Source organism: Cetorhinus maximus, chromosome 13 (assembly GCF_964194155.1).
Source record: "Cetorhinus maximus chromosome 13, sCetMax3.hap1.1, whole genome shotgun sequence".
Taxonomy (NCBI): Eukaryota; Metazoa; Chordata; class Chondrichthyes; order Lamniformes; family Cetorhinidae; genus Cetorhinus; species Cetorhinus maximus.
Window position 1 is genome coordinate 77,426,119 of NC_135891.1, and position 64,482 is coordinate 77,490,600.

Consider the following 64,482-nt stretch of genomic DNA (forward strand, 5'->3'; position numbering starts at 1 on the left):
AGTGGTATACAGTCAGGAGGGAGTTGCCCTGGGAATCCACAACATCTGACCCCATAAAGTCTCATGGCATCAGGTCAAACATGTGCAAGGAAACCTCCTCCTCCTCCTCCTCCACTGCCCACGCCCCTCCCCCCAGCAGCTGACGAATCAGTACTCCTTCATGTTGAACATCTGGGTCTGCAGCAGGTGGTGAGGGAACCAACGAGAGAGAATAGCATACTTCACCTGATCCTCATCAATCCACCTGTCGCAGATGCATTTGTCCATGACAGTATCGGTCGGAGTGACCACTGCACAGTCCATGTGGAGACAAAGTCCTGTCTTCATATTGAGGATAATCTCTGTCGTGTTGTGTGGCACCACCTCTGTGCTAAATGGGATAGATTTCAAACAGATCTAGCAACTCAAGACTGTACTCAACCATAATCTGTAACCTCATGACCTGGCATATCCCCCACTCTATCATTACCACCAAGTCAGGGGATCAACCCTGGTTCAATGAAGAGTGCAGGAGAGCATGCCAGGAGCAACACCAGTCATACCTAAAAATGAGGTGTCAACCTGCTGAAGCTACCACACAGAACTACTTGTGTGTCAGCAGTTCAGATCTATGCTCTGCAGTCCTGCCACATCCAGTCATGAATGGTGTTGGACAATTAAACAATTCACTGGAGGAGGCTCCACAAATACCCTCATTCTCAATGATGGAGGAGCCCAGCACATCAGTGCGAAAGATAAGGCTGAAGCATTTGCAACAATCTTCAGCCAGAAGTGCCAAGTGGATGATCCATTTCGGCCTCCTCCTGAAGTCCCCAGTGTCACAGATGCCCGTCTTCAGCCAATTCAATTCATTCCACGTGATATCAAGAAGCGGCTGAAGGCACTGGATACTGCAAAAGCTCTGGGCCCCTGACAATTTTCCGGCAATAGTACTGAAGACTTGTGCTCCAGAACATGCTGCGCAACTAGCCAAGCTGTTCCAGTACAACTACAACACTGGCATCAGCCTGGCTATATGGAAAATTGCCCAGGTATGTCCTCTACATGAAATGCAGGGCAAATCCAACCTGGCTAATTACTGCCCCATCAGTCTACTCTCCATCATCAGTAAAGTAATGGAAGGGGTCATCAACAGTGCTATCAAGCGGCACTTGCTTAGCAATAACCTGCTCACTGTTGCTCAGTTTGAGTTCTGCCAGGGCCACTCAACTCCTGACCTCATTACATCCTTGATTCAAACATGGACAAAGAGCTGAACTCCCGAGGTGAGGTGAGATTGACTGCCCTTGACATCAAGGCCACATTTGACTGAGTGTGGCATCAAGGAGCCCTAGCAAACTTGGAGTCAAAGAGAATCAGGGGGAAAACTCTCCACCGGTTGGAGTCATACATAGAACAAAGGAAGATGGTTGTGATTGTTGGAGGTCAATCATCTCAGTTCCAGGACATCACTGCAGGCATTCCTCAGGGTATTCTCCTAGGCCCAACCATCTTCAGATGCTTCATCAATGACTTCCTTCCATCATAAGGTCAGAAGTGGGGATGTTCGCTGATGATTGTGCAATGTTCAGCACCATTCGTGACTCCTGATGTACTGAAGCAGCCAATACCCCTTGACATTCAATAGCATTACCATCACTGAATTCCCCCACTATCAACATCCTGGGGGTTACCATTGAGCAGAAACTGAACTGGACTGGCCATATAAATATCGTGGCTAGAAGAGCAGGTCAGAGGCTAGGAATCCTGCAGCGAGTAACTCCCCTCCTGACTCCCCAAAGCCTGTCCACCATCTACAAGGTACGAGTCAGGTGTATGATGGAATACTCTCCATTTGCCTGGATGAATACAGCTCCCACAACACTCAAGAAGCTTGACACCATCCAGGACAAAGCAGCCCGCTTGATTGGCACCACATCCACAAACTTTCACTCTCTCCACCACTAATGCACAGTAGCAGCATCTACAAGATGCATTGCAGAAACTCACCAAGACTCCTTTGACAGCACCTTGAAAACCCACAACCACTACCATCTAGAAGCACAAGGGCAGCAGTCGCATGGGAACACCACCACCTGCAAGTTCCCCTCCAAGCCACCCACCATCCTGACTTGGAAATGTATCGCCGTTCCTTCACTGCTGCTGGCTCAGTGTCAATGGGAAATATGCTGGCCCAATTCGCACACAGCAAACTCCCCATACAACAATGACCAGGTCATCTATTTTGGTGATATTGGTTAAGGGATAAATATTGGCCAGAACACTGAGGAGAACACCCCTGCTCTTCTTCACATATCGCTATGGAATTTAGTACATCCATCTGATAGGGCAGATGTTTAACACCTCATCCAAAAGATGGCACCTCTGAAAGTGCCACACTCCCTCAATGCTGAGCTGGAATGTCAAGTTAGAGCCTGAGTCACAAGCTTGAGTGGGATTTGAACCCACAACATTCTGTGCACTAACTGAACCATGGACACACTTCGGATGTGAAGGGTTACATGATAGTTATCATGGCATTCATTTCACAACCTATCTGCACAAAACATGTTCACTAACTCATTGCTCATCAATTCTGAGAGTCAGGGAGACTTGGCGACTATTTCTGGTATTTATTACCCTTCCTTGATGCTGTGCGCTCTGACTCATTTATTTGGATCTATGCTCTTGGATATTTCGATTGATATCATCAGAAATGAACTCCCAGTTCTAAACAGTAAATGGTGTTATTTTAACACAGTTGCTAGGGTTTGTCAGGAAGAAGCCAATCACTTGGACAAGGCTGTGCTAAATATTTACAGTCAATTGGCTAAACTGGAACTGACATTCAATTAACAACAGATGTGAAGCCTAGCTGGCAGAGTGAGGCTTGAGAGCAGTGCCTGCAAGGATTAAAGAATCAATTCTGTATAAAAATGAAAGAAAGAAGACCGACTTGCATTTATTCAGCACTTTTCAATGTGTCCTAAAGCGCTTCACAGTTTTTGAAGTGTAGTCACTGTTGTGATGCAGAAAACAATTTGATTTGTGCACAGCAAGATCCCATGAACAGCAATGAACTAATGAACAGCTCATTGGCTTTAATGATGTTGGTTGAGAGATAAACCTGGGCTACGACACCAGGGAGAACCCCCCCGCTCTTCTTCAAACAGTGGCCATGGGATCTGCTATGCTCACCTGAGAGGGCAGATGGGGTTTAAAAGTCTCATCTGAATGATGGCACCTTTGACAGTTCGGCGCTCCCTCACCGCTGCACCAAGTTGTCCACTGCAAATATGTGCTTGAGTCTCTGAATTGGAGCCACAAACAAAGAGCTCAATGCAAGAATATGCAAAGCATTATCAGCTTTCAATCAACTGAAAAAAAGATTTGGGACAGTACAAAGCTTTCCATGAAAATGAAGCTTAGGTTCCATGACGCAAATGTGCTCTCCCCTCTTCCTCTGTGGCTGTGAAACTTCGAACCTGAAAACCTGCCAAGAAAAGAAACTGGATGCCTTTGATACCAAGTGTCTTTGAAGGATTCTAGGTGTACGCTGGGAGATTTTATAGCCGCCGCTGAAGTAAAAAAACACTCAGAATAACCTCCAGTTTCATCCATCATCTGTAAAAGACAGCTCCGTGTCTCGGCCATGTCTCTTGACTTCCATTATCATAACTTGCCCATCAGCTCTTTTTTTATTCATTCATGGGATGTGGGCTTCGCTGGCTGGGCCAGCATTTATTGCCCATCCTTAATTGCCCTTGAGAAGGTTGTGGTGAGCTGCCTTCTTGAACCGCTGCAGTCCATGTGGTATAGGTACACCCACAGTGCTGTTAGGGAGGGAGCTCCAGTATTTTAACCCAGCGACAGTGAAGGAATGGCGATATATTTATTTCCACATCAGGATGGTGAGTGGCTTGGAGGGGAACTTGCGGGTGGTTGTGTTCCTATGTGTCTGCTGCCCTTGTCTTTCTAGATGGTAGCGGTTGTGGGTTTAGAAGGTACTATCTAAGGAGCCTTGGTATGCTTCTGTAGTGCATCTTGTAGATGGTACACACTGCTGCGTTGGAGGTGGAGGGAGTGAACGTTTGTGGATATGGTGCCAATCAAGCGGGATGCTTTGTGGTGTCGAGCTTCTTGAGTGTTGTTGGAACTGCACTCATCCAGGCAAGTGGGGAGTATTCCAGCACATTCCTGACTTATGCCTTGTAGATGGTGGACAGGCTTTGGGGGGGTTCAGGAGGTGAGTTACTCACCTCAGGATTCCTAGCCTCTGACCTACTCTTGTAGCCACAATATTTATATGGCTAGTCCAGTTCAGTTTCTGGTTAATGGTAACCCCCAGGATGTTGATAGTGGTGGGATTCAGCAATGGTAATGCCATTGAATGTCAAGGGGAGATGGTTAGATTCTCTCTTGTTGGAGATGGTCATTGCCTGACTCTTGTGTGGAGTGAATGTTACTTGCCACTTGTCAGCCCAAGCCTGGATATTGTCCAGGTCTTGCTGCATTTGGACATGGACTGCTTCGTGCAGTGGGCTTCTACTGAACATAGATGAAGAGGGTGACCCAAGATGAACTGATGCCAGACTGTCAGGAGAGATCTCAAGCTGGTCAACAAACTCTGGAGCGATATGAGATCATTGGGTATGGACAGAAGTGAATGAAGAGCTTTATGTGTCTCATCCATTTCTAGACGTGGGAGCTACTAAGTCTAAGGCTGGAATTTTCCAGCCCTGTTGGTGTCATGGGTCATAGTGGGTGGTGGGGGACAATATGTTGAGAAGGCCAAAAAGCAGTATCACACTGGCGTGAAAGCAGAGAGGGATCATCCGATGGTGTCTGCCATGGCAGAATGCCAATCCTGCTGGAGACTGGCATAAAACCGCTTTGCATCCCGCTAATGGGATGCAAAGTAAGACCTATGATAATTGTCCCCCCAGGCCAGATTTACCGCTACGCTGGTGGGAAAACACGCCAGCCCAGAACATGTCAGGACAAGTGTGATGTGCAGAATTTGGGACGTCCCTTTGGTGCTTTGCTCAGATAGTGGACATCCGAGGAGAAAAAGGTGCTGGAACCCTGCAGCTAGCAGACCCTGGAGGAACACGGGCATCGCATACTGGGTGGATCCTCATGGACATGGCTCCGCCGCAAAACAGCTCTCGGAAGTGGGGAGGTCTCCATTGATATCTGGGGTCTGCTTCAGGGCATCGTGGTGTTGGCCATCGGCTGCTGCCAATGATCGGGGAAGGAGTGGGAGAAGAGGTTTTAGGTTTGACTGGGAGAGGAAGGTGGACCGGGGGGTGGGTGAGGTTGGGAGGGGGGAACAAGGGTGTCGGGGGGGCGTGAGGTTGGGAGTGGGGGGACCAAGATGTCGGGGGCAGCGAGGTTGGGAGGGGGGAAGAGGGTGTAACATGGGAGAATGCGGCAAGCGGGGAGGTAGGTGTAAGTGGGGAGGAAGGTGTAAGGGAAGGAGTTCTGAGGTGGAAAGGAGTCGGGAGGAGGAAGGTGTCTGGGAGGGGTGGATGAAGGTGTTCGGAGGGAGGAAGGGGTCCAGTGTGAGGAAGGTGTCCAGGGAGGAAGGAACTCGGAGGTTGGAAGGTGCCTGGGGAAGGAAGGAGTAAGGGGGTGGGTATGTCCAGGTGAACGTGCAAGGGAGGGGTCTGTCGAGTCAATGACTGCCCCCTGGGAACAAACTGAGTGTGGGCATGATAGGAGGGAATGGTGAGTATGAGAGAGGACAGAGGGAGCTGGAAGGGTAGGAGGGTGAGGGTACTACAGTTGCGGTAGAAGGGATGGCGAGAGTGGTTGGCGGGGACTCGGAGACAGATACAAACCCTGTGAGTGGGAAGGAGGAGGTCGGGGAGGTCAATGTGGATGGAGGTGGGATTCTCAGGTGTTCACCTGGACATCCTGGAAAGATAAGTGTTCAGGCTGGAAGGTGACAGTAGGGAAGCGGAAAGTGATGCTCGGGGGTCAAAGGTGATGGGGGAAAGGACATGGATGATGGGGGGAGGGGAAAGGGCAGGGAAGCTGATCAGAAACATAACGACTACCATGGCTATCGAAATGGAAAGTGAGCAGAGCCTCATGTTGGGCGGGCACAGGTGCTGCATGGGAGTGCAATAAGTGAGTGGGCGGAGATGCAGGTCAGCTCAGATGGACAACTGAAAGAGAACCCCGGAAGGCATTAAAAATGCTCAGGACAGTGAGATGAGTGTGATGAATGAAGGCTCCGCCTGCCTGGGAGAGTGCTTGCACAAGGCTCCGAAAGGCTCTTCCCCACACACATGCATCTCCCTCCAAAATCACCTGTGGTCTGGCTGTGTGCACCTGAACTACTAGTGCAGGGGGTGGGAGAACGCAGTGAGAGACACACAAAGCCTGTAAGTGAAACTGAAAGAGAACATTACATTTTATTCAGTGAAAGTGACTATATTTTCAGATTATAAAGTGACAAAATGTGTTCACCCGTGCAACCATATGTGAACAGAATTTCTTACTTTACTAGGCCTACCACTTCTTCTAGGTGCTGCCCTGACACCGCAGCAGGGGTGGTATCAGCCTGTGCAATAGTTGGCCCAGTTACCTCTGATGACTTCAACATGCATCCTCTGGAGAGTCGAGGCCTTGAGGGGCCCAGCTTGCTTTGGCTGTCCACCTACGTGCCAGCTGCTCTTCCTGTGGTGACAGAGGATGAGATTGAGAGGGTCAATCTCAGAGGCAATGTGGGCTAAGGGGGAGAGAACAGCCTCTGAGATTCTTGAGTGGATGACCCAGGGGTATCTAGCTGCTGCTCCTCCTCCCTTCGGGTGCCTGAGGGCTCCGGCCTGATTCCTCGATGGAAAGGAGCACCTGTAGGGACATCGAGCTGCCCGTTTCGCCCTCACGTTGTCACTGCAGGAACTCACCCATGGCTACCGCGAAGGAGTGCTGGTCTGCACTGATTGGCAAACAAATCGACACTTTGTTACATGATTGGCTCTTTGTTAAACAACCTTCTCCCATCTCCAATATTCTTGTAACAAATAGGAGTGTTTAAAGAAAATTATTTTTTTCTGAATTTCACAATAATTTTTCTCCTGGATTTCTCAATGTTCTGGAGATCAATCTTCAATTCCTGAAGATAAAAACAAAAATAAAAACAAAAAACTGCAGATGCTGGAAATCCAAAACAAAAACAGAAATACCCGGAAAAACTCAGCAGGTCTGGCAGCATCGGCAGAGAAGAACAAAGTCGACGTTTCGAGTCCTCATGACCCTTCAACAGAACTAAGTAAAAATAGGAGAGGGGTGAAATATAAGCTGGTTTAAAGTGGGGGGGGGTGGGGGGAGAGAAGTTGGGGTGGGGGTGGGTGGTGTAGGGCAAACACCAGGAGAGAAATGGAAAGCAATGAAGGTGAACAAGGCAGAAGAGAGATACGGAAATCCTGTCAGAGAGCAGAGCAGTACTTCTTCAAGGTAGGCATTTCTTGAAGAGAAGTGGCAGTCAATTAAACAGAGATAAAAACAAAAAACTGTGGATGCTGGAAATCCAAAACAAAAACAGAAATACCTGGAAAAACTCAGCAGGTTTGGCAGTATCAGCGGAGAAGAACAAAGTCGACGTTTCGAGTCCTCATGACTCGGTTAGAGCTGCATATCTCTACCACTTGAGGTCCTCCCACTGGATCAACATGATCAGGAACTATAGCATCAGGTACATCATTAGAAAGTGGCAGTTCAGGGTTAAGCAACTCTACAGAGACATCGGGCATATGTATTCTAGGTCGATCTGTCACCTCAGGGATTAATGGTTCGACATTAATCATAGGTGGAGTAGCTGGTTGTTGTAATGTCTCTCTATCACGAATATGGTCTACTCCTAAGAAGATCCACATGTTTTCGAACAATTCGGTCTTCCACTTCCACCTGGAAGGATAATGGAACAGTCTCTGAGACAATGGTACCAGGAACCCAACAAGGTCCACTTCCAAAATTCTGCACGAATACTGTGTCTCCCACAGTAAACCTTCGAGCTTTGCTATGAATATCATGATTCAATTTCTGATTACTCTGTTTCTTCTCTACCTTCCCCTCTAAATTTGGAAACACCAGAGTTAACCTTGTACGTAGGCAGCATTTCATCAATAATTCAGACGGTGTTGAACCCATAGTCGAATGTGACGTTGTATGATAACTGAGAAGAAAGAGGGAAAGTCGAGTTTCTAGAGTACCTTCTGATAACCTCTTCATTCCAGATTTGAAAGTTTGCTCAGCTCTCTCCGCTAAACCATTTGATGAAGGATGATATGGGGCTGTTTTAATATGTTTGATTCCATTTAAACTCATGAATCTCTGAAACTCTAATGGTAAAGATTGTACCGTTATCAGAAACAATGACTTCCAGTAGGCCATGTATACTCACTGGATAAACCCATTAATGTTCTATGGTTGGACACAATGGTGAAATGTCGTCCATGCAGTTACTGGTGGGATTTCTTCACTCTGAATATCATCGATAAACCTTCCTTTTCTAGTTGAATAACTCTTCTCGGCTGTGGAGAGGGTTCTGGAGACATAGACGATTGGCCTTTCTGATCCAATCTGCCTTTTCTTCTTCTGTTTGCCGCTGGATTTTTTCTCGACCTTCATTTTGATTTCACAGTCGGCCAAATTTCTCTCCAGTGAAATATTAACTTCGTTCAGTTCGGTATTTGAGTTACCCATGGCTTCGTTATCCACTCACATCTTGGAAAGCTCTATGATTTTTCCTTCTAATGCCTCTTTTGTTTCATTCAGCTGATTCTTCAGCTCTCCTGCCTCTTTCTCATATCTCTTGGCTTCCTCCAGGAACATTGAACATTGTTGAGTCTTCTCAGTTTCTTCAGTTTGTTCAGAGTGGCACTAAGTTCATTCTGTTTCTCTTCATGATTTTCCAGAGGAACCAGCTCTGACCTGAGGGATCCTTGCAGCATGTGACTGTCCTTCAATTCTCCTAACTCATCCTGAAATACTCTGTCATGTTTCCTCAGCAGTTCAGGAACTCCTTCTGTTTTCAGGTGAAATATTTCAGACAATTGAGCTTAATTTTTTGTAACCAGTCTCGGCCCAGAAGACTAGGTCCTTCACCTGTCACTATGACCACTGGAAGCTCAGCCATCTGTTGCCTTTAAGACACAGGTACTGTGGCGCTGCCATTTACCTGTTATTGACTCCCCAGTATATGTCTTCAATTGAGCAGCTGTTCACTCCAGATTCAGTGGCTTCAGATAAAGCGCTGCATTGTTACGATGGCTTTGGCTGGAACTGTGTTTTCACAAGGTCCACTAATTCATTAAAGGACTTTGAATTGAGCATGTTCGGGCCATCAGGCTGCGGATGGGATTAAATGTCTGACTACCACAGACACTCAGAAGGACGGCTTTCTGCTTTTCCTCCACAGTAATTTCGTTCACCACGAAATAAAAACCAAGGTGCTCTAGACACTGGCTCCAGCCTTCCACAGACGCATCATAAGGACCGATTCTGCCAAAGAGCGGCATGACTGCTGAGTATTTTTTTCTTTTTTCTTAAGATTCGATGTACTCACATTCACAAGGTGAGGTGCAGGGTCGGAGATATTTTACCCTTGTCGCCAAGTGCACTGACTTGACAGAGCGGACAGCTTTCAACCTGAAACAGGAACTTAATGACAGAGAGCTTTTCACAAGCTAATGCTTGAACCAGGTCCTCGACTAGAAATCTCCCCCCACCCCCCCTGCCCCCAACCCCCCTTCCAGATTACCTGCGCTTCAGGCCCATTCGTCAGCATCTACAAAAACAATCAGGTGACCCTCAATAGGCAGCAGGAAAAGGCTGTATCTTCAATCACTATAAAAGTAAAAACAAAGTGCTGGAAAAGCTTGAAAGAGTCATATTGGACACAAAACATTAACCCTGTTCCTTTCGCCACAGATGCTGCCAGACCTGCTGCGTTTTTCCAGCACTTTCTGTTTTTATTTCAGACCTCGAGCTTCTGCAGTACTTAGCATTTATTTTAGTACCAGTTGAGAGATGGACAAGGCACCTGGAGTTTGGCCCTCTTTCATCTCAGATAAGCCCAAAGGGTTAACTGGACTTCACAATGGTGGATGAGCAGCAGCTGTCGGTACCCGCGGCTTCTTTCAGGCTGCTCCTGCTGGTGACAGTGTTTCCACAGCAACTCTGCCAGTGACACCAGCTCCTCAGGATGCCATGGTGACAGAGGAGGCTCCTGCTGTTGGGCAGGAGTCCCTCACAATGCCATGGCCCTCATGCCCTCAGGCGATTTGAAGATGTTCAGCAAGGTGATCAGGGCAAAGGGGAATGAAGATTTGTAGCCTGCCTCCAATGCAGCTGACAGTGATGGGGGAGAACCACGGGCAATGCCCAAAATTGAACAATCACTGTAGCTCCGGAAGGGTCATGATGGGTGATTATTGAATGGGGAATTCTGAGTGTTCTGCTGTTCACTTATTCTTTATTAAACATTTGACACATTCAATGGTTTTTGCAAGTTTACGCCTGCACTGGGAATTAGCTGACATTGCTAAGGGCTGTAATGACATGACATGTCCATATTAAAATCAGAAGCCCTTCAAATAAGAGATGTTTAGAGTCCCTTCTCCCCATCCACCTGTACAAATCACACAGTGATGTTTACAGTGACCCCAGTATAAATCACACAGTGATGTTTCCAGTGACCCCAGTATAAATCACAGTGATGTTTACAGTGACCCCAGTATAAATCACACAGTGATGTTTCCAGTGACCCCAGTATAAATCACAGTGATGTTTACAGTGACCCCAGTATAAATCACACAGTGATGTTTACAGTGACCCCAGTATAAATCACACAGTGATGTTTACAGTGAAACCTGTACAAATCACACAGTGATGTTTACAGTGACCCCAGTATAAATCACACAGTGATGTTTACAGCGACCCCAGTATAAATCACACAGTGATGTTTACAGTGAAACCTGTACAAATCACACAGTGATGTTTACAGTGACCCCAGTATAAATCACACAGTGATGTTTACAGTGAACCCAGTATAAATCACAATGATGTTTACAGTGAATGCTGGGTAAATCACATATTGATGTTTCCATGGAACCTGGATAAATCACATATTGATGTTTACAGTGATTCCTGTACAAATCACACAGTGATGTTTACAGTGAAGCCTGTATAAATCACATAGCAATATTTCCAGTGAACCCTGTATAAATCACACAGTGATGTTTACAGTGAACCCTGTACAAATCACAGTGATGTTTACAGTGAACCCTGTACAAATCACACAGTGATGTTTACAGTGAACCCTGTACAAATCACAGTGATGTTTACATGGACCCTGTACAAATCACACAGTGATGTTTACAGTGAACCCTGTACAAATCACACATGGATGTTTACAGTGAACCCTGTACAAATCACACAGTGATGTTTACAGTGACCCCAGTATAAATCACACAGTGATGTTTACAGTGACCCCTGTACAAATCACACAGTGATGTTTACAGTGACCCCTGTATAAATCACACAGTGATGTTTACAGTGAAACCTGTACAAATCACACAGTGATGTTTACAGTGACCCCAGTATAAATCACACAGTGATGTTTACAGTGACCCCAGTATAAATCACACAGTGATGTTTACAGTGACCCCAGTATAAATCACACAGTGATGTTTACAGTGACCCCAGTATAAATCACACATGGATGTTTACAGTGAAGCCTGTATAAATCACACAGTGATGTTTACAGTGAACCCTGTACAAATCACACAGTGATGTTTACAGTGACCCCAGTATAAACCACACAGTGATGTTTACAGTGACCCCTGTACAAATCACACAGTGATGTTTACAGTGACCCCTGTATAAATCACACAGTGATGTTTACAGTGAAACCTGTACAAATCACACAGTGATGTTTACAGTGACCCCAGCATAAATCACACAGTGATGTTTACAGTGACCCCAGTATAAATCACACAGTGATGTTTACAGTGAACCCTGTACAAATCACAGTGATGTTTACAGTGAACCCTGTACAAATCACACAGTGATGTTTACAGTGACCCCAGTATAAATCACACAGTGATGTTTACAGTGACCCCTGTACAAATCACACAGTGATGTTTACAGTGACCCCTGTATAAATCACACAGTGATGTTTACAGTGAAACCTGTACAAATCACACAGTGATGTTTACAGTGACCCCAGTATAAATCACACAGTGATGTTTACAGTGACCCCAGTATAAATCACACAGTGATGTTTACAGTGACCCCAGTATAAATCACACAGTGATGTTTACAGTGACCCCAGTATAAATCACACAGTGATGTTTACAGTGAAGCCTGTATAAATCACACAGTGATGTTTACAGTGAAACCTGTACAAATCACACAGTGATGTTTACAGTGACCCCAGTATAAATCACACAGTGATGTTTACAGTGACCCCTGTACAAATCACACAGTGATGTTTACAGTGACCCCTGTATAAATCACACAGTGATGTTTACAGTGAAACCTGTACAAATCACACAGTGATGTTTACAGTGACCCCAGTATAAATCACACAGTGATGTTTACAGTGACCCCTGTACAAATCACACAGTGATGTTTACAGTGACCCCTGTATAAATCACACAGTGATGTTTACAGTGACCCCAGTATAAATCACACAGTGATGTTTACAGTGACCCCTGTATAAATCACACAGTGATGTTTACAGTGACCCCAGTATAAATCACACAGTGATGTTTACAGTGACCCCAGTATAAATCACACAGTGATGTTTACAGTGACCCCTGTATAAATCACACAGTGATGTTTACAGTGAAACCTGTACAAATCACACAGTGATGTTTACAGTGACCCCAGTATAAATCACACAGTGATGTTTACAGTGACCCCAGTATAAATCACACAGTGATGTTTACAGTGAACCCTGTACAAATCACACAGTGATGTTTACAGTGAACCCTGTACAAATCACACAGTGATGTTTACAGTGAACCCTGTACAAATCATATAGTGATGTTTACAGTGAACCCTGTACAAATCACACATGGATGTTTACAGTGAACCCTGTACAAATCACACATGGATGTTTACAGTGAACCCTGTACAAATCACACATGGATGTTTACAGTGAACCCTGTATATATCACACAGTGATGTTTACAGTGACTGACCACTCTCCCTTTCCCACTCTTGCTCTGTCGATCAGATTGGCTCGGTGAGAGTGGTCCCACTTGTTATGGCTACATTACAAGGAGCTGTTATCAGAGAGTGACTGGATTTGATTTCTGTAGAAGTATCAGATTAAATAGGAAATCCCCAGAATTTCCTCCAATTACCCTGCGGGCGGGCCGATCGAGGGAGACATTAAGTCAGAACAGACTGTTTGTTTTGGCTTGCAGCAGAACAGATGGCGGGAGTGTTTCAGTGGACCTGACTGAAGGCAACGTCAAAATCTTGTTTGTTTTCATAAGACTGCAGCAGGTTCAAGTGAAACCTCATGATATGTTTTCAATCATGATCTGGGCTCATTGCTGAGGAGTTTTGAATATTTGGCCAGTCAGCAACGACTGAGACAACTGATGGAGCCAGAAACATTGAATGTTCATCCAGTCAGCTCTCACTGGTTCATTGACTTTAGCAAGTGAGCAAAGGAGCCATACAGAAAGGAGAGGTGCACAGACCAGCTGTGTGTTTGCGAGCTGCAGTGTTTCTTGTTTGCCCATTACTGAGCGATGCTGGAAACTGTGCAGTGCTGGATATCAGACAATGCTGGCTTCAGCCTCTGTTACAGCTCATTGTTCTGTCACCACAGACAGCACTCAAACAGAAAGTATTTTCATTTATATAGAACCCCTCATCACCTCACATTGCCCCAAAGTGCTTTTCAGCCAATGACTTCCTTTGGAAGTATAGTCACTGTTGATATGTAGGAAACACAGCAGCGAATTTGTGCACAGTAAGCTCTCACAAGCAGCAACAAAATAATGACCAGATAATCTGTTGGTTGAGGGAGCAGTGCTGGCCAGAACTAGACAGTGATCCCCTGCTGTTCTTCCTATAGTGCCATTGGACCTTTCACAATCACCTGACAAGGTAACCGGGGCCTTGGTTTAATGCCTCATCAGAGTGATGGGACCTCTGACAGTCCAACACTCCTGATGTCAACAAATCCATTCTCACTGTATCATACGACTGTCGGTGTGGCTAAAGGTGAAACAAATGGACCTTGGTCTTTTATGCTGCAGCGATTCCTCACCTCCAAACAATGCCCTTCCCCCTAACCGTCCCTCTGTCCTTTTGGATTGAGGAGAAGGAGGATAATACAGAGGGAGACCAGAGGAATACCTGATTAGTGGGACATTATATGCATAAGCATTGGCTGGTATCAATCAGTAGGTACCCACTGGACCACATCTGCAAACCCAGGGGCTCATTCTGAACTTGTTGAGAAAGAAATTGTTATATAATTGTGCCAGCTACTTGTCACAGGTCTTGAGTTCACATTCAGCAGAGGCAATGATGCTAACTGGTGTGGTGAACATGGTACTGGCATGAAGCTCTGTAACATAGGAAGGACTGTGTCTCCCAGTGTCAGCCATCTGGGCTCTGAGCTCTGGAATTCCCTATTAAAGCCCTCTGTCTCTCCACACCTCCTTTAAAGGAGAGATGGGGAGGTGGTGGCAAAATAGTAATGTCACTGGACATAGTAATCCAGATGCCCAGGCTAATGCTAATTAATAAATTCAGTTCATAAATCTGGAATATAAAGTTAGTCTCAGTAATGGTGACCATGAAACTATCATCGATTGTTGTAAAAACCCATCTGGTTCACTCATGCCCTTTATGGAAGGAAATCTGCAGTCCTTACCTGGTCTGGCCTACATATGAATCCAGACTCACAGCAGTGTGGTTAACTCTTAACTGCCCTCTGAAATGGCCGAGCAAGTTCCTCAGTAGTAATAATCAGGGATGGGCAACAAATGCTGGCCTTGCCAGCGACACCCACATCCTGTGAAATAATAAGAAAAAATCCTTCCTTAAAACTTACGTCTTGGAGCAGGATTTTGCTGAAACATCATAAAACCTCCCCCTTGACTTTAAAGTTAATTTTTTGACTGAGTACATTGCTATGAACTGTCTTTGGACATCTTACTACGCTACAGGCGTTACATGAATACAAGCTGTTATTATACATGAGATAGTGGAACTATTGCAACCATCAGTTGTGGTCTGGCCACACACAGTCAGAGGCACTGATTCAATGGAAGTTAGACAGGCCTTTCCCGAGCTGTTTTGAACTATGTGTTGTCTGGACTGATGTCCATAACCACTAGGGGCTGCTGTTCATTCACACAAGGAGCAGCTTCCTGAGGGATGAGCAGGGCACAGTGCTAGCTCTCGGTGCCAGGCCTGAGGAGCACTGGCTCCTTATTAAATAACAGCCCACTGTCTGAGCAATAGCTCAGTAAATAGAATCTGTCTGAGTCTCCCCACTCACACAGCAGGGAATGAAAACACACCCAATTTTCAAAAGTTACATTTGGAGAAGATTTTCACAATCGCAAAAATAAATTGTCTAAAAAAGTCAACAAAGTGAATTTAATTCCTAAACTAGATAAAATGCAGCTTTATTATCATTACGGAATTGCACAGTCAGTTCAGCAAAATAGCATATCAACAGGTTAAATTGGATAGCCAGGGTTACAAATTGTAATTTAGTATACTCTGCTGACAATGTGGTCTCCTCCACACAGGGAGACCAATAGTAGACAGAGTGACCATTTTGGTTCAGTCCAGAAGTGTGATTGAGCTTCAGCTTGTCATTTTAATTTTCTCTCTCTCTCTCTTTCCTCAAGCTCTGAGACATTCCAATGCATCGCAGTGAGAACTTGAGGAACAGCACCATTGTCCCTTGACATTCGATGGCATTACCATTGCTGAATCCCCCACTATCTACATCCTGGGGGGTTACCATTGACCAGAAACTGAACTGCACCTGCCATATAAATACTGTGGCTACAAGAGCAGGTCAGAGGCTAGGAATCGTGCAACAAATAACTCACCTCCTGACTCCCCAAAGCCTGTCCACCATCTACAAGGCACAATTCAAGAGAGTGATGGAATACTCCCTACTTGTCTGGATGAGTGCAGCTCCAACAACCCTCAAGGAACTTGACACCGTCCAGGACAAAGCAGCCCGCTTGATTGGCACCACTTCCACAAACATTCACTCCCTCCACCATCAACGCACAGTAGCAGCAGTGTGTACCATCTACAAGATGCACTGTAGAAACTCATCAAGGCTCCTTAGACAGCACCTTCCAAACCCACGACCACTACCATCTAGAAGGACAAGGGCCGCAGATACATGGGAACACCACCACCTGGAAGTTCCCCTCCAAGTCACACACCATCCTGACTTGGAAATATATCACCATTCCTTCACTGTTGCTGGGTCAAAATCCTGGAACTCCCTTCGTAACAGCACTGTGGATGTACCTACATCACATGGACTGCAGCGGTTCAAGAAGGCAGCTCGTCGCCACCTTCTGAAAGGCAATTAGTGATGGGCAATAAATGCTGGTCTAGCCAATGACACCCACATCCCTTGAATGAATAAAAAAATCCCTCATCTTTCGATTAAGCAGTGTACACCCTTCCAAACTCAACACTGAGTTCAACAATTTCAGATCATTAACTCTTCTCCCATGCTGTCAGACATAGGGGGCCGGATTTTCATGGTCTTGAATGGGACCAAACAGAGGTGGGACCAAAAAAATGGCCACTAATGTCATTAAGAGCCCACCCCAACTATTTCTGATAATTTTCAGGGAGGTGGCCGGACTTTAGCGGTTGGCGGGTTTCACATGGATTGGAGGCGGACAGATTTTAAATGGTTTTCCTTCCTTTACAGTTCATCATGAAATACTGTAACGTTAGTTGTATCTGTGTTCAGTAAGGTGAGTTATGATTGGAGGATGTAACTATCCCTTAAACAATGGGCAAATCGTCCCAGGTGTGCACTAAATGTGGTAGGGAGCGGGAAATGGGAAATTTTGCCCACCGACTACAATAGCGGATTTTCATGCCATATCGTCCCATTCCCGGCATTCCCGCCTCATTAATAATGCATTACCGGGAAACACGCCGGATTGCCAGCGGGGCAGCCTCTGATTCACCCGCCCTGCCATTGCCTCAGGCCTTCAGTAATCTGGCTGCCATATTTAAAGGCTGCCCCTGAACAGAGCTCTCTCTCTCTCTAAGGGATCTAAGGAAGCTGCAAAGTTGTGGCCGCCAAAGGGAGGAAACACGCTGCCCCCAAATTTAGCGACGCCTCCCTCGAGCGCCTACTGGACACAGTGGAGGCCTCTACCCCGGCTCTGGGTGAAGACCAGCAGGCAAGGTGACCAATCCAGCATGGGAGGCGGTGGCAGTGGCGGTCAGCACCAACACCCTGCAAAAGAGGACAGCCACCCAGCGCTGCAAGAGGATGAATGATCTCCTCTGCCAGGGTAAGTCACTCTTCTCATCACTCTCAACTCACACACTCACAAAGCCATCACACATCCACAGGGATCTCACTCACTGCCAGTTCAAGGGACATCACCATTCACTGTCTCACACGCATCTTCACCTACCCAGCGGATTGTGTCCTTATCCTGTCCATGGCACCACTCACCACCCACACATGCCAGGCATCTGGCCTGGCAGGCGTCCTGCTTACACTCTCTCCATCACTATTCATGCAGGACAAGCTGGCACACAACAAGAGGGCGAGGTTGCAGACTGGTGGAGGAATGCTCAACATCAAGGTCCTCACGGACTTTGAAAATAGTCATCCAGCTGGCCAGAGATGATCTGGACCATTCCTGTGCTGACGGTGAGGTCAGCGGTGCTCAACCAAATGAGGATCCAGCAGTGCAACATCCATCAGACAACCATGCTGCGAGTGAGTTCCTCTGTTCCGCAGTCTCCTGCCATACACTAATTATCTCTCCTTGCTTTCACAGGCACATCTGGGAAACTGCTGAGGGGGTCCACAACCCAGGCCCTCGACTCAAGCCTCAAAGACACCTCGGAAGAAGAATCTGATGACACCCTAATGGAAGACCCGGCATAGCGCTCACCCACGCCCTCCATCAGCACCGAGACACACATCCTCCACCCACACCCTCCACCCACACCCTCCACCCACACCCTCCACCAGCACCGAGACACACACCTCAGTGGGACCTAGTTCTAGAGTAGCCTCAGGGTCACAATCTGGTGAGCACATCACACTGTCTGATCCACAGCAGGTGGAGGCAGGGATTTCCAGGTGTCCGGCACTCAGAGGACTGCTGGAAGCCAGAAATTTGCTGAGTCTGAGTCAGATGATGAGCATCTGGACTCGGTCATGTCACAGTTGCTGGAGCTGCAAAGGCAAGCTCGGGAACATCAGGAAGGGAAGTCCGCTGCACTCCTCAGATTGCAAGGCACGAAGGAGGAGTCTGTCTGCCTTCAGTCTGAGGTGATAGCACAGGCATTGCAATGCACTGAGGTCAACACTGGTAGAATGCCAGTCTCCATAGAGACCTTGGTCCAGGGCATCGCTCCTGCACAGCTGTGTGGGCTGAACTCCAGTACTGACACCATAGTTGGCCTCCCACCAGTGTCAATGCAAGAGGGTTGCAGGGCAGCTCATTCTCACTCCAGCTTCTCCTTCTGGTCAAGAAGTCAGTCAGGGGCCCTTGAGCACCCATAGGGAGGAGGATCAGTAGGTGCACAATCCGGGCCCATCCACCCAGGTGACTCCGGGAGTGTCTGGCCCATCCGAACACCCTCTTCCTGTGACCCCAGCTCCACAGACGAAGTTGACTACTTGTTGCCATGGAGATCTAAGTACCACATGAGTGCAGTAGATGGCATCCTGTACCTGTGGAAGGCCAGAGATCTGTGCAAATCCCAGCGCTCTTGCTTCCTGGTTTTCCTGATTCCGGGCGAAATGCACAATGTTTTATGCCTTCATGAAGATGGCATCCATGGCTTCCTGGATACACTTGCGTGTGGAGGCTTGTCAGATCCTGCACAGGTCACCAATGGAGCCCTGGAAGGAGCCATTAGCATAAAAATTAAGCGCTGCAGTCACTTTCACAGCCACTGGCCATTTCCCCGTGGCACCAAATCCTGCCGCAGGTGGCAGATGTGACCGACCAGTTCCCTGGACATGCGCAGTCTTTGGTGACACTGATTCTCGGTCATTTTCAGGAATGACAGGTGCTGTCTATAGACCCTGGATCTAGCGAGGTGCCAATGAGCGACAGCTCTCTGTGGATCTTCAGCTGTGTGAGCAGCAGGTCCTGCCACCCCTTCATCTTGAGGGAGGTGCTTGTCCCTTTGCCGGGCCAGTTACCTCCACTGCTCTCTTCTTGGAACCTAATTAATTATGCATAGATGAGTAACTCTGTGAATCACATGGCAGGTCTTGAACTGACTTGTCCACCCCACCGTGCCTAATGGGTTCGAAGGTCCAGGCGCAATATTTAAATGCCACCTGGGCACACGCACATCACTCTCTCCAGCTCAGGTGCCTTTCAGGAGACCTGTGGAGATGTGGAGATGTCTGCAAAACAGACCCTCCCCGCCCCCCAGGAAATTTCACATACCCCCCTGTACAAGCTGCAGATGCTTCCCCTCACTCTGACCATCTGCAGCCCAGTATTAGGCAAGACAAGACCATGGCCTGCGACATTAGGACTACGACCTGCACGCCAAGCTGGGCCTTATCCCAATTGAGTACACAGGCCTTGCCCCTCCCTGCAGCGGGACTATGACATGCATAGCCCTGGAGCATGGCCCACAAAGCCCCAGGACTGACTTCACTCTGGCACCCTGGCTACTTAGCCTCAGACCAGGGACTATGACTGTTTTCCTCTTTGCTCTCCCATTCCTTCCTGACTGCTGACAACACAGTGTGCCTTCCCCACCCACCTCCTTCCATGAGTCTCTGTGCAACACCTCTCTCATGTGCACTCCTTTCCCCACTCCCACCTCCAAGAGTCTTTGTGCGAGCCTTCCCCTCTTGTGCCGCACTAACATAGCCCCCTCCCCCAATATCTGCGTGAGTCTGCGTACTTCCCCTCCAACTCGTGTAGGGTCTGTTCCCATTCCACCCCCTACATTCCACCCTCTGCTTTCCAGTCTTTCATGTTGGGCTCCAGCTTCCCCATCCTCAGTCTCCCCTCTGCATGCCATCATTTCCCCCCCCTCCCCCGTTCATTCCCGCCTGCCCCATCCCCGCCTTTGCCCATTCTTTCCTGTGTCTATTTCCCTCATTCCACCCCATCCCCCCCCAACCGGTCACAATGCTGGTCTCTGTCTGGGTTACTACCCTGCCTGAGCACCCCCACCCGCCCAAGAGAACACCCTCCTGAAAATCGGAGGACGCCAGTGAGGAGGGGGGGTGGTGGGGCAAGCCTAGTGTAGCGCCACTGGCTTTGCTGGGAACCCAGAGTGGTTCCTGCTGCTGGTAGGCCCCAAATGCTGCACTCACCTCAAAGTGAGAGCTGTCAGCTAACCGCCGCTTATATCCAACCGTGTTTCCAACCGGTCTGATTGGCTGCTGACGTTGCGTGTCATTGGGAGGGGCTTCATGATTCGGGCGAGTGGCGTTTTTAATGAGTATTCATGAGATGGTAATGCAGGCAAATCGGCTTGCGGCCATGGATCAGCAGGAAACCCCACTCACCATGAAAGCGGTGAGTGGAAAATTACAAACTGTTTTCCCGACAGCGGGTTTCCGATTTTTGGCCTCACTCCAAATTTTCCAGCCCTGCCCACCATGAATTCCACTGTGGACTGACTGGGAAAACTCTTCCCAATAATTTCTCCCCTGTACATCTTCATCATATTGAAAGACCCGACTTCAACTAATTCTTTCCAAGGAGCTCAAAACTGTGGCAAACCTCAATGTTCTTCCTTTCACCTACAAATTCTAAACTTGGTGTTATCCAATCATTATTCCCTATTCTCCAGTCACTATTCCCGATTCTCCAGTCACTGTTCCCGATTCGTTCTCTTTGAAATGTCAGTCTTGGCAGTGAGTTGGTATGACTGTTGACCCTTTGCTTTTGGTTTCTTAATTTAAAAAGAAAACCGATACCACATTGAGCCATAACACAGCCCAGAGGCTCACAGCGAGATGGCCATTGGTTCACAGCGAGATGACAGCAAGAGGGTCATTGGTTCTCAGTGAGATACCCACCCTGGGCCATGGAGGTGACAACAGTTGCCCACATTTCTAGTTGGCTCCTGCGATTATGAAGAAAAATTAGTAAAATGACAGGAATTAACGCCTTAATGTAAGACAAGGCAAGGTGACATTTGGAAATGAGATTCTTACTTTGTGGATGTTGTTGGGATGTTTGATTTATCTGGTTTTTGTGTATTGTACCTTTGTATGTTGTGGTGAAATTTTGAGGCCATTAACCCATTTCTCTTGTGGATTTGGCATCTAAATTGAGTTGATAATGTTTTTTGTTCTTACAAAAAACCCAAACTGATGGATAGACCTAGGGTGGGATTTTCCGCACCCGCCCGCCGCTGGGATCTTCCGGTCCCGCCGCAAGCCAATGGACCTCTGGCTGGGGCACCGCCTCACCCGAGGGGGGTCCCACCCCTGACCGGGCAGGAAAATCCCGGCCAAAATGTACAATTTTCCTCTACCTGTTCCTGTCCACGTTGAGACTATCTCTCGAGGTCAGACTGGTTCAGCCAGTGGTAGCATCTGCCATGACATCACTGCCATCACACTTATATAGCAAGCCAATTGTTCCTGTACAAGGATATTCACCCAATTCTGTTTTGAAAGCTCTTATTGAATCTGTTTCTGTCAGCTTCTCTGGTAGTGCATTCCAGATTGTTACAGCTAACGGTGTAAAATAAATTCTCCTCATCTCACCGCATGCTCCACCCCACCCCCCACCCACCCGCCTGCCCTGCCCTTACCCGGTTCTTTTGCCAATTGTCTTAAATCTGTGTCCTCCGGTACTGACCCTCCTGCAACTGGAAACACTTTCTCCTTATTTACTCTGAATTTTGAGCACCTCCAGTAGGTATATAAATAGGGTATAGCTACTCAACTTTCCAAATCCACCCATCTTTAAATGTTTCATATATTGAGAACATTAAGAGTGAATGGAAACAGAAATAGTTAGTTTAGCTTCAGGGATAATAGTTCTTCCAACAGAGAGGTGACATACTGAACCACAGGAACTAGAAATATCTCAGGATCAGTTGTTGAACATGCAAACATATGAAAATGAGGAGAAGGAAAAGACTGGTTCATCCATCGAGTCTGTTCCATACATCATGGTCCAACTAAGCTTGATCGCCCACCATTTCCTCATTCCACCACTGGTGCCCATGCTTTCAATTGCCTTGGCCCCAAGTTCAGGAATTCCCCCCGTAAATCTCTGTCTCTCTCTCTCTACCCCTCTCTCCTCCTTTAAGATGCTTCTTATAAGATACCTCTTTGATCAAGCTTTTAGTCACTTGACCTAATATCCCCATATGTAACTAGGTATAAGCTGCCTGATAACACTCCTGTGAAACGCCTTGGCATATTTTACTCTATCAAAAAGATGCTATATAAATGCCAGTTGTTGGAGTTGTTGTTGAAGGTAATGACAATGATTTCTAGATAACCACAGTAATTCAGGTTAATTCACCGGACATCACACGAAATTCTGTACACAGTGACCATTTACAACATTGAACACCCCTCGTCATTCACTACATAGTGACCATATACACCACCCAATGCTCCCCTACAATCCATACACAGTGACCATACACATCGCACGATAATCGATACACTCTGTACACCATGACTGAGGTACATCACAAGTTGGCTAAGAGAAATCAAGCAACTAGATTCAAAGATATGATGGTAGATAGGCAATAACAATAAATTTAGAGAATTAATTCATAATGATTATAAATTCCGGTAAGGATTAAAAAACTTTGGCCAACAAGAGAAGTTGAAGATTGTATTAGATTAAAGCTTATAATGTTGCCAAAAAGAATAGTAAGTCTGAAGGTTGAGAGAATTTTAGAAATCAGCAAAGGGTGATTAGGAAATTGATAAAGGAAAAGAAAATAGGATGAGAATAAACCAACTATAGACATAAAAACAGATTGGAAAAGCTTCTAAAGGAAATTATATGTAAGGAAGAGATTAGCGAGATAAATTGTGGGTCCCTTTGAGACAGGAACAGGTGCAATTATAATGAGAATAAGGAAATGGCATAGACATTAACTAAAGCTTTGGGTGGAATCGTCCCAGAATTGTACTAGGTGTGGTAGCAGGCGTGAAAAACGACATTTTACCCGCCGGCTGCAATAGCGGATTTTCGTGCCGAATTCCCGGCGTCTCCCATCTCGTTAATAACGCATTCACAGGAAACACACCGGATCACTGGCAGGCAGGCAGGCTCGGATTTGCCCGTCACGCCGTGACCTCAGTGCTTCCTCCCTCCGGGCGCCATATTTAAAGCGCACCAGAGCGCACCCTACCTCATGTCTATAGGCCAGGACTGCTCCAGATGACAGATGGTCCTGAAAGCAAAGGTGAAGACAGACCTCAAATTTAGTGTCACCCCTCTGGGGGGTTTGCTGGACACAGTGGAAGGCCGCTGCGATGTCCTCTACCCACACTCTGGTCACATGAGGTCCGCTAGAGTCACCAATCCGGCCTGGGAGGTGGTGACAGCAGCGGTCAGCACCAACGGAGCACAAAGGAGGGCAGCCATTGAGTGCAGGAAGCAAATGAATGATCTCATCCATTAACCAGGGTAAGCCAACCACTCCGTCACTCTCAACACACACTCCCAAACCCACCACACATCCACAGGGATCTCACACCTCAACAGACAACACCCACTAACTCTCACACACACCCTCACATCTCCATCAGGCTCATATCTCCTGGAGCTCACGTCCTCATCCCGTCCATGGCTCCACTCACCACACAAACATTCCACACATTCCATATCATCTGCTGTGGCATGTGCCCTGCTCACACTCTCTCCATCTGTTTTCATGTAGGAGAAGCTGGCTCACAACAGGTGGGAGAGGTCTCAGACTGGGTTGGAATGGCCGACATGAGGCCCCACACTCACTGAGGAGGGTGCGATTGCGCTGACTGGTGAGGACATGGACTCAACACAACTGTGAGTGCTCTCTCTCTCCTGTTTTTGACTCTGCTGCCATACACTAATTATCTTTATTTTGGTTCACAGGGAGCTCTGCCAAGTGACCGACACCCTCAGCCAGACAGTCCCCCAGCTCCATCCACGTCCTCACCTCCAGCCAAGAGGACACCTCCCCCATTGAAGAGCTGGAAATAAGCAGCCTGGAAGACCTGTCACAGCGCTTACCCACTCCCTCCACCAGTGCAGAGGCACACACCTCGGTGGGACCCAGATCTAGAGCAGGCTCGGATTCACAATCTGGTGGTCACCACATGGACATGTTTCCAAAGCAGGAGGAGGCAGGTTCAGCCGAGTTCCCTGCCACTTGGAGGACTGCTGGAAATCAGGCATCTATGAGGTCTGAGTCAGATGATGGGCCTCTAGATTTGGCCTTCCAACTCATCGTGGAGGATCAACAGAAGGTGGGGGAACATCATGCAGAGCTGTTGGAAGCCCTCAACAGAATGGCACGCGAGTCAGAGGTGTGCATCCACCTGCTCTCTGATGAAGTGGTGCCCACATGTGCGTGCATGGAGGTCTCTGTGGGGAGGATGGTAGACGCCATGGGGACCCTGGTCCAGGAGAACGTGGAGATGTACACAGACCTGCACTCCATCATGGCAGCCATGGGTGACTTCCTGCAGTGACAATGAAAGAGGGAAATGGGGCACCTCGACATCCCTCCAGGTGCTCTTTTCCCTCCAAGAGTCAGGCTGGAGCTCTTGAAGGGAGGAGGAGCAGCAGCCGGACACCTCTGGGTTATCCACTCAGGAATCTCAGAGGCTGTCCTCACCCTCCGAGTCCCCTTTGTCTGTGACCCTCTCAACCTCGTCCTCTGACACCACAGAGGGAACAGCTGGCCCACAGGAGGGTAGCCAGAGCAAGCTGGGTCCCTCAAGGCCTCAGCTCTCCAGAGGACGAGTGCCAAGTTCATCAGAGGCAACACAGAAAAATTACAGTCAACCTTCCAAACCCTCAACTACTACCATCTAGAAGGACAAGGGCAGCAGATAGATGGGAACACCACATTCTGGAAGTTCCCCTACAAGCCACTCACCATCCTGACTTGGAAATATATCGCCCTTCTTTCACTGTCGCTGGGTCAAAATCCTGCAACTCCCTCCCTAACAGCACTGTGGGTGTACCCACACCACATGGACTGCAGCGGTTCAAGAAGGCAGCTCACCACCGCCACCTCCAGGGCAATTAGGAATGGGCAATAAACGCTGGCCTAGCCAGTGACGCCCACATCCCATGAATGAATAGAAAAAGGGCCAAGCATTGTTCAGGCTGTCTCCACCCCTGCTGCGGCTGTCATGCAGCACCTAGAAGGGGGAGCTGTCGAAATTCTGATCACAAATAGTTGCATGGCTGAACATATTTTGTTTTTTAATAATCTGAAAATATATTCACTTTCACTGAGTAATGTGTAATGGTGTCTTTCAGCTTCACTTACAGGCTTCGCGAGGCTTCCCCCTGCATCCCCTCCACCACCAGCAGTTCAGCCGCACGCAGCCGGATCATGTGTGGTTCTGGAAGGAGAAGTGTGTGTGTGACAGGGCCTTTCGGAGCCTCGTGCAAGCATTCTCACATACACGCAGACCCTTCCTCCATCACACTCATCCCACTGTCCCGATCATTTTCAATGCTGCCTGCTGGGGTTCACTTTCAGTTGTCCATCTTAGCCAACCTGCATCTCCGCCCACCCACTGACCACACTCCCATGCAGCACCTGTGCCTGTCCAACACAAGGCTCATTTTCAATTTCAAAAAGATGGTAGTGGTCAAATTCCTCATGAGCTCCTGCACCATTTCCCTGCCCACAGTCACTCATGTCCTTTCCCCCATAACCATAGATTCCCTGGCATAACCTTTGACCTCCCCACCGTAACCTTCCAACACAAGCCCTTGTCATTCCAGGATGTCCAGGTGAATGTGCACATTCCCTACCTTCCTGAAAATCTCACCCCATCCACATTGACCTCCCCGACCTCCTCCTTCCCACCCTCTGTATTGGTGTTTGCCTCTGTGCCCACACCAGCCACCCTCGCTGCTCCTTCTGCCGATACCGTCGCACCCTCATCCTCCCACCCTACCAGCTCCCTCTGCCCCCTGTTACTCTAATAATCCCCCCCTACCACATCCACCCTGACTTCGATCCCCAAGAGGCAGTCATTGACTCCAGGCTCCTCCCTTGCATGTTCACCTGGACATTCCAACCCCCCAACACCTTCCTCTCCCCTTGCACCTTCCCCCACCCTTACTCCTTCCTCCCCTTGCACTCACTCCTCCCCCTGGACACCATCCCCCTCTCGGCACTCCCTCCTCCCCTTGTACCCCCTCCTGCCCCTGGACACCTTCCCCCTATGGGTTCCCTCCTCCCCGCCCCGGTCACCTTTCCCCCCTCCGGACTCCCTCCTCCCCCAGACACCTTCCCCCCTCCGGACTCCCTCCTCCCCCAGACACCTTCCCCCCCTTACACCTTCCCCCCTCTGGATTCTCCCCTTTACACTTATCTCCCCACTTGCACCATTCTCCCCGTTGCACCTCTGCCCCCCCCAACCCCATACTTCCATACTCTCTCCTCCCCCCAGACACTCTCCTTCCCTCTCCTAACCTCACCTGCCCGACACCTCTGCCCCCTCCCAACCTCACAGCCCTTGACAACAGCCCTGCGCCCACCCCCCCGCCAACCCGGGTACACCTTCCTCTCTCACTTATATCTAAACCTTCCTCCCCCCACCGGCACACCACCCGCGCCCCCCCCCCCCCCCCACCCCCACCACCACCTTCGCTGACCATCCTGTACCAGCCTATGGTGCAAGTCCATGAAGCCTCAGCAAAGTTGAAGCTGCTGTGTGGAGACCTCTCACCTTCGGAGAGCTGTTTTGCGGCGAAGCCATGTCCATGAGGATCCACCCAGTATGCGGTGCCCGTGTTCCTCCAGGGTCCGCTAGCTTCAGGGCTCCAGCATCTTTTTCTGCTTGGACGTCCACGATCTGAGGAAGGCCCTAAAGGTGAGTCCTGACTTCTGCACATCACACTTGTCCAGATGTGTTCTGGGCTGGCGTGTTTTCCCGTCGGCATAACGGTAACTTGGGCGTGGGGGGGGGGGATGTTTCCAGTCAGGTCTTACTTTGCATCCCATTAGCTGGTTCACGCTGGCCTCCAGCGGGATTTGCGATCTGCCACGGCAGACACCATCGGATGATCCCGCTGTGATTTCAGCCCGCCCCCACTCGCCATGACATCCGCTGCAAACAGGAGCCTTCGTGTCTGTCTTCACAGTAGATGATGCAAAAACATTCCAAAAGTAATGGGGAGCCGAGAGTCCATGAAATCCATGGATTTAAGGATATTAGTAAAGAAATATTCTGGAGAAGTTAAGGGGACTAAAAGCCAACAAATCCCCTGGATCCTAGGGTTTTGAAAAAAGGTGTTTACAGAATTAATGGGTACATTGGCTTTGAACTTCCAGAATTCCCTAGATTTAAGAACAGTCCTCCAGGATTGCAAATAGCAGATATAACCTGGCTATTCAAGAATTGGGGAAGGAAGAAAATAAGCAACTACAGCCAGTTAGCCAGACATCGGTGGTAGGGAAAATGCTAGGTTCTAATATTAGGGCGTACTTGGAAAATCATGATGTGACCGGGCACAGACAGCACAGATTTATGAAAGAGAATATTTGTTTGATAAATCTATTAGAGTTTTTTGAAATTGGAAGCAGTGTTCCCTCTATTTTGCATTGTTGTGCGGCTAATGTGCTGCAAACCAAGAGTCCTTGTATGGGTTGCACAAAAACTGCCCCCATTAAATTACTGAGCGCAAACTGTGATAGACAGGGGAGAGATGATAGGGATGGTACCCCCTTTCTCTCACCTCCTCACTAACTGAAGACAGATGTGCCTTAAAAGAAAAAGTGTTTCTATCCCCGAATGCTGTAACTGTCAAGAACAGACAAACGACAGGTTTTCTCGTAAGTTTTAAAAAAAAAGATAAATTTAAGATTGTCAGTTGGGCTCTCAGTGTGGTGCATTTTCATGTACTGGAAGCTACATATATTAATACACAGGACCCTGTTCTTTGCAGACAGATAGAACATGTACACACATTGGGCCTGTTTCAGCTAAACAAAATAAGTGACAACCATTCGCCGACTTATTCCTCAGGGCAATGCCTTGACCAATCAGGGTCAAGCTGCCTGGTTTAAATTTCGAACAATGCATAGCAGTTAACTGTCAGTCATCATCATAGTGCATTCTCCATGGTAACACCTCTACCAATCAGAGTTCACCTGCCAAACAATCAGAACTCTCTTCTCATACAGTATAAATTGTTGTTTTCCCCTTATATTGGTATTCTTATAAAGTGTCCTGATGAATGCAAGATGAAAATATTTGACATGTCTCTTTGTTCAACAATACTAAAAAAGATAGATGTTTATTATTCGACAGCCACACTCACACTCGCACGCGCACGCACGCACGCACTCGCACGCACGCACTCGCACGCACTCACGCACTCACGCACTCGCACGCACTCACGCACTTACGCACTCGCACGCACTCACGCACTCACACGCACTCACGCACTCGCACGCACTCACGCACGCACTCGCACGCACGCACTCGCACGCACTCGCACGCACTCACGCACTCGCACGCACTCACGCACTCACGCACTCGCACGCACTCACGCACTCACACACTCACACGCACTCACGCACTCGCACGCACTCACGCACGCACTCGCACGCACGCACGCACTCGCATGCACTCGCTCGCACGTGCTCGCACGCATGCACGCGCTCGCACGCATTCGCTCGCACGCATTCGCTCGCACGCACGCGCTCGCACACACTCACGCACTCAGACACACAGACACACGCACTCAGACACACAGACACACGCACTCAGACACACACGCACTCAGACACACAGACACACACGCACTCAGACACACAGACACACACGCACTCAGACACACAGACACACACGCACTCAGACACACAGACACACATGCACTCAGACACACAGACACACACGCACTCAGACACACAGACACACACGCACTCAGACACACACGCACTCAGACACACGCACTCAGACACATAGACAAGAAAAGATTGTGCCTACAAAAGGTAGCATGCACTTACGTCTAATAAGTCCCAAATTTCACTGTCATACTTGTTTCTACTGAGATGAAGTCTTGAAACGTTGAAGGCCTGTGATTCCTTTTTGGCCCACTGTGGTTTATTACTTGCAGTAGCAAGTTTCTCTTGTTCTACTCAGTTGAATTGCGGTCAAACCTCTGTAGTGAAAACCTGGTTCAGTTCCTCAAATAGAGAAGTAAAGTCCAACCCGAATTCTCTGCCAACTGATGGTTTTTTAGGCAGGGTTCTGTTCTTTCGCTGGTCTGGATCTTTCTCTCCTTTCCTGCTCCTAAATGTGCCTTATTAAATATCCTTATCGGAATACCTAATTTCTGTCATGTGACCAGATTGTTTCTGTCTCCCATCTGGCTTCTGGTGACTAGGTCATTGTCAAACAATTCATCCCATTCACATATCAATGTGATAGAATAGGGGTTTTTCCACACCCATTCTTTGGAATTCCACTCCAAAGCTGAAAAGCCTGCAAGCAGTATTGTGAATCTGTTTCTTTAATTATTTGGAGAGGAGAGGTCATTAACCACAGGAAATATCTGTTATATTTTAATGACTTCTGAATTAGATGTCCCAAAAGTTCACTTACATTTTAATGTCTTGTCCAGACATGAAGATTTGCTCCAGGACCTGATATATTTCCATGTACATTGATTGGAAAGGAAAGGTCACCTGACCTCTCAATGCCATGTTATTTTAAAAGTAAAATGTTCATTTAGAATTTATGCTCCATAAATCCAGGAGTCTATGATTCATGAGTATGACAGTATGGCCAAGCAAAAAAATTTAAAGGGGCCTTACACTTGAACAAATAGTCCATGTATTCCGCAAAAATAGTTAGAGGGAATGCTGTTTGTAATTAGTAGGGTGAATAAGGGGAACTAGTCGATGCAATGTATTTGTATTTTCAAAAAGCAGGTGAAAGTGGCGATAAGAAGTCAGCGAGAGAGGTAAATCAGACTCAGAGTGCTGACTGAGCATACTGGTAGGTACTGGACAAGTGATAGTTTGTTTTATTGAATCGTTCATTTTTCATTGTTGAAATTCACTTGCTGGCAATTTCAATTGTGTTCAAAATTATTAGATACAGCTCCAATGCCTTTAGTTAACATTTTATTATTTTTAACATCTGAACCTTTCAGAGGTCAGTTTCTAAGAAACAATTGTAGAATTCTGGCGGTGAGGGACTGTGGACCTGAGGGAGATTAGGGGTGCAGCAGCAGGCCAATGGGGCGGGGTTTAGATAGCAAGTGTAGGGATCAGCTGAAGAACCGAGGGTAAGGGAGCATGAGTGTCAGAGAAAAAGGTAAAGCCATCTGAAGTGACATTAGCACAAGGGAAGGAGCTAATTGGTTAGTAGTTGGTGAGATTTTCTTGTCCAGATCATGGATAAGTCTTAAAGTTTATTTCTAGTAAATTTAGAGAGTACCTAATAAATAGAGGCAAGGCATGGTACTTCAGTCCCATTGAATGCACATTCTGTTCCATGTGAGAACTTCCAGGATGCTTCTCATTTCCTGGACAACCACATGTGTAGGAAATGTTGGCAGTGGGAGGAACCCGAGCTCTGGATTTCATTTTGAACAGCAGCTGGCATCATTGCAGTGCATCCACTAGGCTAAGAGCCTTGTGGTTAGCATGGTTCAGGAGGTGGTCACCCCACAGCTCTTGAGTGTGCAGGTGGAAAAGGAATGGGCGACTGCCAGGCAGACAAGAAGAAGCAGGCAGGTGGTGTCAGAGCCATCTGATTGCAGCTTGTGTTTCAACCAATATTCGGGCACCATGGGTGGCTCAGCTGTATGGGAAGGAAAATAAGGTCAGGAAAGTAGTAGTGATAGGAGATTGCATAGTTAGGGTAACAGACAGTTGTTTCTGAGACCGCAGATGCGACTCCAGGATGGCATGTCACCTCCCTGGTGCCAGGGTCAAAGATGTCACTGAATGGCTGCATCCTAATGGAGGAGGGTAAGCAGCTGATGGTTGTGGTCCATATTGGTACCAATGAAATGGGCTAAAAGAGGGATGAGGTCCTATAGGCATACTTCAGGGAACTAGGAAAGAAATTAAAAAGTAGGACATCAGGGAAGTAATCTTACACGAGGGAATGTAGAAATAGGAGGAAAGAGGAGTTGGATGTTTGTTGGAAAGGAGAGTTTTAGATTCCTGGGGGGGTAGTGGGACTGGTTCTGAGATAGATGGGACCTGTACAGCTTCAACAGGCTGCATCTTAACAAGGCCAGGGCCAATAGCGTCGCAGGGAGGTTTGCTAGTGCTGTTGGAGACAGTTTCAATGAGCTTGGCCCGTGGCTGGGAACCTGAGTGTAAATTCAGAAGGGAGAGAAATGAAACTGAAAATAGAAGGCTGAAAATTAATTAGCGTGCATGGAAATCTGAGGAAAAAAGATTGGAAGTTAGATAACAAATTAGTTCAGCACTTAACGCTATATACTTCAATGCAGAGAGTCTTGTGAATAAGGCAGATAAACTGAGGTAGTAAGAAATGGAAGCTATTCCAACAACATGACTTAAGGAAGGGGCAGGAATGCAGCTCAACATTCCTAATTACAGGGTTTTCAGACAAGATAGAAGAGGGGAGAGGATGGGTTGTAATATTGACTAAAGAAACACAGCTATGAGGAGGGGTGATGTGCTCAAAGAGTCATCAAATGAGGCTGTCTGGGCTGAACTGTAGAACAAAAAGGGACAATCATATTGCTCGGAGTTTACGCAGGACAGTAGCATAGTTGTCATGTTACTGAGGTATTAATCCAGATATGTGGACAAATGCTCTGGGGACCTGGGATTGAATCCCAAAATGGCAGCTGGCATTAGGCCAAACATGGGAAAGGGAAGCTTGTGCCCACCTATCACCTTCCCTCAGCTGATGTAACAGTACTCATCCATGTTCCTTCATCACCACTTGGAAGAAGTACTGTGTGTGGCAAGAGCACAGAGCATATTTTGGTGGGGTTCTTTAATGTCCATCACCAAGTATTAGCTGAGTCTTGGAGGACATATCTGCCAGACTGGCCCTGTGCAGGTGGTGAAAGAACCAATATGAGGGAAAAGCCTACTAGACTTTGTCCTTACCAATCTATTTGTCACGGGTGCATCTGTCCATGACAGTATTGATAGGAGTGACCACCACATGGTCCTGTGGAGACCAACTCCTAACTTTACACTCAGGACATCCTTCATCATGTAGTGTGGCACTACCACTGTGCTAAATGGGATAATTCAGAACAGACCTGGCAACTCAAAACTAGGGCATCGATGAGGCACTGTGGGCCATCAGCAGCAGAAGAGCTATATTCGATCACAATCTGTAACCTCATGGCCCGGCATATCCCCCACTTTACCATTACCATCAAGCCGGGGGAATCAACCATGGCTCAATGAAGAGTGCAGTAGGACATGACAAGAACAGCACCAGGTATAACAGGACTACATACATGCTAAACAGTGGAAGCAGCATGTGATAGACAGAGCTAAGCAATCCCACAAACAGTGGATCTAAATGGTTCTGCTACATCCAGCTGTGATTGATGGTGGGTGATTAAACAACTAACTGGAGAAGGAGGTGCCATAAATATCCCCATCCTTAACGAAGGAGGAGTCCAGCACATCAGTGCAAAAGACAAGGCTGAAAAATTTGCAACCATCTTCAGTCAGAAGTGCCGAGTGGATGATCCATCTTGTCCTCCGGAGGTCCCCAGCAACACACATGCCAGCCTTCAACCAATTGGATTCACTCCATGTGATATCAAGAAATGGCTGAACTCAGTGGATACTGCAAAGGCTATGGGCCCTGACAATATTCCGTTTGATGACCTGTGCTCTAGACCTATCTGTGCCCTTAGTCAAACTGTTCAGGTACAGATCCAACACTGTCATCTACCTGACAATGTCAAAAGTTCTCCAGCTATGTCCTGTCCACAGAAAACAGGACAGATCTAAACAGAACAATTACCGTCCCATCAGTCGACTCTCAATCATCAGTAAAGTAATGGAAGGGGTCATCAACAGTGCTATCAAGGGGTGCTTGCTCAGCAATAACCTGCTCACTGATGCCCAGTTTGGGTTATTCAGGGCTACTCCACTCCTGACCTCATTACAGCCTTGGTCCAAACATAGGCAAAAGAGTTGAACTCCCGAGGTGAGGTGACATCAAGGCAGCATTTGACTGAGTGTGGCATCAAGGAGCCCTAGCAAAACTGGAGTCAATGGGAATCGGAGGAAAATCCTCCACTGGTTGGAGACATACCTAGCGCAAAGGAAGATGGTTGTGGTTGTTGGAGGTTAATCATCTCAGTCCCAGGACATCACTGCAGGAGTTCCTCAGGGTAGTGCCCTGGGCCCAACCATCTTCAGCGTCTTCATCAATGACCTTCCTTCCATCATAAGGTCTGAAATGGGGATGTTTCCTAATGATTGCACAATGTTCAGCACCATTCGTGACTCTTCAGATACTGAAGCAGTCCATGCCCAACTGCAGCAAGACCTGGACAATATCCAGGCTTGAGCTGATAGGTGACAAGTAACATTCATGCCCACAACTGCCAGGAAATGACCATCTCCAACAAGAGAGAGTCTAACTGTTGACAACACCTTCCATCAATTTGCTGATGATCAAGAAGTCTAGAGAAATGTGAAGTAATGCAGTTTGAGAATGCAAACTAATCAAGGGGATACACAATAAGTGGTAGGACACTGAGTAATATAGAGGAATACAGGGACCTTGCAGTGCATGTCCACAAACTCCTGAAGGTAGCAAGATAGGTAGATAAAGTGATTATGCAGGCATACAGGATACATCCTTTTGTTAGATGAAGCATAGAATACAAGAATAGGGTGGTGATGTTAAATATAAAATTTGGGAAGATGTGGTATGTCATGAAAAGCCGATTATCACCACAAATTATTTACGGGCATATTGAACTTTTTAAGGAAGACGTGTTTGTGTGTTTTAAAGAAATACAAGCAAGGACACTGAGCAAAATATGGCTGATAATGTAAAGTGACCACTTTCTGGAAAGTTCCTATGTGGATTATACTGACAGACCTGTCCTGACAGAACATGGAATGTCGCACCTGAAAAGATGTCATGGCCTTCTTCAAGCAGAGATACTTAAAAGGGAGATAGGAAAGATGCAAAAGACTGAACTTTAATCTCCCATGGTTGCGGAGATAAAAGACTGGTTTGCACATTCCAGCAGTCATCTAAAATCCATCTTCTGTTGATTCATATCTCAGAATGTGTAAATAGTTCTGATATGAATGCAAGGTGACTATTTCCTCTCCTGGAATACACAGAAAAAAATGCATTAAAAAGCTGGCTGCAGCACAATACAGTATGTGTTGGTGTGCTACGGGAATGACAGCACAAGAAGACCCTGCAGTTGCAGAAGTCTCTCTCTCTCTCTCTGTCTCTCTCTCTCTCTGTTGCTGGAGACAAGGCTGAGCAGAAGCCACAATCAAAAAGGAAATAGGATAGCCTTTTCAGCTACCCTGCAGAGCCAAGTGTCTCCAAATTGATTGCAAAACTGCAAAAATAGCTCAGAATCATCCAACTTAATGGCCACAACATACCACCATCTACACCTCACAGTTAAGTCAGAGACTGATTTGTATTTTTTAAAAAACTTATATTTGAACTCTTAACTTCTCATTTCTGATCTGTGTGTATGTCTGTTGTGATTTTATTATTTTTCTCTCCAGTTTTAGTAACTAATAAGCTTACTCTTTCCTTGACTCAAGAAAGCCTGGTTAAATTGGCTCCTTCTAAAAATAAATGCATTTGGAATGGGAAAAAGTAACCTTGGGGAAAGGGATCCCATTGAAATTAACCTTGTTGCGACCAACCGAGGATGTGAATAAAGAAGGGGAGTCAGCTCATTCTTCCTCACCCAGGAGCAAAACTGAATTGGGGTCCCATTCGGGAAGTTAACAAACTGGGGAACTCACCCAGGGACCGGTCATAACAGATATACCAAAGAGTAGAGACCAGGCAAGAGAAAAAGGTATTAATATGGGAAATGATAAACAGAATGTGACAGGAAGGGACAGAGAGTACAAATCCTGGAGTAAATTAGCAGATAAGGCCAGACATTACAAAAATAATAAAAGGACAAAATTAGAGGCTCCGTAACTAAATGCACATAGTATTTGAAACAAAATAGATGAACTGATAATGCCAAATAGAAATAAATAAGTACAATCTGATGGCTATTACAAAGACATGGCTGCAGGATGACATAGATTGTGACCTGAATGTTGAAGGGTATGTGACATTTAGGAAGGACAGGAAGTTAGGAAAAGGTGGAGGGGTGGCTCTGTTAATTAATGATGGTATTAGCACATTAGAGCGGGATGACCTAAGTTCAAGAAGCCAGGATGTAGAAGCAGTTTAGGTTGAGTTGAGAAATGATAAAGGCAAAAAGTCACTTGTGGGAGTGGTGTACAGGCCCCCTAATCGTAACGACATGGTAGGACAGAGTATAAAGGAAGGGATAATGAATGGGAGCTTATCAGAAAGGTACAGCAATAATCCAGGGGGATTTTAATCTACAGATAGACTGGAAAAATCAGATGGGCAAAGGTAGCCTAGATGAGGAGTTCTTAGAATGTTTTCAGAATAGTTTCTCAGAACAGCACGTTCTGGAGCCAACCAGAGAGCAGGCTATACTAGAACTGAGATAGGATTAATTGATAACCTCCTAGTAAAAGCACCCCTAGGTAGCAGCGATCATAATATGATTGAATTTTACATTCAGCTTGAGGGAAAGAGAGAAGGGAGAGAAGACTCATATTTTAAGCTTAAATAAAGGCAATGATGAGGGCATGAAAGCAGAGCTAGCTAAAGTGAACTGGCAAATGAGGTTAAGGGATATGTCAATAGAAATTCAGTGGCAGACATTTAAAGGGATATTTCAGAATACACGAATAGATACATTCCAATGAGAAAGAAAACATCTAAGAGGAGGACCCACCATCTGTTATTAACTAAAAAAGTTAAAGACAGTATCAAACTTAAAGTAAAAGCATATAACTATACAACGATGGGTGGCAGGTCAGGAGGTTGGACAGAATTTAAAGAACAGCAAAGAATGGAAAAAAGATTAATAAAGAGGGAAAAATTAGATTACAAGAGGAAGCTAGCTAGAAATATAAAGACGGATAGTAAGAGCTTCTATGTATATTTAAATAAGAAAAGGTTTAACAAAGTGATCATTGGTCCTATAGAAAGTGATCTGGGGAATTAATAATGGAATATAAGGAGATGGCAGATGAATTGAACAGGTATTTTGCACTGATTTTCACTACAGAGGACACAAGTAACACCCCAGAAATAGCTGCAAATCTGGAAATGGAAGGGAGGGAGAAACTCAGGAAAATTACAATCACCAGGGAAGTGGTATTGGGCAAATTGTTGGAGCTGCGGGCTGACAAATCCCCAGGTCCAGATGGACTCCATGCTAGGGTCTTGAAAGAAGTGGCTAGTGAAATAGTTGATGTGTTGATTTTAATTTTCCATAATTGCCTAGATTTGGGGAAGGTTCCATTAGATTGGAAAATAGCAAATGTAACTCCTTTATTCAAAAAGGGAGGGAGACAGAAAGCAGGAAATTACAGGCCACTTAGCTTAACATCTATCATAGAAAAAATGTTAGAAGCTACTGTTAAAGATGTTATAGCATGACACTTAGAAAAGTTTAAGGCAATCAGGCAGGTTAACCGGGGATAGGCGGGGGCTTACAGTTAGATCAGCCATGATCTTACTGAATAGCGAAGCAGGCTTGAGGGAAGGGGAACCTATTCCTGCTCTACGATCATCCAACACCCTGTCCTCTGTACACAATGACCATATACATCACCCACCCTACCCTCTGTACACGATGACCATATACATCACCAACCCTAACCTCTGTACATAATGACCATATACATCACCCATCTCACCCCCTGTACATGATGACCATATAGATCACCTATCTTACCCTCTGTACACGATGACCATGTATATCACCCATCTTACCCTCTGTACACGATGACCATATACATCACCCATCTTACCCTCTGTACACGATCACCATGTACATCATGCATCTTACCCTCTGTACACGATGACCATATACATTACCCATCTTATCCTCTGTACACGATGACCATGTACATCACCCATCTTACCCTTTGTACACGATGACCATATACATCACCCATCTTACCCTTTGTACACAATACCCATATACATCACCCATCTTACCCTCTGTACACGATGACCATATACATCACCCATCTTACCCTTTGTACATGCTGACCATATACATCACCCATCTTATCCTCTGTACATGATGACCATGTACATCACCCATCTTACCCTCTGTACACGATCACCATGTACATCATGCATCTTACCCTCTGTACACGATCACCATACACATCATCAAACACCCACCCTGCCCTCACTACACAATGAATGAGGTAAAAGTGCCCCCTGCATTCTGTGTGTTGTGTTATCAGCCTCAGCCAGCTCCTGCTCCATCTCCTTTCTGACCGTTTGCAGTGAATCCACATCCACAGGGCGATGATCCATTGCCAAAAGAATGCCCTCCTGACTGCTGCCATCATTTTGTTCTATATTTTACATGAATGGCTGTGTTGGGCTTGGGGTAGGGAAGAGGTCGATATCCAATGACTCCCAGCGGAGCTGCCCCCAAATGGACAGGATCAGCTGTGATGCTGCCCCTGGATGATCAATCTCTCAGCACTCCCTGTCTCAGGGGTGACACATGAAGTAGATTGCCTGTGATACTGCACCCTTTCAGGAGAGGAGGATTATGGAGAGAGGATGGGGGGAGGAAGGGAAGATCTTTATCAATGAATTACTTACCTTAATGCTGTGTAGCTGTTTCAAAGCCTCAGCTTTAGAATATAGAGACCTGGAGATTTGTATTAGATTCATGTTCAGAATTTTCCCGGGGCAAGTTGCAGTTGTGCAGAGGGAGTGAGTCTGTTTCAGTAAATGACGATCAGTAGACTGGCAGAAAGCGGCTTCTCTGACTGTCCTTTAGGTCATAATGAAGAGAGCTCCAATAGGCACTTCCACTTACTGGAGTCAGTGGTGTCTCCGAACTCTTGGCCCGAGACCAACTGCACCTCAATTAATGTATTAGCGAAATGCAACTTGCATGAAATGAGGGGATTTCCTTCAGTCTGTGTACCAATGGTTTGGCTAGTGTGTGTATTAGGGGTAATGTGTGTGGGTGTCCAGAATGTGCCAAAAACCTGTTATTAAACTTTCCATTCAGGTAGCATAAAGTATGCAAATATGGGAGATTTTTTAGTCACTGAATAACTGTAAGCTTTCAAGTTATAATTTTGCATTTGTTGCATTAATGTTATTTCTTTTTCTTTAAAAAAATCCCCTCCAATTAGCTCACCTCAGCTACACGGGGAGCAGTCAGGAAAGTCAGGCTGTGAGACCATAACCATGATCTCATCGAATGGCGGAGCAGGCTTGAGGGGCCGAATGGCCTACTCCTGCTCCTAATTCTTGTGTTCTAAATTGTGTATTTGCCATATATAGGAGATACGCAGTAATAAATTCATTTCTCCTTAACAATCTTCTCTCCTTCCCTCCTAAAGGCATTGATTCCATGGCTGGTGAAGTGTATCATGAGCATCATCCTGAATGTGTGACCTGTGATGGGCTATTTGATCATTGGGGCATTGCAGGAAACCCTGCTATGGCCCTGACTCAATGGCCTTGAATTTGAAAGGGGGCATGAATGGTGCAGGAGCCTGTGATAGGGTAACACATTTGGAGGTTTTAGGAATATGGAAGCCCAGCTAATCTAAAAGGCAGGATCTCAATTACTCAATAAAAATTCTGGGTGTCTTGCCTGCCACTGACTACCTGGCCAGGAGGTGTGAGTGAGAACTTAGCAACAGGAGGCTGCACTGGAGCTGTGCTGACTGCTAAAAACTTTGCTCTTTGTGGAACTTGCTGTGTACAGATTGACTTTTTTTTATTCGTTCATGGGATGTGGGTATTGCTGGCTGGGCCAGCATTTATTGCCCACCCCTAGTTGCTCTTGAGAAGGTGGTGGTGAGCTGCCTCCTTGAACCGCTGCAATCCATGTGGTGTAGGTACACCCACAGTGCTGTTAGGGAGGGAGTTCTGGGATGTTGCTCCAGTGACAGTGAAGGAACGGTGATATATTTCCAAGTCAGGATGGTAAGTGACTTGGAGGGAAACTTGGAGGTCATGATGTTCCCATGTGTCTGCTGCTCTTGTCTTTCTAGATGGTAGTGGTCGTGGGTTTGGAAGGTGCTGTCTAAGGAGCCTTGGTGAGTTTCTGAAGTGATCTTGTAGATGGTACACACTGCTGACACTGTGCGTCGGCGGTGGAGGGAGTGAATATTTGTGGATGTGGTGCCAATCAAGCGGGCTGCTTTGTCCTGGACAGTGTCCAACTTCTTGAGTGTTGTTGGAGCTGCACTCATCCAGGCAAGTGGGGAGTATCCCATCACACTAATGTAATGATGCAAATGAAATGCTGGTTGGTTTTAGTAATGTTGGTTGAACCCTATATATTATCCAGGAAATGTGGAGAACTCCCCTTCTCTTCTTTGAGTAGTGTCATGGGAACTTTTCCAACCACCTGAGAGGGCCAATGTGGACTTGGGTTTAACATATACTGCGAAGGGAGTTTCAAGCAGCTTCCGGCTTCACTTTTCAGCATCAACTGTACCCACACAGGAGCCTGATCCCATGTACTTTCCTTAATATCCCAAATGGACTTAACCAGACTGCTTCTGTACCACAGCAGGAGATTATAAAGCACTGGTTTGGCCTCAGCTGCATACTTTAGGAAGGATGTCAAAGCCTTGGAGAGGGTCCGGAGGAGATTTACTAGAATAGAACCAGGGATGAGGGACTTCAGTTAATGTGCAGAGACTGGACAAGCTGCAGTTTTCTTCCAGCACAAAGGTTGAAAGGAGAATTGAAAATCACAGGAACAGAAGAATAAGGAAAAGGAATCGACCGTATGGCCTGTTGAGCCTGCTCCGCTTGTGGAGATCATGGCTGATCTTGTGTTCCAACTCCATTTTCCAAGCTCCCCTTGATTCCCTCAGAGATCCAAAATCTGTCCATCCCAGCCTTAAATGTGTTCAACGATGGAGCATCCACAACCCTCTGGAGTAGAGAATTCCAAAGATTCACAGTCCTTTGAGTGAAGAAATTTCTCCTCATCTCAGTCCTAAATGGTCGGCCCCTCATCCTGAGACTTTGCCCCTGTGTTTTAGATTTCTTGGCCAATGGAAACAATTTCTCAGTGTCTACCCTGTGAAACCCCTTCAGAATGTTGTATGTCTCAATGAGATTGCCTCTTGTTCTTCTAAACTCCAGGGAATATAAACCCAATTTACTCAGCCTCTCATCACAGGACAACCTCCTCACCCCAGGGACCAATCTAGTGAACATTTGCTGTACGGCCTCCAATGCAAATATATACTTTCTTAAATATGGAGGCCAGAACTGCTCACAATACGCAAGATACATCTCACCAAAACCCAGTACATTTTTTTAATTCTTTCACCGGATGTGGGCGTCAACTGCTTAGGCCAGCATTTATCACCCATCCCTAGTTGCTTTTGAGAAGCTGGTGGTGAGCTGCCTTCTTGAACCGCTGCAGTCCGTGTGGTGTAGGTACACCCACAGTGCTGTTAGGGAGGGAGTTCCAGGATTTTGACTCAGCAACAGTGAAGGAACAGTGATATATTTCCAAGTCAGGATGGTGAGTGACTTGGAGGGGAACTTCCAGGTGGTGGTGTTCCCACGTGTCTGCTGCCCTTGTCCTTCTAGGTGCTAAGGTCGTGGGTTTGGAAGGTGCTTTTGATGGAGATTATAGCAAGACTTCTTCATTCCTGTACTCCAGTGCCCTCCCAATAAAGGCCAGCATGCCATTTGCCTTCCTAATTGCTTGCTATGCTTGTCTGCTAACTTTGAATGGGTAGACGATGGTTTTGATAGAGTAAATCAGCAAAAAATGATTCCAGTGGCAGAATGGTTGGTAACCAGAGGATACAGGTTTAATGTGATTGGCAAAAGAACCAGAAACGATACGAAGATAATTTTTAAAATTGTTGTAATCTGGAATGTACTGCCTGAAAGGGCAATGGAAGCAGACTCAATAGTAAATTCAAGGGAGAATTGGATAAAAATTTGAAGGAAAAAGTTGTCAGGCTGTAGGGAGAACAAACAGGGGCATGTAATGAATTGGCACAATGGGCAGAATTTGATGCTGTTTCATTCTATCATTCTATGAACAGTTCCATTCAGTCACAGGAGGTCAAGAGTAACCTAGCGCTAATGGCAAAGTTTATTCAACATTCTTTCTGTTAAACTTTTGACATCTTTCATGGAACACTGTTTTTGTTCCTGCCTTGTTATTACAACACTGAATTACTCTGCACCGATGGGATTGGGACATCGGGATCTCAAGCTTTACTTTGCTCTTAGTGCTTTGGGACATGATCTGCTCCTGATGTGGAAAGATGTTAGGAAGCTGTGGTTTACATCTCAGGCTGGGCGAGGTTGCTGCACCTTCCAATGCTGAACCTCAGCTGAGCTACAGCTTGCAGCTCCAGCTCTAGCTAACCGTAACCCAGTACAAAACCCCAAAAAAAAACACATCATAGAAAGTGAAAGGTAAAAGAGACACAGAGACAAAAGTATCTCACACTCCCAGTGAAATCCATGGAGGCTCAGGACCTTTGCAGAACTTCATTGTTTGAGTCAAATCACACATTTTCTTATTGATGGATTTTGTCCAACCTTAATTTTTTTGAAAAAAAGGGCGTTCTTTTAAATTTAAGGTATTTTTTACACTCCCAAACCTTTCCCTTCAGTGTCTCCCAGATGGAATGCACTGCCTGAGTGGATAGTGGAATCACAGATGTAATCACAACTTTGGAAGGGGTATGGGATATGTACTTGAAAAGGAAAATGAGAGGGCTTGGGGGAGAAGAGTGGGGGGCGTGGAACCAACTGCACAGTCTTTTCCAAGGGCCAGCATGTGCACAGTGGGCCGAATGGCCTCCTTTTGCGCTGTATCATTCTGTGAAAGTGATCCTGATTTGCCCTTTTGGGAAGTGGGCATTTGCTGTCACTAGGGCGTTGACATCGTCTACAGATGGGGACTGTGATAACGGGGAAGTGAGATATTCACAATAACATCTCCGCACTTTCAGATCAGTGAAAAGTATCAGAGATAAAGTTACATTTGTTCTGAGATATTGACGAGAAAAGGAGGTGGGGTGGGGGGGGGTGGTTGTGGGTGGGGAGGAAAGAATGTGATTTAAAAGCAGTTCTTAAGAGGGTACTGAGACTTTGCCACAAACATGCTGTTTACATTAATCTTTAAACCATTCCGGGACCATGTATAATTTCAGTCTCTTTTGATACGGGAAAATGAACACATGCAACTTTTTTCAAGTCCGTTCGAATTTGAGTCATCCCACAGCCCATTTCATAGAAAGCCCTTCTCCACCCTGAATCAAGGTCTGGATTAATTTTGTCCTTCCTTCTGAACCCCTATTATTTACAGTCCATTGGCACGGTTAAAATGTATGAGACAATCAAATTAAAGGTTACATGGGGAGGACACTCTGGACGCTAATCTGGAACTTTTTTAAATGTAGCAATCTGATTTTCTGTTCTCTGGGGCTGGGTGAGATGATGGGGGCAGAATTTTCATTTCCTATTCTGTATAATGTGCCCGTTTCAGTTCGTACTTAAAAATGTGCAAACCCCCGGCCCCCGCAAAACGCCCGGCCCCTCCTTGCCTCAGATGCAAAACACCGCCGATAACGAGCGGCAATAAGTGGCCAGTTTTAAAACCAGGTTTTTTTTCCCCTGATCTTCACCGGGAGCCGGATTCCGAGCATCCTCGTTCTCTCCTTTGTACTTTGTGGTCCGGCGAAATGTGGTGCCAAATGGGTCAAAATAACCAACCGACTATAAATCTCACTGCACAAAAAGGGGACCATTCGGCGCATCACGTCTCTCTCGCTTGCTCTTTCCCTATAGCCCTGCAAATTTGATTCTAATCCATATATATATATATATATATAGATTTTCATGAAATAGAAACTTATATTTCTTTACACTGGTCGAAATCCTTGTGTCCCTGCGCTACTGAATAGATGATGTACACATATTGAATGTCAAATGAAGTATTCAAAATGTTTTTTTTATGCAAAAATGAACAAAATAGGCAGTAAGTTGAAATTTGTCCAGTTTCTTTATATTTACAAAATACAATAATTTTTATTACAAAATAATATATACATATATTCATAGATTCAAGTCAGGTAAAATACAATTATTAATGACAAGACATCTAGCCCTGTATAGTGTAACTCGGAGATGGGATAGACATTGCATCATATTATTGCACCTCACACACTGTGAGAATCACTGTACTCTATACCGGAGTGAAGTCTGGTGCAGGGGGGAAACTTCAGCCGGTTGTCGTCGGACAGAGAAACGCAACATTCCCTCGAAACCCATCAGCGGGTCAACTCAAACTCAAAAGAAAAACCGGACACAATAATAATAAGGAAGAATATTAATTCGATTCGAAGCGTATTACAAGGCTACAACTGAGGGCAGTGAAACTAGCCGCGCTCCATACATCAACTGAATTCAGTTACTAGAAAGTCAGCCAAGACCTCGCTTAACTCTCTCTGTGTAACCTCGTCCCCTTCAAACAAATGGCAGGACCTGAACAAATATAGCAGTCATGTAAACTGTATACATTTTACCCTGTCGCTAGAATCATTCATTTAACAAGAGTCCTGGGACACACAAATCTTTTACTGACAGTTACTGTGGATTCTACCCACAATGTCCCTGGGGCGTTTGTGGAGTCCGAGATGGCCATGGCCTGCCCTCTGTCTCCCATTCCCCCTGTTCCAATTCGCCCACTTTGTCTCTGATCGGCTCTCTAGGGCGGTAGAACCAGCTACAGCTCCGCCAACGAAATGTTCCTCCTCGGTGTGTCATTAAATAATTGTCTTTGGCTGTGAGAAACACCTTTCTTTTTGTGAATATTTCTGACTGGTCTTTGAAGCTCTGGAAAGTCTCTGCGGGCCTTTTCAGATGTGTCTCTTCATGTGGAGGGCGAGGTGGTCGGACCGGGAGAAGGCTCTCTCACACATGTGGCACTGAAAGGGTCGGTGGCCTGTGTGTTTGCGGTAGTGACGGGTCAGCTCGTCGGAGCGGGCGAACTTCCAGCCGCAGCCTTCCCAAGTGCAGTGGTAGGGCTTTTCACCTAGAGAGAGAGAGGGGGCAAAGAGAACGGGTCAGAACCTCATCCAACTGGTCACAAAAAGCCATTACACCGTTACTGTTCAACACCATTTAAACTCCAGCGACTACTTCACTGGCTCCGAGCATTAGGGCGCTATACAAATGCAAGTTGGCTGAATTTCCGAAGGGATGAGTGAGCTTTGCTGCCGTTGGCAGGGACTGGCCTTACCTGTGTGTGTCCTGAGGTGAGCTTTCAGGTGAGAGCTCTTGGTGTAAGTCTTGCCGCAGCCGGCGTAGGTACAGGTGTGGGTGGCTGTCCGCTTCCTGGGCCAGGAGCGCCGGCCCCTCTTCGGCTTGTTTTCCAGGAGTTCCAGCGGGGATGAGGGGGGAGTCAGCATGAGCCGCTGGGCCGGGGAGGGCTGCAGAGCCACCGGGTCGTCGAAGAGGCCGTACTGGTTGGGATAGTGCATCTGGTGGTGGGCGAAGGGGTAGCTGGGCTGGTAGGGCACCTCCCCGGGGTGGCACAGCAGCTGGGTGGCCTGGCACTCCGAGTTCATCAGGTCCCCGGGGCTGAGCGGGGGGGTGACATTGCCGCCGGCGTGCGGGGAGCTGCTCAGTCGCTGCTGCTCGCTGTAAGCCACCATGCAGGGCACCGTGTCCTCCCGTTTGATCCGGAAGCAAGCCGGGCTTGGCACCATGCCCATCCCCTGCCCATAGCCCTCCATGCCCGGCTCGGCCTTGGGAGCCTTGGCTAAGTCCTCGGCGGGGAAGGCAGGGGTGAGCAGGAAGCGGCCGTGGACGGCACTGGGCGGGCAGTAGTCCGTGTCGGAGCGCAGCAGCTCGGACATCATGCTGTAGTTCGCAGGCTCCCCCGCCTCGGCCACGGGGTAGGCGAGAGAGTCGCCCTTCTGGTAAAATGAGGCGGCCTCCTCCTCGGGCACGGGGTAGTCCAGAGCGCCGACCGACTCGGGGCACATGGTGTTCGACAGAATAAAATCCATATCCAGCAAACTCAGATCATCCACAGCATCACTGGCTCGCGAGAAATTCTCCAAATATTGCATAAACTCCGTCATTGGGCACTCGCTCTGAGGCTGCTTCATCCCCGCCTCGTTTTTCCATTTCTGCAACAACAACAACAAAAAAATGAATTAAAGGAGAAAACGATTAGGCTCAAGTTTTCAAACTTGTCCAAAAAAAAAATGACTGCAAAATGAAAAAAAAAAACCAAAATCTTCAGAATCTGCAATATATTTCTAGAAATCACTGCATTCAACTCGTGTTGAAATCAGGTGAGGTGTGTGTGTGTGTGTGTTGTGTTTACATCACTCAGTGCACCGGCTGTCTAGAAAAAGTTTGTTAAAAGTTTCCTTACGTTATAATATTCCTGCTTCTCCCAGGTCTTGGGAATTGCAAATGTAGAAATGGACGGCAACATCGTGCCGCTCAGAGCCATCTCTTTCTCTCAAACTGCACGAAAATGTTGGCTTTTCTTCACCAAAAAAAAAAGTTTGCATGAAAGTTGGGACTCCCCACACCACTTGTCTTAAAGAGAGAGTCTCCGGCAAAAGTTTTAGCACAGGGACTGCGAGCTCGGATTAAGTACTGGTTTGAAGTTGTGCAGCGAGAGGCTCCGATTGGTAGGATATCAGCAAGTTAGCCGACAACTTGAACCAATTGCAGTTAGCTCAGGAAACACGTCCAGGATGAGAATCGTACGCGAGTAAATGTCCTAAATATAGCAGTAGTATATAAAGCGAGCACTGGTCTCGAGAGCGAGAGGCCGAGTGAAGCATCTCCAGGCGCCTTCCCCTCTTCTTAAAAGCTGTCAGCGTTGCTCCGTCTCCATAGGGACGATGCAAAACAACACACACACACACACATCCAACAGCACTGATGGACTGACGCCAAAGTGACGCAGGAATTTACTCAGGACAGCCCAGGTCCTCATAGCCGCACAGTGTTAGAGTGCAAAGGGAGAAAGCTTTCTAAATAATACTGCAGCTCGTTGTTTGTAAATAACTTGGCAGCTGCTGTGCGCACAGGTCGTTCGTGTTTAAAAATAACCTATTGAAAATGGGCAAGACAATTGTAATAAATTAGACAGGGGATTCCAGCCTCTAAACACAACTCTCAGCCAGAAAGTGGCTCAAACCTCTCGAACACAGGTGAAATTTGCTGATTCACCTGGGGTTTATTTTAAGTTCTGTCTCTTGGGCCGATTGAGCTTCACATAAAAATGCACGAATGTGTGTGTGTTTTTTTTTTAAATTGCGGCGCCTGGTTGCGTAGAACCATTTAAATAATTAGCAGTTTGAAAATATTGATGCCTTTGTGTGCATTGCTCTGACTGAGCGTTACCGTACGGAATACTAAAAGAAACCAGGAGAGGGAGGTTTAATCCAATCGGCAGAGGGCGCCTCCCGTCCACTGACAGCTTCAAAGCAGCAGAGCTTTCTTCCTCATTCTCACTCAAAAGACATTCTCACACACTCATATACATTCTCACATACTATACACATTCTCACACACTCATATACATTCTCACATACTGTACACATTCTCACATACTATACGCATTCTCACACACTCATACACATTCTCACACACTCATACACATTCTCACATACTATACACATTCTCACACTCTCATACACATTCTCACACTCTCATACACAAATTTCACACACATATACATTCTCTCACACTCATACACATTCTCTCACACTCATACACATTCTCACACTCATACACAAATTTCACACACTCATATACATTCTCACACACTCATATACATTCTCACATACTATACACATTCTCACACCCTCATACACAAATTTCACACACTCATACACATTCTCACACACATACACATTCTCACACTCTCATACACATTCTCACACTCTCATACACATTCTCACCCACTCTCATACACATTCTCACACCCTCATACACAAATTTCACACACTCATACACATTCTCACACACATACACATTCTCACACTCTCATACACATTCTCACACACTAATACACATTCTCACCCACTCTCATACACATTCTCACACACTCATACACATTCTCTCACACTCATACACATTCTTAACCACTCACACATTCTCTCACACTCGTACACATTCTCTCACACTCATACACATTCTCACACCCTCATACACATTCTCACCCACACTCATACACATTCTTAACCACTCATACACATTCTCTCACACTCATACACATTCTCTCACACTCATACACATTCTCACACTCTCATACACATTCTCACCCACTCTCATACACATTTTCACTCACTCCCATAGACATTCTCATATACTCTTATCACATTCTCACACTCCCATACACACTCTTACTCATACACACTCTCAATCATATACATTCTCACACACTTACTCGTACAGATTCTCTCTCACAGACACGATCCCACACACGCTCTCATACATTCTCACACACTGACACACACATACATTCTCACACACACGCTGACAGACACATGATCCCACACACACATACACATTCACACACACTCACACTTACATTCTCACACACACTCTGACACACACGTACATTCACACACACATATACATTCACACACACACTCTCACACATGTACTCACATTCTTACACACACTCTGACACACATACATTCTCTCACACACTTGCACATAAATTCTCTCTCACACAAATAGATTCTCATATGCTCACACATATTTCACACATGCACACACACACTCATACATCCTCACATATATTCTCACAAACATTCTCTCACACTCACACCTACATATGCATACACACATATACAGACACACACATATGCACACACACATATACATACACACATACACACACACATATATACGCGCACACACATACACACGCACAAAAACACACACATACCAACATAGGTCGGGATTTTCCGCCGTGTAGGTTGTGGCGGCCCAGCCAAAAGTCTATTGATTTTCGGTGAGGCTGGAAAATCCTGTCTAGTCTCACACACCAATTACACACTCTCATGTGTACACGCATTCCCTCTCACACACGTAAACACACTTACACATTTATGTTTTCTCACTGAGCCACTTGTGTTTGATTCTCCACCTACCATTGCTCTGAATCAGAATCACAGAATGATAGAATGGTTCCAGCACAGAAGGAGGCCGTTCAGCCCATTGTGTCGATTCTGGCTTTCAATAAGAGCAACTCAGCTAGTGTCACTCCCTAGCCTCTATTTTTCACTTCAGGTGCTTATCCAGTTCCATTTTGAAAGCCATGTTTGTATTTTCTCTGAGCTCCACGCTCTCAGGCAGTGCATTGCACATCCAGAAGACACATTTACACCCACCCAGTTGTACAACTCAGCTCCTGTCCATTGCTATCATAATAACATTTAATATGTCACTACCACAAATACAGGATTGAGCAAAGCCTATTTGACTGAATCTGCACAATTTCCCAGAGCTGGGAGTGTCTGTGTGTGTATATATATATATATATATGTCTGTGTGTGTATATATATATATATGTGTGGCGTGTGTGTGTATATATATATATATGTGTGTGTGTGTGGCGTGTGTGTGTGTATATATATATATATGTGTATACGTATGAATGTGTGTGCTTTTTTTACTTCATTCACTGGATGTGGGCATCACTGGCTGGGCCAGCATTTATTGCCCATCCCTAGTTGCCCTTGAGAAGGTGGTGGTGAGCTGCCTTCTTGAACTGCTGCAGTCCATGTGGTGTAGGTACACCCACAGTGCTGTTAGGGAGGGAATTCCAGGATTTTGACCCAGCGACAGTGAAGGAACGGCAATATATTTCCAAGTCAGGATGGTGAGTGACTTGGAGGGGAACTTCCAGGTGGTGGTGTTCCCATCTATCTGCTGCCCTTATCCTTCTAGATGGTAGTAGTCGTGGGTTTGGAAGGTGCTGTCTAAGGAGCCTTGGTATATTTCTCCAGTGCATCTTGTAGATGGTACCTGCTGCCACTGCTCATTGGTGGTGGAGGGAGTGAATGTTTGTGGATGTGGTACCAATCAAGCGGGCTGCTTTGTCCTTGATGGTGTCAAGCTTCTTGAGTGTTGTTGGAGCTGCACTCATCCAGGCAAGTGGAGAATCACAGAATCACACAGTGCAGAAGAGGCCCTTCGGCCCATCGAGTCTGCACCGACACATGAGAAACACCTGGCCTACCTACCTAATCCCATTTACCAGCATCTGGCCCATAGCCTTGAATGTTATGATGTGCCAAGTGCTCATCCAGGTACTTTTTAAAGGATGTGAGGCAACCCGCCTCCACCACCCTCCCAGGCAGCGCATTACAGACCATCACCACCCTCTGGGTAAAAAAGTTTTTCCTCACATCCCCCCTAAACCTCCTGCCCCTCACCTTGAACTTGTGTCCCCTCGTGACTGACCCTTCAACTAAGAGGAACAGCTGCTCCCTGTCCATGCCCCTCATAACCTTGTACACCTCGATCAGGTCGCCCCTCAGTCTTCTCTGCTCCAATGAAAACAACCCAAGTCTATCCAACCTCTCTTCACAACTTAAATGGTTCATCCCAGGCAACATCTTGGTGAATCTCCTCTGCACCCCCTCCAGTGCAATCACATCCTTCCTATAATGTGGCGACCAGAACTGCACACAGTGCTCCAGTTGTGGCCTCACCAAGGCTCTATTCAACTCCAACATGACCTCCCTACTTTTGTAATCTATGCCTCGATTGATAAAGGCAAGTGTCCCATATGCCTTTTTCACCACCCCACTAACATGCCCCTCTGTCTCTGTGTGTGAGAGCAGATAGAGTCCTCTCTCCTTGTGTTTGTCTCTCTCTGTGTGAGAGCAGATACAGAGTCCTCTCTCCTTGTGTTTTGTGTGTGTTTCTCTGTGTGAGAGCAGATAGAGTCCTCTCTCGTGTTTGTTTGTGTGTCTCTCTCTGTGTGAGAACAGATACAGAGTCCTCTCTCCTTGTGTTTCTGTGTGTCTCTCTCTGTGTGAGGGCAGATACAGAGACCTCTCTCCATGTGTTTCTGTGTGTCTCTCTCTGTGTGAGGGCAGATACAGAGACCTCTCTCCTTGTGTTTCTGTGTGTCTCTCTCTGTGTGAGGGCAGATACAGAGTCCTCTCTCCTTGTGTTTCTGTGTGTCTCTCTCTGTGTGAGGGCAGATACAGAGACCTCTCTCCTTGTGTTTCTGTGTGTCTCTCTCTGTGTGAGGGCAGATACAGAGTCCTCTCTCCTTGTGTTTGTGTGTGTCTCTCTCTGTGTGAGGGCAGATACAGAGACCTCTCTCCTTGTGTTTGTGTGTGTCTCTCTCTGTGTGAGGGCAGATACAGAGTCCTCTCTCCTTGTGTTTCTGTGTGTCTCTCTCTGTGTGAGGGCAGATACAGAGACCTCTCTCCATGTGTTTCTGTGTGTCTCTCTCTGTGTGAGGGCAGATACAGAGACCTCTCTCCTTGTGTTTCTGTGTGTCTCTCTCTGTGTGAGGGCAGATACAGAGTCCTCTCTCCTTGTGTTTCTGTGTGTCTCTCTCTGTGTGAGGGCAGATACAGAGACCTCTCTCCTTGTGTTTCTGTGTGTCTCTCTCTGTGTGAGGGCAGATACAGAGACCTCTCTCCTTGTGTTTGTGTGTGTCTCTCTCTGTGTGAGGGCAGATACAGAGACCTCTCTCCTTGTGTTTGTGTGTGTCTCTCTCTGTGTGAGGGCAGATACAGAGACCTCTCTCCATGTGTTTCTGTGTGTCTCTCTCTGTGGAAGGCAGATACAGAGACCTCTCTCCTTGTGTTTCTGTGTCTCTCTCTGTGTGAGGGCAGATACAGAGACCTCTCCTTGTGTTTCTATGCCTCTCTCTGTGTGAGGGCAGATACAGAGTCCTCTCCCCTTGTGTTTCTGTGTGTCTCTCTCTGTGTGAGGACAGATACAGAGACCTCTCCCCTTGTGTTTCTGTGTGTCTCTCTCTGTGTGAGGGCAGATACAGAGTCCTCTCTCCTTGTGTTTCTGTGTGTCTCTCTCTGTGTGAGGGCAGAAACAGAGACCTCTCTCCTTGTGTTTGTGTGTGTCTCTCTCTGTGTGAGGGCAGAAACAGAGTCCTCTCTCGTGTTTGTTTGTGTGCCTCTCTCTGTGTGAGGGCAGATACAGAGACCTCTCTCCTTGTGTTTCTGTGTGTCTCTCTCTGTGTGAGGGCAGATACAGAGTCCTCTCTCCCTGTGTTTCTATGTGTCTCTCTCTGTGTGAGGGCAGATACAGAGACCTCTCTCCTTGTGTTTCTATGCCTCTCTCTGTGTGAGGGCAGATACAGAGACCTCTCTCCTTGTGTTTCTGTGTGCCTCTCTCTCTGTGAGGGCAGATACAGAGACCTCTCTCCTTGTGTTTCTGTGTGTCTCTCTCTGTGTGAGAACAGATACAGAGACCTCTCTCCTTGTGTTTGTGTGTGTCTCTGTGTGAGGGCAGATACAGAGACCTCTCTCCTTGTGTTTGTGTGTGTCTCTCTCTGTGTGAGGGCAGATACAGAGACCTCTCTCCTTGTGTTTGTGTGTGTCTCTCTCTGTGTGAGGGCAGATACAGAGACCTCTCTCCTTGTGTTTCTATGTCTCTCTCTGTGTGAGGGCAGATACAGAGACCTCTCCCCCTGTCTCTGGGAGTGGCCTGGAGCTGTACTCTCTGGAACTACAATTCCCACAATGCAGTGAGTTGACATTTGGCTCTCTCAGTCAAGGAGCAGTTTTCCTTGACGTCAGCCCTGGGCAAACAGGGACGGGCAATGTTTGTATCAAAACACTGGTCGCTAGCGAGGAATTAAGCTGCGGCTGAGGCCGGGAGGCGCAAAAATGTTGAGCAATGTCTTGCAAACTTCTACATGAAGATTCAGTCCCAATGGGTGAAGGCTGCAGCCCCTGGTCAAAGAGGCAGTGCAGGGGAGGGGGGGGGGGGGGTATCCGGGACAGTGAGACCCTCAGTGCCAGGTTGTCAGGCAGCGCCAAGCCTTCTTGCTCCACGTTGTGAAACATTTCCCTCCTTCCTGACAAATATCTTTCTGATTTTTTAATAAAAATGCAAGTCATTCGGCCCAATGCAATCTTCAGTTTCGGTTTTTTTACCTGTTTACTGCAGATTTCCTCACGAGTAATTGAAGGTTTCGCAAATGAAACCTCATCGAGCGGGGAGACAGAGAGGGACCGAGAATCTGCTGGATGACAGGAACATTAAACTGAGTTTTCACAGATTGTCACGGATGCATTTTTTATTCATTATTAACTCTTTGTTTCCCCTCGGTCCCTCCGCTAGCGCCAGATTCCAGGCGCCAGCCTGGGACTTGATGCAACATTGATTGGAATGACAATGGGGGCCTATCAAGGGTCATTAAAGCTTCAATCTTCCCTCACAACACACAGCAGGTGCTGAGCTCCGAGCTGACGTCCCAGGACCTCTCCTGCTGCATTGTGCTGACAATGCGACTGACAGACTCCGCATTCTTAACGTGCCTTCCTGCAGATTGTGCATTGTTTAGGGTCAATGCTGCATAGATTTCACCTCCGTAACATGAAGCTCATAAGCGTCTTAATTATAACATTGTGATGGGACTGTATGACCTCAATCCTGCCTGCACCTACTTCAACCCCATCAGCTCAGTGCTTTAAAAAAATTCTATTTCCAATTGTTTTTATATTTGTGCATGGGATGAGGGTACCCCCCCCCCCCCCGGCCAGGTCAGCTGCCCATCCCTAATTGCCCCTTGAGGTGGTGGTGGTGAGTGGTCTTCTTGAACCGCTGCAGTCCATGTGGTGTAGGTACACCCACAGTGCTGTTAGGAAGGGAGTTCCAGGATTTTGACCCAGTGACAGAGATATATTTCCAAATCAGGATGGTGAGTGACTTGGAGGGGAACTTCCAGGGGAACTTCAGGGGGGGAAGTTCAGGAGTGGGCACGTGCGGGCCTGCCCAGCGTGATGCCCACCAGGAAGCGCTATGCACCCCATGTGTGGGCGATGGGGAGGGGAATTCCCTAAGCCGAGAGTGCACTCTTTCACGCGCTAAGTGCTGCCTCAGGGAGATCGGCACCAAATTCAAAAATGTGAAATATAGAAAAATAAAATTTCCCTGACATGTCCCCTCATGTGACACTGTCACATGGGTTGGGACATGTCCATCATTTTTAATTAAACTCTTAAAAACCTACATGAAACCTCATCCCACCGGTGGATGAGGTTTCACGTTTTTTCTAGTTGCTGCCGGGGCTCCCAGCCTGCCCAGAAACCTTAAGCAGATGTTTGTAAGAAAACTATTTTTAAACATTGAAAATCCCCTGGAAAGGGGGGGTGCACCGTTCCCAGAGATACTGCAATACCGGGTCGATGCGTGGAGTGGACGGAGCAAGCCCCTATTCCATCTCCCTGCTCCAAAAATCAATTTAATATATGGTCCCCAGATAAGGGACGTATCAGATATTAAACTGATAAGAACAGATACTACACTTGATCTTAGCCAAAAGGCCGAGGTTGGACAGGTCTATTAATTATTTCAATTACTTTTTAACTAGCCTCAATTGGCCATTGACAAGTCGGTGGGTGGGCAGATGATTCGGCTGCGCCCCCGCTGACCTTAAAGTGGAAATGCCGCAGGGTGATGTCGGGAGTTCTGCCAACATCATCCTGCTTCATTTTACGTGTCGGTGAGCGGGCCCCGCACCCCCCCCCCCTCCCCCTGCTCGCCAAACTCAATATCCTGCCCTAGGTGGTGGTGTTCCCATGTCTCTGATGCCCTTGTCCTCCTGGATGCTAGTGGTCGTGGGTTTGGAAGGTGCTGTCGAAGGAGGTTTCCGTGGTGAGTTGCTGCAGTGCATTTGTAGATGGTACACACACTGCTGTGATGTAGGACACTTTAATATATCTGCTGCCCTCCTGCTCTCTTGTGCATCCCCAGATGTTGATTAAGGGATTTATATTGCCCACAATACCAGATAGAACTCCCCTGCTCTTCTTCGAAATAGTGCCATGTGACCTTTTACATCCACCTGAGAGGGCAGACCAGGGCCTCAGTTTAAAGCCCCATCCAAAAGACAGTGTAGCACTCCCTCAGTATGGCACTGAAGTTTCAACCTAGGTTATGACCTCATTTCTCTGGAGTGGGGCTTGAACCTACAATCTCTTAAGGGGGGAGAGATCATGGCCTGACATTGTAATTGTAATTGTGTATGCCAATGTATGAGCTCAGCCTTCAGCCAACTGAGAAAAAGATTATTTGAAGGTCAGGATCTCAAACCCAAGACTAAGGTCATGGTTTCCTGGGCAGTAGTGATTCCCATGCTCCCAGCTGCTTCAGAGACTTGGACAGCCTACAGCATGTACCTCAAAGGACTGGAGAAGTACCATCAGCGATGCTTTAAGAAGACCCTCCAAATATGGTGGCAAGAATGATGGTCCAACAGCAGCATCGCCTCCCAAGCCAACTTATCCAGCATCGAGATGCTAATCACTTAAAACCAGCTCCCTTGGACAGGACCTGTTCACTGTATGCCTGACTCCAGACTTGCAAAGCAACTGGTCTACTCAGAACTGAGTTGTGTTCCCAGGGGACAGCAGAAATGCTTTAGGTATGTCCTCAAAGTGTTCTTGAAGAGGTCAAACACTCTCACCAGCTCATAGAGACCCTGGCTTGTGACCGGCCAAAATGGGAAATGTTCATTCGGGAAGGCGCCGAACACATCGAGACGCTTCATCAGGAACATGCAGAGGTGAAGTTGAGGCTTTGGAGAGACAGCACAAACCTCCTAACAACCCATCTACCCAACCCCTCAAGCATCACCTGCCCCACATGTGGCAAAGGCTGCAGATCGCACATTGGTCATATCAGCCATCTCAGAACCCATGGACCTATGTTACTCAGCACCGATGGTAGCGATTTGAAATTGAGGTAGCAATCTATCGGTCCATCCCCACTCCACCCCCATTTTAACTTGGACTATCCGCTGAACATCTCTTGAATCAAATGGGTGCCTCATAAATCCATGCAGTTCAGCACCCTACTCATCACATACAGTACCCTACAGAAACTCTGAGGGCCTATGTGATGAAGCCTAGGGCTCTAGGCACTACCGACCAGTGAAACCCAATAGAAATGAGGAAGAGATCCAACAACAACTTGTTAGTGCCTTTAATGTAATAAAATGTCCAAGGCTGCTTCACAGGAGTGATATGAGGTAAAATCATACACCAAGGCAGAGGCAAATAGCTAATAGGTTTTAAAGACTGTTTTAAAGTGAGGTGGAGAGGGTTAGGGAGGAAATTCCAGAGCTTAGGCAGCTGAAGGTATGGCTACAATGGTAGAGTGATTAAAATCGGGGATGCCCAAGGGGCCAGAATTTGAGAAGTGCAGATATCTCAGAGCATTGTGGGACTGGAGAGAGATTATGTGATAGGGAGGGGTGAGGCCACAGAGGGATTTGAGAAGGATGAAAATTTTAAAACCGAGAGTCAATGTGTAGGTCAGGGATCACAAAAAGGTGAGTCGATTATTACTGGGAAAGGAGGAGCAGAAGTACTCTCCGATTCTACAAGAACGATAACTGAAGCTTCTGAGGCCCATGCACTCAGAGTTCTGCCCATGCAGAGTCGGTGGGGTGATCCCGATCAGGATGCATGTGGCCTTCAGACACCATGTACAATGTCTTAAATCACTGGCATATCTGAGAGCAGCTAGCTCAGTATGGACTAGGGATCAAACCCAGGATATTTCCAGCCTGTAACAGGTGGGTTTTCATTTTCAACCATTAGGTGTTAAACATTATCCTTACACTTTCCTTCCCCTTGTCTAAACTGAAATAAAGACTGCTGGATTCTGTCAGAGTTGTTATTCACAATGCCTCCCAGTGAGATTTTTCTTTCTGTTCTATGTCTGAGTAATATTTAATGCTCTGTCACTGAAGATGAATATCCACCTCTAAATATCCATCCCTAGTTTGTCTACCAGCTGTGAACTATCAACAACAATAACAAGAATAACTCATAGCAAAACATCACAAGGTGCTTTCACAGTAACATTATTACACAGAATTTGACACCGAGTCACATAGGGAGGCACGAGGACAGGATTTTGCTCAAGGAGATAAGTTTTAAGGAGAGTCTGAAGGTGGAAGGTGAGATGGAGAAGTTTAGGGACTCTAAAGTTTGTGCCCATCTTTCCTGGGACTCCATATTTGAATCCCTCCAGTCAGTCCTTGCTACTGTAACGAAACACCTCTTATTGAAGTCACAAATGTTATCCTGTGTGACTGTTATAAGGGTAAACTGTTCTCCTCCACCTTCTCAACCTGTCTGCAGCCTTTGACACCATCCTCCTCCAACACCTCTCCACTGATGTCCAGCTGGGTGCGACTGCTCTCACCTGGTTCCAGTCATGCATATATAATTGGAACCAGAAAATCACTATCACTGGCTTCTCTTCCCATCACACACCATTACCTCTGGTGTCCCCCAAAGATCTATCCTTGGCCCCTTCCCATTTCCAATCTACATGCAGCCTCTTGGCAACATCTGAAAACACAATGTCCATTTTTACACATACACTGACCACACGCAGCTCTACCTCATTGTGCCCCTCTCTCGACTCCTCTACTGCCTCTAAGTTGTCACACTTCTTGTCTGACATCCAGTACTGGGTGAGCAGAAATTTCCTCCAATGAAATATTGGGGAAGACTGAAGCCATTGTCTTTGAGCATCAACACAAACTCCACTCCTTCACCACCAACTCCATCCCTCTCCTTGGGAACTGTCTGAGGCTGAACCAGGCTGTTCATAACCTTGGTGTTATATTTAACCCAGAGATGAGCTTCTAACCACATATCCATGCCTTCGCTAAGGCTACCAATTTCTACCTCTGTGATACTGCCCAACTCCACTCCTGTCTAAGCTCACCAGTTGTTGAAATTTCTATGATTTTGTTAACTCTGGACTTGACTATTTCAATACACCCCTGGCTGGCCTCCCCCATTCTACTCTTTATAAACTTGAGGTCATCCAAAACTGTGCTGTCCATACCCTGACTTGCACCAAGATCTGTTTCCCTACTACCCCTGCGCTCGCTGACCTACTTTGGCTCCCGGCCAAGCAACAGTTTTATTTCCAAATTCACCTCCTTGTTTTCAAATCCCACCATTGCCTCACCCCTCCCTATCACTGTAATCTCCCCAGCCCCTCAATGCTCTGACATCTGCACTCCTCTAATTCTGGCCTCTTGAGCATTCCCATTTTAATCATTTTGCCTTTGGTGGTCGTGCCTGGACCTTAAGCTCTGGAAGTCTTTAAGACTTTAAGACTCCCTACCTCTTTGACCAAGCTTTTGGTCGCCTGCATTAGTATGTGGCTTTATGTCAAATTTTGTTTTTTAATGCATCTGTGAAGTGTCTGGATGTTTTATTAAATTACATTATATTTATATGACATATAAGTACAAGTTGTTCTTGTTGTGGGAGGGTATTCCAGAGTTTAGGCTTGGCAATTGAAGGCATGACTACCAATAGCGGAGCGATTAAAGTCTGGGCTGTTTAAGGGGTCAGAGTTAGAGGAGTGTTGAGGCTTCAGAGGTTTTTGAGACAGCCGGAGATTACAGAGATAGGGAGGGGTGAGACCATGGAGGGATTTGAAAACTAGAATTAGAATTGTAAAATTGAGGCGCTGCTTAACCAGGAGCTGGTGTATCTCTGTGATACCTGGGGTAACTGTGTCAGGCAGCCGCCTTCTGATGATGCACTGTGAACACTGTTTTAGTTCCAGGTTTTTCTTTTAATGAATAAGACAAGGTTTCTCACTCTTTGTGAACACAGTGCCCTGAGGCCCCTCCGGACAATCACACAGACGCAGCGGAGTTCAAATCAATGCTATGGGAGCCTGACCTATTTTGTGTAACAACGGAGTTATTGGTTGTCATTGTGTTAATGGTTTGCCCAGTAGGACTCACCTTTTTAGCTGCTAATCTTTTACCTGTTTATTGAAGCAAGAGTCTCTTACCCCCACCCCCGTCCCCCACCACCCTCCCGTTCAGTGCTCAAGATACATTAGAGCTGTGGCTAGGTCGTTTTTATTGATTCTTTGACAGTAGTGCTGATTTCAGTGTCCACATCCATCCTGTGCCAACCCCAAGGCAACCTTCCCAGTGGTGCAGAGGCTGGGTTAAATTACTAGGTCATTTCCCCAGTAAGGATGTTGCAGGTTGTATGATCCACACACCAAGAGGCCACAAAACCCAGAGGTCCGCCGTTGTCATTTGGGGAATGCCAACCAATCCAGGAGTTAAAGATTAGTCGTCTGTACCCTTGGGTGAACAACCAATGGGAAAGGTTGTAACGGCATTAAAATTCAGTTGAACAACTTTATGAATTAGTTATGAAAGGATTTGGTGATCGGGGAAAGAGGGTGAGTGGGACAGTGTGAGGCAGGCAGTCATGTGATTAAATCTCCATGAATACATTCGACCAGATTTGTTAATCCTACTTTACCCAGATTCTGCTCTAATCAATAGGCACACTTGTCACAGACTAAATGGAAACGTCACTGTTAATTGTTGCAATGCCCTTGTTGCATTATTAGGAATTGCTGATAGTTGTGAATCACACTAATATTAGCACTGACCTGGAAATACTGACATAATGACTTTGATTTTTAAAGGGAGTCGATGTGGGCACGGTGTGTGGGGGAGCCCGGGTAGCTGCTAAGAACTTGGCAAGGCCAGGGATGCGGAGACAGGGCCAGTCTCATGCGAATAAAACTCTGCAGATTCCTGCCTGATACTGGGCCTGGGAGCAGCGGGAGTGGGAATTTAGCAACAGGAGGCCACAGCCAGGGTCCCGCAGGAGCAGGGCGCAGTAACCAAGGAAACGCAGGAATGGACGCTGTAACCAGGGGCGCTGCTGATATATCTGCTGTCCTCCTGCTCTCTTGCGCATCCCGGATGCTGATTAAGGGATGATGTTGACATGTAGGAACAGTCCCCTGCAGCCAGTGTCGGAGGATCTTTGGGAATAATGGGCAGTGTTCAGCCTGCTGATCCTTACGGAATTCAGTCAGGCAGATGCACTTAGGGAAGATGGTCAGTAGCGGGAGAGGGTGGCAGGTTCTGTGTGGTAAATAGGTTGGGTCTGTGGGCAGGGTGGTAGGTTCTGTGTGGTAAATAGAGTGGGTCTGTGGGCAGGGTGGTAGGTTCTGTGTGGTAAATAGAGTGGGCCTGTGGGCAGGGTGGCAGGTTCTGTGTGGTAAATAGAGTGCGTCTTTCCTGTGGTGAAGTAATAATAAATTTTGGTGCTGGTGACATTGCAGGTTAAATAGGCACTGGCCTACTTTTAGCAGGAGCCTTCCTGAATGATCACTATGACTATTACAATGGTTTGGATTCTGGATTATTTATGTAGGATTATAAATCGTCACTCGACCTCATTGATAGGGGTGGGGGGATTAAGATGAAGGGTGACAATGCAGACAGTGACATTGCAGTTCCAGGTGTGCTGCGTTATCTCACTGTGTCATGGGACCAGCACTTTCCTCTTGGCCTTGTCACTGCCCCCTGGCTCTATGTAGGACTGGGCAATCCTGTCTCCATTGTAACCGACTGGCATTGAATCATTTCACAATGACAGGAACTTGATTTTCTGAAGTTTTCCCCATTTTATAAAATGCTTGCTGACTGGTTTGGAGCCTCACTCTGGGATCAGCTCAGTTCACTGATTCCCTTTGACATTGACCTGGATTTAATTGGGATTTTTGAAGCTTGGATACTGTGAGTTGGCTCCTTTATCCCAGAGCCAGACTTCAGGCGCGCAGAGAGATTTAACAGTGTGAATGTACGGAGCTAGTCCAGAAATAGCGGACTCCATGGATTTGCGTTCAAACAGAATCAGTACAAAAGCAGTTTAGTTCACTCAGGAGGGAGCCCAGTATGTATTAAACTAGGATAACAGTGGGATTGTTCTCTCTTATCGGACTGGCTCTGGGAAACCATTGTATAGTACAATTATAATAAGGTACAGTGTGGATACAGGGTCTTTATTTATATCAGGAGAAATTAATGAGGCTGAAAATTGATAAATCTCCTGGACCTGATGATCTACATCCCAGAGCATTGAACGTGGTGGCTGTAGAGACAATGGATGCATTGGTGGTCATCTTCCAAAATTTTATAGATTGTGTAATTGTGTCTGCAGATTGGAAGTTGGCAAATGTAACCCCACTATTTAAGAAAGGAGGGAGAGAGAAAACAAGGAACTACACACCTGTAGGGAAAATGCTAGAATCTATTCTAAAGGCATTTAGAAAATAATGGTGAGATTGGGCAGAGTCAACATGGATTTATGAAAGGGAAATCATGTTTGACAAACCTGTTAGAGTTTTTTGAGGATGTAGCAAGCAGAATAGATAAGGGGGAACCAGTGGATGTGGTGTATTTGGATTTTCAGAAGGCTTTTAAGAAGGCCCCACACAGGAGGTTAGTAAAAAATCAGAGCTCATGGGATTGGGAATGTACTGGCATGGATTGAGAGCTGATTAACAACAGAAAACAGAGAGCAGGGATAAATGCGTCATTCTCAGGCTAACAGGCTGAGACTAGTCGGGTACCACAAGGATCAGTGCTTGGGCCCCAGCTATTCACAATCTATGTCAATGATTTGGATGTGAGAACCAAACGTAATATTTCCAAGTTTGCTGATGACACAAAAGGTGGTGGGAATGTGAGTTGTGAGGAGGATGCAAAGAGGCTTCAAGGAAACTTAGACAGGCTAATTGAGTGGGCAAAAACATAGCAGGTGGAATATAATGTGGAAAAATGTGAAGTTATCCACTTTGGTAGGAAAAACAGAAAGGTAAAGTATTTCTTAAATGGTGAGAGATTGGGAAGTGCTGATGTCCAAAGGGACCTGGGTGTCCTTGTTCATGAGTCACTAAAAGCGAGCACGCAGGTACAGCAAGCAACTGGAAGACTAATGCTATGCTGGCCTTTATTGCAAGAGGATTTGAGTATAGAAGTAAAGATGTCTTGCTGCAATTGTATAGAGCCTTGGTGAGACCGAACCTGGAGTGTTGTGTACAGTTTTGGTCTCTTACCCAAGGAAGGATGATACTTACCATAGAGGGAGTGCAATGGAGGTTCACCAGACTAATCTTGGGAATGGGGGAATTGTCCTATGAGGAGAGATTGAGGAGACTGGGACAAAAACAAAAATAGCTGGAAAAACTCAGCAGGTCTGACAGCATCTGTGGAGAGGAAGACAGAGTTAATGTTTCGTGTCCGTATGACTCTTCACTGGGCCTGTATTCTCTAGAGTTTAAAAGAATGAGAGGTGATCTCAATGAAACTTACAAAAGTCTTACAGGGCTGAACAGGGTAGATGCAGGAAGGATGTTTCCCTCGGGTGGGGGTCTAGAATCGGGGGACACAGTCTCAGAATAAGAGATAGGCCCATTAGGACTGAAGAGGAATTTCTTCAGTCAGAGGGTGGTGAATCTTTGGAAATCTCTACACCAGAGGGCTGTGGAGGCTCAGTCATTGAGTATGTTCAAAGCAGAGGCTGATAGATTTCTAGATATCAGTGACATCAAGGGATGTGGGGATAGCGCAGGAAGATGGCATTGAGGTAGAGGATCAGCCATGATCAAGTTAAAATGGTGGAGCAGGCTCAAGGGGCCAAATGGCCTACTCCTGCCCCTATGTTCCTATATATACTGGGATCAGTACAGTCTGGATGGTGGTTGTGGTAGTGTGTTACAGTTCACACAGGTAGTCTGAGTTGCTGTGGTAACATGCACTTTTACATGCATATTGTAGTTTGGAGCTATGAATCTTGATGGTAGAGGCTCCAACTTTCTTTCCATCACATGACTGACCAGGAATCTCTCTCAATCTTACCACCTGCCTCTGGCGTATGTTGGAAGGATTTACAGGTTGATACTCAACCTGCATTATGAACTTCCTTGGCCATCGAGTCCTGGGTGGGACTTGAATGTGGAGCTTCTGGCTCAGAGGCAGGGACACTAGCCACTGCACCACCACAACTCATTACAGTGTGGATACAAGGTGTGTATCAGGGCTGTATACTGGGGTGAGTACAGTTTGGATACAGGGTGTGTATCAGGGCTGTATACTGGGGTGAGTACAGTGCAGATACAGGGTGTGTATCAGGGCTGTATACTGGGGTGAGGACAGTGTGGATACAGGGTGTGTATCAGGGCTGTATACTGGGGTGAGCACAGTGTGGATACAGGGTGTGTATCAGGGCTGTATACTGGGGTGAGCGCAGTGTGGATACAGAGTGTGTATCAGGGCTGTATACTGGGGCGAGTACCGTGTGGATACAGAGTGTGTATCAGGGCTGTATACTGGGGTGAGCGCAGTGTGGATACAGAGTGTGTATCAGGGCTGTATACTGGGGTGAGCGCAGTGTGGATACAGAATGTGTATCAGGGCTGTATACTGGGGTGAGCGCAGTGTGGATACAGAGTGTGTATCAGGGCTGTATACTGGGGTGAGCGCAGTGTGGATACAGAGTGTGTATCAGGGCTGTATACTGGGGTGAGCGCAGTGTGGATACAGAGTGTGTATCAGGGCTGTATACTGGGGTGAGCGCAGTGTGGATACAGAGTGTGTATCAGGGCTGTATACTGGGGTGAGCGCAGTGTGGATACAGAGTGTGTATCAGGGCTGTATACTGGGGTGAGCGCAGTGTGGATACAGAGTGTGTATCAGGGCTGTATACTGGGGTGAGCGCAGTGTGGATACAGAGTGTGTATCAGGGCTGTATACTGGGGTGAGCGCAGTGTGGATACAGAGTGTGTATCAGGGCTGTATACTGGGGTGAGCGCAGTGTGGATACAGAGTGTGTATCAGGGCTGTATACTGGGGTGAGGACAGTGTGGATACAGAGTGTGTATCAGGGCTGTATACTGGGGTGAGCACAGTGTGGATACAGGGTGTGTATCAGGGCTGTATACTGGGGTGAGCGCAGTGTGGATACAGAGTGTGTATCAGGGCTGTATACTGGGGTGAGCACAGTGTGGATACAGAGTGTGTATCAGGGCTGTATACTGGGGTGAGCGCAGTGTGGATACAGAGTGTGTATCAGGGCTGTATACTGGGGTGAGGACAGTGTGGATACAGGGTGTGTATCAGGGCTGTATACTGGGGTGAGCACAGTGTGGATACAGGGTGTGTATCAGGGCTGTATACTGGGGTGAGCGCAGTGTGGATACAGAGTGTGTATCAGGGCTGTATACTGGGGTGAGCGCAGTGTGGATACAGAGTGTGTATCAGGGCTGTATACTGGGGTGAGGACAGTGTGGATACAGAGTGTGTATCAGGGCTGTATACTGGGGTGAGCGCAGTGTGGATACAGGGTGTGTATCAGGGCTGTATACTGGGGTGAGGACAGTGTGGATACAGGGTGTGTATCAGGGCTGTATACTGGGGTGAGGACAGTGTGGATACAGGGTGTGTATCAGGGCTGTATACTGGGGTGAGGACAGTGTGGATACAGGGTGTGTATCAGGGCTGTATACTGGGGTGAGCGCAGTGTGGATACAGAATGTGTATCAGGGCTGTATACTGGGGTGAGCACAGTGTGGATACAGAGTGTGTATCAGGGCTGTATACTGGGGTGAGGGCAGTGTGGATACAGGGTGTGTATCAGGGTTATAGACTGGGTTATCAATATTGATAGAGGTTCTGCATCTGGGTAGAAAAT

At 46.8% G+C, this 64,482-nt stretch overlaps 1 protein-coding gene and 1 non-coding gene across 2 annotated transcripts; both read right to left on the reverse strand.

Annotated features, from left to right (window-relative positions):
* Positions 1-43,717: 43,717 nt before the first annotated feature.
* On the reverse strand, positions 43,718-46,368 carry klf2a (Kruppel like factor 2a). Its single transcript, XM_078555624.1, has 3 exons — positions 46,122-46,368; positions 44,976-45,870; positions 43,718-44,768 (listed from the first exon to the last, which is right to left on the reverse strand). The coding sequence occupies exons 1-3, from the start codon at positions 46,200-46,202 to the stop codon at positions 44,593-44,595; spliced, it is 1,152 nt and encodes a 383-aa protein (XP_078411750.1). The 5' UTR covers positions 46,203-46,368; the 3' UTR covers positions 43,718-44,592.
* Positions 46,369-54,073: 7,705 nt separating this feature from the next.
* Positions 54,074-54,264, reverse strand: LOC144689274 (U2 spliceosomal RNA). The gene has a single exon (XR_013578614.1). It is a non-coding gene; the product is annotated as a U2 spliceosomal RNA (small nuclear RNA).
* Positions 54,265-64,482: the final 10,218 nt, after the last annotated feature.

Excerpts from the sequence above, each read along its gene's own strand:
- klf2a (XM_078555624.1), bottom strand. The coding sequence starts at position 46,202 with ATGGCTCTGAGCGGCACGATGTTGCCGTCCATTTCTACATTTGCAATT. Across the intron at positions 45,871-46,121 it reads AGAAGCAGGAATATTATAAC|AAATGGAAAAACGAGGCGGG; the intron begins GTAAGGAAACTT and ends TTGTTGTTGCAG. Across the intron at positions 44,769-44,975 it reads TCACCTCAGGACACACACAG|GTGAAAAGCCCTACCACTGC; the intron begins GTAAGGCCAGTC and ends CTCTCTCTCTAG.